Below are 72,089 nucleotides of genomic sequence, written 5' to 3' on the forward strand. Positions count from 1 at the left end.
TGGTACAAAGCAGCCTTTTAGGCTAAAGGTTCTTAGTACACATAAAAAAAAAAACAGTTTCCTCCTATGGCATCACCATGAAAGACCTCCTGTCTTAAGGGTGTGATTAATCAGGGAGGCCATTATATAGAAACACAACCTGTGTGTTTGTTTATTAGGGCTGTTATCCACGAGTGTGGCCATTAAGAAAAGCAATGAACAAAATAAAATGAGTCCCTTAATAGTTTTCCTCTTGTTTTATAATCAGCATGTTTTAGCAGTTATGCTGCTATATATTTTACCAATGTTGGACACATGCGCAGGTTTATTTTAGTCATCGCTGAACCTGAATTCACAGATTTTACATAGATTTTGCATCTGTTTCAAATAAGATGCCACGACTGCATTTTGTTGTTATGGTTAAAGTTATGATCTGAGAATGTGTAACAACTTGGTGAGTGCACGGTCCTTCATCCACGTTTTTCTTTAATTTATTCTGGGACCTTTCATCTCCGCTTGAAGGGCTTTAGACTTGACTTTTGACTCACCCTTAAAGACTCATGCTTCACTGATATGCTTCAGTCGATGACTTGGACCCGTTTCAAGTGACCTGAGACTTCACTTGGACCTCCTCTGAAATACATCGCTTGTTTGCGCTGTTACCTAACAGTCCAGTGTGAAATCAATAGAGAACTTTTCAGTTCGGCCTGAAAAAACCTCGCACAAAGAAAAAGTGCTGGCAAGTGTAAGACTGTTGTTGGCTTGCAACAGAATTGCTGTGCCTTGTTGTGACCTTTTCTATCACACGTTTAGTTGCTCAAAACGGAGACACGCAGGCCAAAAAGAAAAGCGACGGCTCTAAAATTACAAGCACAACCCGCAGCTGTAAACTGGTGGAGTTCGCTGTTTACCTTAATGTTACTGTTTTGTGCTACGGCTGTCTGATAGAGGGACGGCGTCAGCAGGTCAGGCACAACACTACATGACACCCAGCCTTCAGGTGCTGCTGCCTGGTGGGAGGCACAAATCTCTCCGTCCACCCTGCAGTATTTCTAATGTGCCACAGAGTCTGTGTGTGTGTGAGAGAGAGTGAAAAACAGAACAATGACAGCTGTTTTTATTGTGTATATTGCACGGATCACAGTGTCATGGCTACTTCTTTTTTGATCTCTGATACAAAACACGTTCTGCCTTGACTGCGTAAATCTTTTTTCTCCATCGAGACAGCAAATGATGCCATGTCTAGGTTTCCTATCATAAACTCTGTTACATAATTAGATCAACGGTCTTAGTAGAGTACCGATTTCTTTCCAGTCCACTTCTCCAGCACTTGTGTCCAATAGACGCTAATGGCTTTAAGTTTAGCTGATTACTGAGAGATTCTTTTGTCTCTTAAGTCCCATTACAAGAGAAATATCTCCACTCCAAAGACGTTTCATGCTTCTTTTCAAATAACTGCACTAATTTTCTTTAATTTCATTGTCATGAGTTATGAGACAGTGGATTGAGTAAAACAGCTACTGGAGCAGAGTAAAAGCAGAATGACAGTCACATTTCCATTTTTACTGTAGTCATTCATATGAATAACTGCTTTATATGAATAGTAGCAAAGCAATGCCAGTATGAATTGTGGAGTTTTGTGAAGTTTGTGTGGTTTTCATGATAAGCCACAAGAAAACATCCTGCTGGCACGTATTATATTGTTTCTGTTATTTCTTTTTCCACCAGCCTGAGGAAATATTATGCAAGACTTCACCTACCATTGAGTTGAATCAACGCTTCTCTGACATATACTCAAACAGAATCCATTGCATTTCTCTGGTGCTCATGTTGTGTCCGGCCGCTGTGCTTGCTAGACAAAGCAGTCCCAGTCTTAGAATAAAACAGAAACCAATCCCACTCAATTTTCCACTCTGTCCAGAGTCTGAGTGTTGTGATGGGACCAAAACTCAGGAGGCAAAAATTTAAGGTGGCTAAGCTGTTGGAAAACAACTTTTTGATGCTTTTACTTATTCTGTTCACCCATTAAACCCCAAGGCAGCAGGACAGGATCAGATATGACAGTGCATAGATAGATAGATAGATAGATAGATAGATAATTCGGGTAGTGAACATAGTAGTCACTAAGATTGGGAATTCAGCTGTATGAAGTAATTTAACCATGAAATTCGAATTTCTCAAGTAGGTTACAAGTCAATATAGTGAGGGGAAATAATAAGGTAGAAAATAAACAAACATCAGCAGCCAGCTGTGTTTGTGTCAGCTGTTTCTGCCAATAGGGAGGGGGTATTCAGCATCATCCCAGCCCGAGGCTTGAAGCAGCTTTTGACTTTGTGTTGCAGGTTCTGATGTTCCTGCAGAGTTTCCCTGATGGTGATGGGGAGAACTGACTATCGCTGCAGTCAGAGGAGTTTTGAACTTCCCTCTGTAGAGCCTTTGGGTCAGTTGGGATGCTTTTGATGTTGCGTCTGTAAAAGGTGTTGAAGGCAGCAGCGTATTGACTCTTCTTAGGATGAAGAGTGGGTGCGCCTTCTTCTTCCTCTTTCAGTGTCTTCCTCTGTCAGCGTCAGCTCACATGTGAGACCCTGAACAACAGAAGCTCCTCTGAAGTGAAGACTGCTGTGCTCACTCTGGTATTCTGTAGTGAATGATAGACGACTTAGCTGTACTCACTCTGAAGGAGAGACTGTTGTGCAGACACTATGATGTCAGAGTCATTGCTGGTAATCTGGGCAGAACAGTCCACCTCATCGGCAACTGTCTCCCAAAATCTTTGGTTACATGTGATGTGTCACGAGCTTTTGTGCTCATAGCAATTACTTTTCTCTTAATACACCCTCTCTGGGTACTTGAAAATTCCATTAGTCACCATGGTGGAGGGCGTCAGGCTGTGAACCCTCTGACAGGCGAGACCATTCTCTATGACCGAATGTACCTCTAGAACCTGGATAGAGGACAGCTGGTAAAGGATAGATGCTGCTGTAATCTGTGTACCCGAATAACCAAGTAGTAGCTGTAAACATAATTTCTTCCATCTTATCAGTGTAGCCCAAATGTATGACGTTGAAGAGGAGGAATGTTAGGGAAGCAGAGTCTGCTGCTGAGATTTGGAATCTGTTCATGATGAAGAAAAGTGTCTTGAAATAGTTAAATCCACTCCACAAAAAGCAAAGAAATACGGGCCTCAAGTAAATCATAATGGAAACTTTATTGACAGTTTAGATTACAAAGTTGTTCTGCATTAAATTTCTTACAGTACAAACCAAGAACGTAAATAGAAGGCCACGCAGAAGGAGCGAGAAAATTAACACAGCTTCTCAAGTAGAAGGGTGAGGTGCCGGAGATAGAAGACAGCCGAGGGTGGATGTAAGAGGGAAAACATCAGCAGAGAATAGTAACTGAGGGTGGAGAGAACCGAAATTATCAAAACAACACATCCCTTCATAGAAGGAGAGAATAAAGACCTCCAGCAGCTTTAGGTAATGCTGAAAAAAAAAACCGACTGTCACGACGTGGGAGTAAAATAGAGTGTTTTAAAACAGGATGCAAAATAACGTGGATTTTTTTCCACATTTGATTCTCCCTGAACCAAAACATGTCAACTGCTGACATGATCTCCCAGCTGATGAGCTGTTTTCTACAGAAGCCCTGAGAGACAAGTGAGAAAAAAAAAAATTCTGGTGATCATTTTTTTTTTTTTTTTTGGTTTGATCTAATTTGTTTTGTCTCCTGTGTTTATGACTTAAGCACCAATGTAAAATAAAAAAAAAAAAAGCCAGGATAATCTTTCTAAGTTTATTCATGTTTTTACACCTGAGAAACAAGTTGGGGAAAAAAAGTTTTGTCAGCTAGAGAGAGGAAAAAAAAAAAAAGGCTTTCTGTCAGAAAGGCTTAAGTAAGTTAGGTGAGAATACAAAGAGCGACAAAGTACAAATACGGAGGAGCTTGTGATGGATGAATGGGTCAAACACAGGACTCTGAGACTGCTTTCTGGCAGAAAGCCCTGAAAGCAAGCTTCTCACATGTGCCTCTTGTGGCTGAAATGAGTATTACAGAAACACCGGTCAAATCCTTTTTTTTTTTTTTTTTCTTTTTTAAAGAATCTGAGGATTATCCTGGCAAAAACTTGTTTCCACCTCTTGAGTCATAAACACAGGAGAGAAAACAACTCTGCTTGAGATATTTTTTTCCTCACCTGCCTCTCAGAGCTTCTCAGGTCAGCTGTGAAACCAGATGTTTCAGCTCAACGGCTGCTTTTACGTCACTTCCACAACGCTGCAGAAGACATAATGCAGCCAAACTAAATCTGCGGACACTCACCGAGGTGTAATAATTAATCAAGGGCTGACATGGGGAGATGAAACAGATCCTGACCAAATAACTCTCCAGGAAATCGGAGAATGCCGCTTGCTGATTGGGTGAAGTTGTTCTGGCTATGAGAAAGCCGCGCGTTCTCTAGGAATTGGGAGGTTGGAAGGTCTTAGAGGTGGCAAGCATGGCTCGCACTTTGGCCATCAGATCCTGAAAAGACAGAGGAAAAAAAAAGAGAAAGATGAATTTAATGTCATAAATGTCTCCACACATATTTCTTATTGTTATTGGATAACTGAGAATGTATTGAATATGGACACTTGGTTCTGTGCTTTGGTGTGACCATTAGTAAGACTGTAGTTTTTATGTGCCGGTGGGAATAACAACACCACTGAATGGTCTGCAACCACACACACAAAGCGAGTCTGAAGGATATTTACATCAGATTGTGTTGAAGCCAGCAATGTATTTAAAGCCTGTACCATCTGATTATCAAGTCATTGCCAATAAATTTCTCCATTGTCTCTTTTGGTTCAACTTCAACCCATTTATTGATCCCACTCCAATGAAGAACCGCTTTGAAAAAATCCAATTGATCTAGGATCAACAACTGAGCTGGGAACCAACCAAGTGTATTGAAAGTATGTAGAGGCTAGCATGAGCAAATTAATTAAACTTAATTCAGTATACTTTACTGGCATGAATGTCTGAAGAACGATATCGACAAAGCATCAAAGATAATACAATTCAAAAAAGAGATAAGAAAAGGATAAAAAAAAAACAGACAATTGATTTAAGTACAATAAAACAGAAGAATAAGAAGAACAGGAAAATGTCTTCTGATTGGTGTGGCTGTTCTGTAAAACTTTCTTCTAAATGCATAAAATGCTAGACATGCTTTTATGCTCTTATTTTGAAGTAACTGATAAATATTATTATTATTACCTCCGCCCATTTGGATGTAATGTTTTCAGGCTGGTTTGTTGGTTGGTTTGTCAGCAGGATTACAGAAAAGCTACTGACCCATTTTCATGAAACTTGGCATGAGCCCAGGAAGAACCCCTTTAAATTTTGGAGCAGGTCCATGTATTATTTTTCACTTTTGTTAACATTGCAAGACAGGAAATTTAAAATCCACTGGATGCTACTAAAGTTCAATAATAGCAAAACATGGCCAATTGGAGAAATAGCATGATTCCATATCACAATCCACATTCATTGACATCCATCCTCATGAATCCTCTGGGGTAGCCGACACATGGAGCTGCTCAAGCTTCCTTTAGAAAACAGTTGTTATGGAAGACACTGGACAGTGTCTTCTTGGTAAAACCGGTTTACACGTTGGCACTTTTTCCTCAAACTAAGGTCTGGCTTTATAAACTCAAATGCACTCACTGTCTTGTCTCACCGTAGGATAGTGGGAAACATAATTTCGATTCCTTTGTATCTCTGGTACATGTGAAGAAACTGACAATAAAGCCGACTTTGACTTTGATCACGCAACTAATTATACACTTACTCGCATCCAAATGTGAATTGTCTGCATTAAACTCCACCAGAGATATCAAGGAAAAATGTTCTGCTTCACGAGAACAAGCAATAATATCGACCGCGAAGTTTGCGCTCACAGATTTACATTTCATAGAAGAGTGGACCATTGACCTTGGCAGAGGTCTGCACTCCCGAGCACCCTTCTAGTTATTATGGATTTCCATAAATTCCTCCCCGTGCAGTGAGAGAGTGACTAGTAATGCTGGGAATCAACTGTCCAGCTGTCAGACGCTTTAAGCTCGTTGTTTTGGTTGTTTTGTTTCCCCCCGTGTGTGGTTGCGCTCCTCTGGCTCTCGCCAAACTCCTCAAATCAGAGCGTGGCAGAAGGACCACCTCATGTTTCAGGCTGACGTGCTATTGTGTATTTAGGCTTGTTTTGGAGTGTGCTGCCTGCTCTCAAGCCATAAGGATTTCCTTAATGCATCTTTAAACATAAGACACATTTTAAGTACGGAATAATACCCTGTAAGTGGTGAGAATTACCTCTTCCCCAAGACCTTATATCTACAGGCAGCTGACCCTCAATTTCAGCAGCTGACCTGCTCAGTGGCCAACGGTAAATGTATTATGTAAATAGGTCAATGATTGGAAAAAAAAAAAACAATTTGTAGAAGGCTGCAGTTGCAAAAAATGAGCACATAAATATAAAATGGGTTGTAGAGAGTAAAGAGCTGCCAAAATGCAAAATTCCATTTGTTCCCTCAGGTAAAAATGGAAATATTGCTGACCAGGGGGCAAATGCTTGTATTGCTGAATAGGAAGTGTTAATTTGCATCCCATGAGTGATTCATCCACGCATGGACAAATACCCACCCTTGAGCCCTCCTGACAGATGAGACAAATTAACAGCTGTAATCACAGAGGGAAGGAACTGTCATATCAAATCACTCAAAAGGCTGTTTCTCTCCAAACCCTGGTGTATCCGAAAACACACAACACACACACACACACACACACGAAGGCGTGTTCACAGAATGTGATAAACAAACAATGCTCCAAATTATTATCAACTGAGTGGGAAGTTGCTCGGGCGACTGTTGAATTCTTGTCAGCTGCGAGCATCTTGGCAAATGAGAGCACGACAAAAGCTGTATCGCATTAATAGATCATCACAAATTACATTACAGCCGTCACTCACAGGACGGCCAACTTTGGTTACATAATACTGACGAGGGCCCTCTTACGATAAAGAATTCCAATAAACAATGCATAGGATGTGCGCCTAAATATTCCTCATATGATCTGTTGTATGAAACATAAACACAAGATTACATTTGGAAAGTTTAATCATCCAAAGTCAGCGCTGACTGCTCGACCCGACTGAGAAACAACGCACTGCACAAGTCAGTAGTTGCATATTTAAATCTGATTAGATACATTTTACCTGTGAAGGTCTTGTAATTGTTCTCTTATTACGCCATTAATTTAAGGGAACACCCAAATTACAGACGCTGTCGGGGAAGTAAACAAACCTGACTGAGCGAGTGCTGGATGTGGTGAGACGACAGTCTGCTTGAACCTCCGCGACTTTTAGTCTTTTGCAACCTTGGTGCTTTAAAGTCTGCCGTGATGCCACTTTAAGATGATTTTTTTTGCGGAGTTATAATCCTTAAGATTTTCATCAAATCAAACCCTTTTTTGATACTATTCACATTGGGCATTTTTAGCAAAAGCCATCCGTGCATTCACATTCTGTAATTATCAGTAGTTTCAGGGTTAGTGGCGGAGTCCGCCATTCCTGCGGGGGATTCAAACTGCCTGCCTACAGGAGGGATTCACAGGGAATGATGCGGCATGTGATTTACATGCACTTACAGTAAACAACCTGGTTCCTCAGAGAAACCAGGTGTACGTGCTTAATTGAGGAACGCATTTGCATGAAATGTAGATCCACATAGACACGATGCAAGTCTGCATCAGGTTTCTCCCTTATCCCTGACTGTATTTTGAGAGATGGGATGAGGCTTATTCTAACACTATCCGTGATGGAAGACACTGCCCTAGACCCCAAACTGCAAACACAGCCAAACCAAAACACTATAAGCTTTGCAACATCTTGAGCTTCCACTCCGTCTCACACACACTTGGGAAAAGTTTTCAACTTTTCTCTTTATCTGTTATCATGTCTTCAAGACAAGTTAGATTGGACATAGCCTGTTCATTATCTTACCTTCAAAAACACACAACACAAAAAATAACTAAAAAGAAACTAAAAGACGTTAAAAAAGACCCTATGCAGGCCCAAAAGCTACTCTGGCGGTGCATAAAGCATCTATCAAGCAGAGCAAACCACAACAAATGTATGGAAGTGAAGGGGAGAGGACAGACGACGGAAGAACGACGACGACGAACAGGAGGAAAATGAGAGACGGGATGAGGCGAATAGCAACCAGGCACCCTCAGGGAAGAAGAGACCATTAGGCAGATGAGGATGTGCTGAATTATTCAAGATGTGTTTGTAAAACATCACAGATGGGGTATAAGGAGTTAGTGGTTGCGAATCTGTGCATGCTGCAACAGCAGCGGGTTTTTCGTGAGCGATCTTATGTTGGTATGTTGAGATGGAGGCACGAGAACAAAATGCGTTTGTGCGACAATATGAGAAAGATAAAAGGATGTTGATGAGAGAGAAGAGATACGAAATGTGTGGTTTTGTATCTGTGGTGCAATCGGTGAGTAAACACCGGACACACGCGCACACACACACACACACACACAGTGGCTCTTGGCTAACAGAGAGAATACATTCCAAAGTTGGTGTAAGTTGTACCAGTGTTCACAGAATAGCTCGTGCTGCCTCTCCATTCACACTCTATTGACCTCCATTAGCATGAGTCCCAATGCTTCTTCTGCACTGCAGCCTCTCGGTGCAACACTGGTTTTCTTGTAGGTACAACTGCTCAGGCAGCACGTTTTATGCTCGCAGCGCTAAATATTTTATCCACAAGATATCACTGAGGCCACAGTTCACGCTTACTGTCAATACATACACTCTGGGCCCTAGTCTCCATGTTTAACACATTAAGTTGCACACTGGTTGCATCCAAATGTTGCATCACCTCAAGCAACGTGGTGACAGGTAGAAATGAAATTACTGACATTTCAGGATTAGCAATCGAAGATGGTGATCTAGGCTGAAAATGCGGAGGAGCACATGTAATTTAAGTCGTGAGGCAGCTCCGGAAATGCCTTTCATCTTGGAATTGATTTAAAGCTTTTAACAAATCAAGGTAATTGGTATTGAAGTCTTGTCTTGCGGGATGTTTCTCCACGTTTCCACAGCAGTCGGAATTAAGTAAATGGACAGTGTATCCCAGTGTTGCATGAAAGTGCTGCGGGGGAGAGGCAAGCTAGCCTAAAAAACAGTAACCTGAAGAGAGAACAGTGTGTGACGTCTTGGTCTGAATCATGACTGATTGAAGTGAGCATTGGCTTGCAGCTCACATCAGCATTGACAGCACTTTGGAGCCTTTCTGCTCATTTAACAACGCTCAAGAGTGCCATGACACAAACGTCCAACGAGATGACACAAAGAAAAAACACCTCACAACTTTGTTTTTTTTTGGGGGGGGGGGGGTGAATCTAGAGATGTACACACTCCTCTGTCCCGCTTGTAGCTCTTTGACAATCTCGCCACATATTTTTCTTCCAGGACTGCTCCGTGTGCGTGCATTTGACTGAAGTGCCTTTCTAAAAGCAGCATGGTAGCAGCCATAAATTGAACATTATAATTTTAAACAGGGAGAAGAGCAGAGAGAATGTACACCAGGGTCAGGATTTATCGGCGAGGTGTGTGTGTGTGTGTGTGTGTGTGTGTGTGTGTGTGTGTGTGTGTGCGTGTGTGTGAGGTTACATGGTGAGTAATGTCTGCAACACTTATTCTGACACAGTACTCCTTTTATCGTGAGCACTAACATTCAAATGAGGGACACAATATTCCGCAGTTAAGCAAAGCAAAGCACAGCGCATCACTGAGCTACATTTAAAGGGCCGGTGTGTAGCTTTTAGGGGGATCTATCGGCAGAAACAGAATATAATATTCTAGATGATGTTTTCATTGGTGTATAATCACCTGATTATAAGAACTGTTATTTTTTTACCTTACAGTGATTGGTTTTGGCTCGTCCCCTTAGTTCCAATTTAAAAAAACCCCAAAGCTCGAGCACACAAAGTTAGAGTTGTATTTTGATTTTGTTTGGTGTGGAAGAACTCCGCTGGCCTGCAAAGACCTCTGACCTCAACCAAATCCAATATCTTAAGGAAGAATTTTATAATGCTGTTCACGGGCCAGGAATTATCACCAAACATCAGCAGCAGACCTCACGAATGCTCTTGTGGCTGAATGGGATCAAATCCCTGCGAACAGGCTCCATTTTCTCACGATCACGAACAGTTTGCTCATCAATCACATGAATGTACTGTTTGGGTGTTCACATGCTTTTGGCCGTGTCGTGTATCTCTCATTCACAAAATGACTGGATGGCTTTCATATTCCAAGTCTGCGCCACCTCAACAAAGTTGTGACTGTGTCAGACATTTTTTTTTACGTATATGTGACACTGAATCACTGTTACGTTCAAGTGCAATCCAAAAAAACACAAAGCACTGTCCCTGAGAAAGGGGTGCACGCAGAGCACAGTGTGCAACTGATGTAATTTTATGGATTGTGTGTCTCTTTTGTCTTTAACACTCGACGGGAGACCGTGGCTTCTGTGAGCTCTTGACGACACTGGCAGTCATCCAGTCAAAAAAGTATCACCACATGCTGCTGGCAAACCTGCAGTGCTACCTTACCTTACCTTGGGGTAACGGAAACACGTTGGAAGCACAACACTGACGTTATAATCGCCTTTTAGGTTGCTTACTCACACATCAGGCAGTAAGAGAGCAACATTATCATTCAAATGAAGTCATTTATCTGGCTGGTGAACAGTAGTGCAACATTTGCTCTTCTGTTAGCTCAGTTTTTGGTCCCTACCAACAACTAGCTGAGCACAAAAATGAACCAAAACCTGAATCTGCTGCTCAACAACCAATAATTAGCCTCTTTTTTTCCTAACTTCTTGGCTACACTCGCAGAAGAACGTTCAATAATAACAGATTCATCTCAACAATGTGTCGTGCAAACCTACAGTACATTCAGCAGAATATGTCAAGAGAATAAAAAATTTTGAAAAAAATAAGTCACATTTCCCAGAAGGTGCAGGTCAAACACTGGGCCACGTTATTGTCTGTGAAAATAAACAGCACTTTCTGTCCTTCCTCTTTGTGTGATGGAAACAGAACACTCAGTACTTGCATTTGGTGGGCTGCAAAGTAAAGCAGAGGACATATTTGGAATAAAAGCAAAGAACAATACCTGAGTTATTTTGGACTGAACAGAGGATACTATGGATGAGGACACTGCCTTGTCTTTCTCTAGAGAGCCACCCCTGTAGAGAGAAGAGACGGGGAGAGAGAGAGGGGGAGACAAAAAAAGAGAGGCGAAAACCAATCATGTTAACAGAACAAGCTATACAATATTGATATCTTCTGAAATGTTCAAAGTTGAACAGGCATCAAGAGCCATGGAGGAGCAGAGAGGTAAGAGAGGAATGGCATGTGACCTGCAGTAACCACCACCTCAACAATGTCAAACGCAGCCAAGTACATAATCATGCAGACAAACAGCAAAAGTGCCAGAGTTGCAGACCTCAACTTCAACTCCACGGCTCTGTCCAAAGCTTTCAATTTCTCTGCGGTCTCGCACTTTATGATTTATTAAGGGCAAGAAGTTGACGTAACACAACAGGTGACAAGAATCTGCAGAGCAGACTGCTGGCGATGTTAGTTATGGAGTTTTCAGGCTTCAGTCCACTGAAATGTGAAACAGAAATGAAATGCTATATTTCCATCGCGTTTTTCACCGTTTGAGGTTTCATCTTGCACTCTTTTCATTACATCATCTTGTTGCGCCTTTCTTCTCCTGCAAAGGCATAATGGTTTTCTGTCTGGAGAATTAGCCCCACCCCATCTTGTGTCAGTCAAGTCTTGGGTATTACACCCCTTTACATGCATAATTTGGGACTGTTATGGTATGCTGCTCTTGTCATAAACGGACATAAACCAGCTCCATTCATAGACTCGGTTCATGTGAGAGCCACCAACGCAGGCTATGCAGAATGTTTGATAACGAAAAAAGCTCCTCCTGGTATGGTTCTGCTCTCTAACAACTGCACTGTCTGAGAAGACACACCCATCGCTCCATCCAATGAACAAAGAGCAAAAGAATGAAAGAAAAAAAGCATTCTCGCCTTCACAAAGGGCGTCATCGGGCTGATATACTGCTGAGGTTGGAAGTTGTTTTGCACTTTCAAAAGGTGTGAAATTGTGTTTTATGAAATACCTTCGTTACGCACACAAGAGCAAAAGATGTTTCCACAGAATGTCATCACTCAAAAATGCTTTTGGGTTCCACAAATCGAAGACTTACAGCCACAAGTTTTGTTCACGAGTTGTAAAACATTTCCTTGAATCAGGTGGATTAATGTACATGCACTGGTATTGATTTGCCAGCTCCACTGAATGGCTCCTCCAAATTTAACAGCTTGTATCTGGAGACAACAGTAGATAATTACAGGCAGGATTCAGCACATCATTATCCATAATATATAGGTTTCCCTTTTAAACATCTGCAGTGTTAAGTGATATTGCAGCTGACTAATGCATAACCCAATCTAGTGCAACAAATACTGACTGGCATGCACCAAAAACACATTTTCATCAAGTCAGCATCCAACCAGCGCACAGAGATTCAAACCTCCACTGCTCGTGAGATGGCCAGATACTTCCTACCCTCCTCCAACTTGAATCAGATTACTGTTTCCTGTAGCCAGTTAGAAAAAAAAGAATGATTTTCCTCCCAATGATTTTTCTTCTGACCTTGACTGAGATGATTGTCTGTAAGAGCTTTTTAAAATATTCAAGCAAGTATATTTTGCAGGCACAGCCATGGGATGCCCCTTTGCCCTCTCATACGCTGGCACTGTAATGAGTCTAAGGTAGGAAACATTGATTGATTGACTTTTTTACAATACTGGAAAGCAACAAGTGATTATTTGAAACTCCATATGGATTACATCACTAAACACATTGGCTTTTTAGATCTTATGATTCCCAAATGTGCTAACTGCAGACTGAAAACCATCTTCCAAAGAGAAGACAGTAATCACTTAAGAAACTTTATCAAAAACATCAATATAGTACAGTTATAGTGAGGACTGATCTCTGATGCTTTCAAAACTTAAACTAACTTCCATCAGAGGAGCACAAAACTTAAAAGGAATCCACATAGCGACCTAAGACTTAACACCAATGACTCGTGACTTCACTTGAACCGAGCTTTAAGTTGGCTGACGCACGGCACGACATATCAATGGCATTCAGGCACCTACAAATCGATTTTACTGAAGGCATTTCCAATCTAACGTCTGACATTCCTGCTCTGGAGAAGTTAATTAACCCAATATGTGTGAAGATCTGAGAGCTGCATACATTAACAATGACATTTGCTTGCAGTGATATGACCCACTGCAACATGAAGGGCAGCGTCTCGGTGTTCCTTTCCATCATCCACCTGCAGGCCTGCTGAAGTGTTTTGCTGCACCGATGATGAGCTCTACTTCAGGCCCTGACTCATCACCTCCTCTGCTCGCTGACCATCCCACAGTAAACTAATTAGTGTTTTACATATGTTTCATGTTTGGCTTTTATCACATGGGCTGATGCTGCAAAATGCCTTGCTGAACTTTAGCTCCCGTGGTACAGTTGGCACACATCTGCTTTGTGTTTTGTAGTTCACGCAGTCTACATTTTGCCCTCTGACATTCAAAAGTTAATGTATGCAGCTTTATAGGTTTTTTTTGTTGGAACTATTTTAAACAACAAACCAACAACCCCAAGACGTCAGAAGAGATTGTGTTTGCTGCAACGAGTGCCTTTGTGCCTTAAGAACTTGAAGGTGAAAGACACTGGCTCTTAGCCATCATATCACTGGCTCTTTAGATCTAACGCTTGAAATCCGATCTGTCCATACTGTTTTTAGTATTCCTTGGACACCATGGACAAGGCCCTGGCTTTGTTTTTGCCATGAGAGTCTCATATTCACGAAGGTAGTATTAGTTTATGATGATGGCACGCTACATATGGATTTAATTTACAAGAATACATAAATCTGTGTTCATTCTGAGGCCGTCTGCTGAACTCTGGATGGGAGAGCAGTGCATTAAGTGCATTCGGTTTTTACCTAATTACCTGGTTGCCAAGCCCCATCCTCCTAAGCTGTTAGTTAAAGTTGATGGGCCTCTCGAAAATTTTTCTTTTTCACCATTTTTTTTTTAAACAAAGACTGCAGACAGAGGCATGCTACACTCTGATACTGCAGCATACTGGACTGGCTCCCACACAATGAGGAAGCACTGCACAGTCAATGTGGTATTTTGAACGGGACTTCTTATAAAACCTGTGACCACACAAAACGCTGGGTATCACTCTTATTTCCTTCCAAGAATCTTTGATTTCTTGAGTGAAACAAGAGGGAAAGCAATCTTAACGGCTAGCTGGTTGACTGACAGACTTGTAGAGGGTTACCTGGAGTGGGCCAGGCTGGAGGCGGGGCTAGCAGATGGGGACCGGACTCTGCTGGGTGAGGAATATGGGGAGAGAGAGGAACCAACAGTATGCATCTGTCCTGAGGATGACAAGGAGCTCCTCCTTTTTTCAGTAGGGGACCTGGGAGACAAAAGCGAGGAGAGTTGAACAGTTGAAGCTAAACATTTCAGATTCAGGCAGTACAGGATACACAATATATCAAGGGTGGGGAGTACTTTCTGAAGGCGATGTTTGTGTATTCAGCAAAGTCCCACTTGAAATTCAGGCAAGTAGAAGCTGTCCATTTTCCATCAGTGGTTATTTGGAGATGAAGTGTCTTCAGCTACTCTTACAGATACATCTAAAATGTTGCTAAATGTATTGTACAGTCACATCCAATTGAAAAATATCAGATATTTAAGACTGAGCAGCTCATTCTGGCAGTGCAACTGGCTCCTCGCTGCCTTGACAGGTGTAATAATCAGTGTTTTGGGTATTAAAATGAATACATCTGCATCTGGAGATCCATGACTCTTCCTCTCACCACAGACTGATGACACCTGCTGTTAAGGTTACCTGGATCTGGAATGCCCCCTGGGCAGGCCGGAGCTGCTGCTGGGATGATAGCGCTCCCGCTCTCTCTCTTCACGTCTCCTTTCTGGTGAGGGGCCCCTTCTGTCCCTTCTCCCTGGGGAGTGGGAGCAGGATCTGGCCAGGCAGGGGGACAAAGAAAGTATGAGACAGGGAGAAGCCATTAAATTAAAGAGGACAAAGCCTGGCGAATGAGCTGATGAATTTGAAATGAAGAACAAGACCAGAGAAGGGTGAAGAGTGACAAGACACTGACAGAGGTAATGAGAAAGGAATAAAGCACGCAATCAGGATGGGGTTTCTGGGAATTTAAAATCAAGAATAGCCAATGAGGATGTGAACAAGGATTCTACTGATTCAATTGGACCATCTGAAGACCTGAACATGGCGCAATTTACATTAAGGAAATTAAAAGAGGCTCTCTGGAGGGCTGCATCTTAGGGACCCGCAACAGGGGCCAATAAAGATCTGAACTGGACAGCTGCACTGAGGCTCGTTTTTCTCAATGAAAAGGGAAAAGATGACATGACAGAGTCTTAGAGCGAGAAAAAAAATCCGTACGTGAGTACACAGCTGTGGCCACGGCGTCTTACCTACGGGCTCTCCTGTAGGCACTGGGAAGGGAGTGTCTGCTCTTCGACTTTGACTTCGACCTTGACCTCGATCTTGACCTCCTCTTGTGTTTTTTCTTCTTTTTGTCTTTGTCCCTCCCTTTGTTTCTGTCTCTATCTCTGTCTCTGTCTCTGTCCCTGTCCCTGTCCCTGTCTCTGTCACCATCTCTATCTCTATCTCTGGCTCTAGCTCTATCTTTGTCTCGGTCTCTGTCTCTGGCTGCTCCTCTGGAGGTGGTGTAGGAGGTAGAGGAGGACGAGCAGGATGGGACCTCCCTGCTGCGATGGGCTCCTTGGTTCTCCATGGCGGGTCTTTGTTCCTGAGGATACGTAGGTGGAGCAGAGGACACGTGAGGAGGTGCAGGGTCAGACAGGATAGAGAGGGCTTCTTGCATCTAGAGACAAAGGTAGACAGAAATGGACAGAGAGCAAAAATGTCAGTGGAATCACTGGTTTGAACCACTTGGTTTGAAACATTTAACAGAATAAAACGGAAACAATTCTTGTGAGCTGTGCTCGACTTGTTCTATAATATCCAGCAGTATAGATGGAGATGTTATTTTTTTTTTTTAAGAAGGTATCATAAATAACCACACATCATAACCATCTACCTCAAAAATCTCAGCTGATTAAATAGTGTGGATTACACAACACAGTGCAACCCTCTGGCTACACAATGAGTTACAACTGTCAGCTGCAAAGTTCCTCTAATTACTCCAACATGGGTCTGTCTGCTCATATTAAATTGGCCTGGAGCTGCATTCACACTGAAAAGACAGCTTCAGTCCATCAGTGGATTAAACATGACACTAAATCTTCTAAGGTTAGATTTCATCTTCCAGGGTTAGGTCTCAGACTGCTCCTGGGGTCACCCATGTTAGATATGTATGCATTCATTGTGCTAACAGGGGCATTTGTAGAAATCAAATAGCACACTTTATATGATAACATTAGCATAAACGATATGACCGCCCAAATGATAAGCAGTGAACATGAAGACAGAAAAGAAACGAATGTCTGAATTTCCCCAATTCAGTCACTCCACTTCTTACTCATCTGCTAAAAAGACATTGGTGGAGCGTAAAAAACGAGAGAGGCAGGGACAGAAATAAACAGAGAGGGAGAGGGTGATGACGAAAGAAAGAGGCAAGTGAGGCAAAGGCAGCACACGCGGGACAGACGCAAGAGAAAGCTCATGACTGATCAATACGTATCTAAAAACAGGCAGGAGAGTGGAGAGAGGAAGAATATTTATTACACCTTTCTGTTTGCACATTATCTGCTGTCTGAACTAATGCAGAGATAATGAAATGATGGGAAGGAAGGTTTGGTTTAAAAGTAGGGCTGACGTATGGGAAGCTCATCCCAACGCTGAGACAAGAAAATGTCTGCCCTGTCACACCTGCTCTGGCAAGATACAGACGTTTGGACAGGAAGAGGAATAAAAAGTTGGAGGAGGGAGAAGAGGAACAACCTCATACACCATCAGAATTGTGAAAAATAAATGAGGCAGTTTCACAAGGCAGAATCCTAAAGCCTGAGGACCTTTTCCCCAAAAGTCAGGCAATCTTCAGAGGCTGGACTTCGTAACCTTTGTATCACTTTCAACAAGGAACAAGTCTGAATTGAAAGTTGTCACATCGATATATACTATATACTACAGCAGCAGAGAGATTGAAGACACACATATTGGCCTGATTAACATCAGTGATAAATGTTTCACTTTATAATCTCCCATGTTCAAAGACACTAAAATCATCAAACACTGTGGATGAGACAGTTTTACATCGTTAATGAGGTTCTCCTCCTGTCAGATTAGCCGTGCAAACAAACAGCTCATACGGTCACGATAATAATAATCAAACTCTGTGTTTTCATTTAACATACAGCATGTGATCAAACAGGAACAAACAGGAGTCCTATTTTCACTTCTTGTCATTCTATGTAGACATTATAAATTAAGCAAGGCAGCCCCCCCCCGCTGAACTCCAGTTTAATCAGGATCACTCTAACTCATCTTGAGTTGTGAGCAATTATGTGACAGGCCACGCCCACTTGCACCAATCAATATGGCACTTCAGATTTTGATCAATACTGGCCCTCAAAGCATGCACACTTAAACTGATGAAATGCTGTCCACTGGGTCTTGAGGTACATGTTTTTGGTATGTGTGGCGCCCCCTATGAAACTCAGGTCAATGGACTTACAGTGTGAGGGGTGTGGCCTTTTCATAATTTTGGGCCTTAATTACAGCGCCACCATCTGGCCAACTGGGTTCAGTGTCAGTGTATGCTTGTGGCTCATTCCAGCTCATGGCAATTTGAGCCACTGAGGCAAATGAATAAAGAAATAACAATAAACTGGTACAAACAAGTCCTTTGAGGCTTGAACCCTTACAAATTAATTAATGAATTTTTATTAATTTATTTAATTTATGTTGGCCCAAAAGATTATTATTGTTTTTTGAATTTCCACACTTAGGAAATAAGTAAGAATAAGGCTCAAGTGACATCACTTGTGGCAATTTATCAGACTTTGTTCAGCTCCATATGGAGCCAGAAGAGACTAAATATGACTTGTTTTCTTTTTAACATATGCAGTTGTACCCCCCAAGACCAGCAAACAGACTCAAACTTCAGTGGAATCACCCATTCGGACGGAGCTAAACTGACACCCGAATAACTGTTCTGTTGGAAACCCTGCAGAGGGTTGCATCACCCTCACCATTTCATGAGGAGTCAAAATGTACCAAGAAACAGGAAAGTCACAGAATCACAGCAGTAAAAGAGTGACTTACAAAAGCAAAGAGGCACAGGCCTATAAAGCTTATTCAGCAGGTTGTGCTTACCCATGACAGCTTACTCCAGCTACTACAGTGCTGTCGCATAAACAACACGATGAGCACTATGGGAAACAAGGAGGGCTGACATCAATAGATCAAGTGCAGCAAGTCAGCCAAGTCGAAAACCTCCACATACTGTACTATTGCACCATTCTGATTCCCAGCCTTCCAAAAATATAGCATCAAGTTTCCAAAAATGCTGCTGCCAGAATATTCACTACAACTGGAAGTTTGAATCACCAACCTGATCTCCCTTCACCTGGTCACTGCACTCCCAGCTGTCCTGATGGAAAGTCTCGTTTTAACATGGACTCTCCAGTGTTTGCCAATTACCAAAGTTGATCACACTGATATAGCTGTATTTAATCTTTGAAGACAGACAGGACTTTGTAGACTTGGCGCCAACCAACACCAACTTCACAGTCTATCCGCCCATTCATTCAACTGCAACATCCATTTATTCATTAGTGGGTCAATGACCTGAATGTTGGAAGTTCCTTCAGGACACGCACGCTCTGATGGCGACTGCAGAAGTCACCGAACATCTGGAGAACAGTGACGGTGCTGGCGCAATAGTGACAGGAGGCCGCCCCACTGCCACCTGGCCCAACAGGAAATAGGCCAGTTTACCACGCATCAGTTGGGCTCACATGAAGAGCTGACATGCAACATCCATCAAATGGACGGGCAATCTACACATCAAATGACCACCACTGAGTCTTATTTACACTATAAAGTATTCTTACCCTTTGTGTCTATGTTTAATATGACAGACAAAAGGCTTCTAAAATTTGCATTATGGCAACACTCCTGTGAAACTTAATAAAAGAGAATTTTAAAGCAGAGATCGCCCAAATTATCTCTGGCGCACGAAAACAGAGAACAGGGAAGTTCGTGGGCAGAAGAAAGGTTTGTATGATTCAGTGTTTATCTTTCTTTATTAGGAACCACAGGGGTTGATTTACCACAAATTCAGCCCAACAACGACAGCAGCTCAGTAACAATGTGTGATATCTGATGTGTACATGAGACTTTTAAATGCCATTTCCCAATATTCATGGCTATGTGCCTGATGCACATGAAGATATTCCCTCAGCATCCACACATTAATTTTTTAATCTATTACTGGGTGGTGATCAACTGAAAACTACGATCAATACAACTACGCACTGACAATTATGCCATCTGGTATCAGCATGTTTAAAATCCTACCCTGACATGAAGATTGAGGCTGTTTTAGGAGGAGTTAACCAAGCCAGCTGTAGTAAATGTGATTTTCCGTTTACTGAATTTCTACTATGAAGAAAGATTCAATCGCAGTTTAATAATAACACAAGAGGCTGAAAAGGAAAAGCAGAGGCAGCAGGAATTTGTCACTGACCTCAGGGTGGACAGGTCTAGCCAGAGGTGTGGGATTTAACGACTTGATGTCGTAGGCTCCATTTTTCAATTGTACCAACAAAATTGGTACTTATTTATCCAGCACCACTGGTTATATTAGTGGTTTTTCTACCTGTCAAACCTCAGCTAAACCTTTTACAATCAAGGATTTTAGAAGAAAATGTAGCTGTACAACAGTATCAAGCTTTTGCCTGGTGTGTATGAATGTCACTTCAAAACTTGTTTCTAGACTAGTATGCCACAACATTGTAATATTGCACAAGCACGTCAAACATGCGATCAATGGAAAGCATGTCGACATACGTTTAACACACAACCATCTGTCACTCATTATATCAGGGACGGAGAAATTTTAGCTAATTAAAGAGGCATTTAAAACAAAAGGACTGCGGTGTGTACATGTTAGTCATACACACCTACTGTACGGTGATAAGTCACACACTCCCTAAGCCGTGATTCATCAGTGCAACTTGGGGCATCAATGCCTGAATACTGTATCTCTCTAACAGATGTCTGTATTTCAGATGAATGCAGGTCTTTGGTCTTAGAGATTAAAAGAGAGCTGCAGTAATGGGAACGTCATTAAATGCATGTTTTCTCATTACAGCACGACTTCATTTGCACTGTTATAGCTCTTGAGATAACACAGTACACTACACTGTGCCTGTTCCAGCATGCAACTTGAAATGACACATCAGAAAAACGCGGGACTTGCTTCTTATTTTTGCGCAATCTGTTTGGGATTTAGTCAAGATTTGAGCTCAGGCGATTTGGTTAAACTTCTAGTTAAAAGACATTTAAATACATGACCAACACTGACCTGTCTTTATCAATCATTCACATACCTCAAGCTGTGCAGCAGAGTCTAGCTCAGCTCTCTTTGCCTCAGGCTCCCCAGTGAAGGGGCTGCGGAGGGTTTGTAGGAAGAGCGCTGCCTTCCGCTTTCTCTCTGCCTGTAGCTGTTTCTCTTTGGACTCCTTCGATGCCTGGGCCAGCTTCTCCCTGGCTGCAGCTGCTAGACGATCCTCCAGCTTCTGCTTGGCTAAAGGCAGGAAGATGAGAGGGTAAAAAACAGGGGTGGTTGGATAAAGACAAAAAAAATCGCAGTCACAGCCGCAGCTGGATATACCTCGAAATTGCTGTAGGGGAGAGGAGATGACTGAAACTGGGGGGGCGAGAGCGGTTATGCTCTGCTTTTAACCCGGAGGACCTTTTTCTGACCACAAATGGATGGTCTTGGAAAGGCAAAGATTAGGACATTAGGAGTACTTTTCCATCTGAACTCTGACATCTAACTAAGGTGACGTCTGCCATTTTTCCTGTGATTGCCTCTAAATGATAAGGCCTGAGAAAGTTCTCTGGTGAGAGGTAATCTCATGAAATTCAAGGTTTATACAGAAAACGCAAAGTAGGAGGGAACATGTGGGTGGAGAAGAGGAGACAGACATCTGAGTGAAATTGGGGGTGGAAAAATATGCACGGTTTTGGGAGATGAGGAAAGCAGATGAAGTGCCAGAGACAGGTAGGGGATAGATGGGGAAGGAGAGCACAAGAATGAGGGGCACGGAGAGCAACAAGATGAGTGAGACAGAGAAAACAAGACAAGACAGCGAAGTATAAAACAAATGCTTGGGGGAAAACAAGTTTAAGTTATGCAACCGCTGGGGCTACTGTTATTTCGTCAGGATTAAAAATAGGCTGGCTGGCGAGGCAAATCATATTTGAGGATAGTGTGAACAACAGCCAAGTGGAGCAGAATCCATCTGTACGCAAGACAGTGACACAATACACAGTCCCAGCCAGACAGAGTCCCACCACTGTATTTAGAGACTAATTCGACTTATCGTGGACAATCTTGCTTTTCATTTTAGTCCAGTGTTTATATTTTAAGCACTCTGAAATACACATATAATTTACTGTGAAAACTGCTTTTGATAAGTCATTCATCAAGCAAACTGCCAAACATTCTCCAGTTCCAGCTGCTCACATGTTAAAATATTGGCTGATTTTCTCTGCAGAAATGACTAAAGACTAAACAATTCTGCAACTGTTCGAAAAGTAATTAACTGATAATGGAAATAATCATTAGTCACACCTGCAATAATTTCTTGGCCATTTGGGGACAGTGGAAACAAGTTTTAAACACCACATTCACACATTCAGCAGACACAGAGCAACAGTGACACCCGGCGAATGTAAATCTGATATTCACTCTCCTTTTAGCTCTGTTTTTGGTCTCAACCAATTCCAGAGGTAAGCATCTGCCTAACCTGAACCATCTAGCTGCTCCACTATATTCACTAGTTAGTTGCTAAATATATTTTTCTGCGTATGACTGCTTGCTGAGGCCAAAACCACGATGAGAGCGATGAGAGTGAACTTGAGCTGACACTCACGATGAACCTCCATAAAGCCGGAAGGAGCTGCAGATTCATCACTACGAGGGACACCTTTCACATTTTCACTCTGTTCATTTCAAAATATGAAATATGAAGTCACATGGCTAACAAAAGAAAAGTCTGAGCCCCCCAAAAGTGTGTATTGACAGTACATTTACCACCTGAATAGAATCTCCACATTGACTTAGAATGGAATTTTAAGCCTTCTACCATGACTATTAAACACGCTCTCCCACTGAGAAATGTTTGCGGCGACATAAGCGACTCATGTACTTATCGCTGGAAACCGCATTTAGTGCGTGTGACTGTTTTCCGGTCCATCAATACAGATTAGCGCTCTGCTGTCTGCCACTGATTCTCCTGCTATCTGATCAAGTTAGGCCTGCTGACTGACAGCCACTTTGCCACACAGCAAAGCCAATTCAGTCAGCTATTTATTAGGCTTTTCCAGCCTCTTTTTCTGGCCGTCTGTCAGCTCAGAGCAAGGAGATTACACTCAGAGACTCTTCCACTGAACCTTAGCGGGACCTGTCAAGCCCCTTGATGCTGAAAAGTAGCACAATTGTCTTAACTGTCCGTCTGTCCATCTTTTCTGACTCTATTTTGCAGCTGGCCGAAGAGAGATTACGACACTTTTCCTTTCTCTTTGATGATGTCATTCTGATCAGCGTGTCTAAAGACCTCTACACTGTCATTCTGGCAATTGGCACAACAACTGATAAGAGGATTAGCAGCCTATGCTATTGCATCAGAATACAGTATGGTTAGTATTACAGGAAATATCATGACATCAAGCACGAGCGTGGACATTTAGTAAGTAAAGTATTGCAGGTTACTTTACCTCTTGTACTCCTCAGCACAACATTTCAATCACTTAGTCACTGGAGGAGCCTCTTTCGAGTCCGCCGTACAAATCACAAACGACTTAGTGTGACTTAAAGGCTGTTAAGAGCGACAAATAATTGCATACTTTTGCCAAAGCTGTTCACTTTAATTTCGTCTTGTTAAGAGAAGTTTTACAGCACTTAAGATGGCCATTGGGTGTAGATTCTTTCCAGAGCCCTGAAAAACCTTGAAAGTAAGAAAAATAGGTTTCTGAGTAGCGTAAAGTTCAATTATTTAATACAATACATGATGAGGCTTTTGCATGTGTATCAGTCAGAACAATCTACTGAACTCACAGAGATTTGGTGATGCACATTTCAACACTAGCCTGGAAACTTTCAACAATTCAGAAACAGAGGATCAAAAGGACATTTCTGGCAAAAAAAAAAAGTAATTTATCTGAGGACAAAATGTTGTAATATTATTGTTTGTCATTTGCTTTTTTTTGGCTTGTGAATAAAGAATTCTAGCTTTCCTTGAGGAGGCTTTGAAAGTCAGACTCTCAGCACCTGCTCGAGTAATCATTTAGTCATTAGTATTGATCAACTCATGCAGACTTATGATGGTTATTTTGTCAGATGACAGTCCAAATCTTACTTTTTACACCTTTGATAAACACGGCTTGTTCTGGCGCCTGGTTAACAAGACACGTCAAATGGATTATTGATAATTGCAACTGCTTTCGCGTCTGCGGGTCGTCAGTTTTGGTTTGACAGAGATGTGAAAATGTGTTTCTGAAATATCGTTTTGGATTTCAGCTGCTTTGATAGAGGCATGACAGAGGAGGATGAAGCAGTCCAATTTTTTTGAAGCTAAGAGGGTGCAATTGCAGATTTTGGAGGGTGTTAAGTAGAGCAAGATCCACTGAATCAACTTCAAGTACAACAGCTCCCAGTGAAAATGGCCTATCGCTTTTTAAATTAATAGCCTGCGATACATAAGAATATATGAATATTTCAGAGAAGTGACTCTAACCTTGAAAATATAAGTGGAAACATGCATGAGGCAAAAGTGGCATTTCTCCTCCATCCTTTATGCAGGAGTTTTCTGTAAAAATGGTATAAGTAGTGTCCTTATTAGATCAGATGAATCAGATTTGTTATTATATCTAAATAGTATAGGTCTAAAGTGAAAACCTCTTGCAGGGAAAAGAATGATTTTTGTGTGTATATGCATTCTGAGGTAGACAAATATGCCTGCACTGCTGGTGTTTTCCTTGGTGCAAAGTCGCTGATGCATTACTTTAGTTTAGGAAAGACTGAGGAGAGCCAGTGTGCAATATTCTACAACCATGACTGAAGAAAAGAGAGAAACAAAAACAGAGAGGCTACATCTCCATTAGGGCTATGCAGAGATATATGACTGTGGTCTGCTGTACTACACCACTTGTCTCTTACTGCAGGGTACACCTTGTTGAGAGAATTTATAATTGAGACTCAATAGATTTATTCATCTCCTCTATTCCTCTCGTTTTTTTCCCCGGATTCCAACCTTCCCAAAAGTAGCAGCATGCCGGTGGGTGTGACAGAAGATTCTTGTAAGCTACTGCTCTTAAATGCCAACGCTGAGACGAATCGTTAAATTCTGGCACTCAGGCATTGAACAGGTGGGGTGGCTGTGGCTCAGGAGGTAGAGTGGGTCAGCCAGGATCCCCACCCTCCTCCTGTCCACATGTCGAAGTGGCCTTGGGCAAGACACTGAACAAGTACTGCATTTAAGTGCTAATTTGAGGTACTTGCACAGCTTTTACAAGTACAGCTGAAAGGATTAGTGGCAACATTTCTATACTTTACATACACTTTTTTAATATTTTCCTGAGAATCTTTAATACTGTTACCTTGTTTTGCCTCTAACTCCTCCAAACTGAGGGAGGGCCTCTTCTCTTCTGGTGCACTGACAGGAGGAGGCTCCTCATCAGCCACATCAGGCCTGCCCATCACAGCTTCCAGCCCATGCTCCTCCAGCAACTTCAACGAAACATGTACGATAATATATTGTTAACATCAAGCAAATCAATCCTAGATCTATGTGCATCGAAGAGACCAAGCTGAAGACCTTGTCCTCATCTGAGTCGTCGTCCAACCGAACTCTGTTTTTCTCCAGCGGCAGCATGTCATTTTCCTTTGCCTTGATGGCAAAACAGATGGGGGCAAAAGAGGCTGTAATGGCACAGAGAGACAGGAGAGGAAATTTGATTTAGTACATGTTTATAACAGATAAAGTGCAGCTGGGCCCTCTTCTGACAAATTTAGTAAAATTCAAAAATGCACTGGCAAAAGCAATTTGACTTCTTCTTGATAATGAGTGCAGAAAAAAGTTCAGGTAAAGGGTGAAAGGAAAAGCTGGAAGAAGGCTTGAGAGAGGGGACTGCCAATGAGAGAAGATGGAGAATTAGGAAGGAGAAGAAGTAAAAGAAGGGAGCCAAAGAAAATGCAATTGAAAGACAGTTTAGAAAACAAAAACCAGACAGATGTACATACAGACAGGAGAGCGGGACGGCCACAAAGCAGCTGCAATGATGTGTCACTTTGATTTCTATTCTGCAAATACATTGTGCCTGCTCTTGTGGAGATTAAAGAGTCGACAGTGTGACTCGTTTCTGAAAGAAACAAACTTAATATTGGACTTTGATCCTTATTGTGGAAGGCTGGATAGTTTACTCGTGCAATACCGCCATGAGTTATTAGTTTTCCCTGGCCTGTCGCCTCCCAATAGTCTGCGTGAATGCATGCCTCAATTTGCATACATGTGCATGTTTATGACTCCAGCAAGCACTGTGCTAAGCAGGCTCTTTCATCTCTGCACAGACATTTGCAGCCTGGGACCACCAAATGAAATTGCTAACATAAATACCAACAGACTCACAGGCAGCTGTTCATACGCACCAACATATGACATGTACACACACTGGCACACACACTAGAGTAAATATGTGCATGTATACTTACATAGACACAAAGAATTCACATCTGATTTACAGATCAAAGGCGCTAAAGAAGAGGAAGAAGAGGCAGTAAAACAATGTTGTGTGTATTTTTTTTTTCTTGAGTTCGTGTCCTACCTTTTGTCAGCTTGGAATCTTTGGCTGACGCGTCTGATTGGAGATCGTCGACAGTCTCAGTCTGGATGAAGGCAGAAAAAGAGAGAGAGAGAATATAGACAGTGAACTTATCTGAGTCAATTTCCTACTTCCAATGAGCACTATTTCAAAGTAAACTGGTATCAAGTTGTAAAGGCCACACAATTTCTATATACCATCTTATATATATATATACGTATAAACACCATGTTGTGGGTAACCCTGCAGGATTTTGACAGGGGCCATTGCTGAAAACAAGATTGCATGGAAACCTGCTCTCCTTCATTCTGACATATAAAAACACCTCCATGCTGTGAGTGCTTCTTCACTCTATAATAACACCATTGGTTTCCAATCAAACTACAACAATTGCATTTCTAACTGGAGTTACTCCTCTGCAGAGTTCCATCCATGGCGAAGGCTTATACCTTTGAAGACGCCTCCCTACTGTGCTACAGTAAATGTTGCTGTGGAGGACAGAGGCTTCTGGCTGTGGCCTAATGGATATCCTTCAGTACTTTTAGAGATTTTACATTGAACTGCAGTCACCGCACAGTAATAGAAATTAAGAAAAAAAAGCTGACAATGGGAAATATTAACTTGTCCACAGTAGCAGTCTTTCAAGACAAGTCCACATTTTTACCTCTCTTCATGTGCATTTCAGGTTGGCTGTGGAACACATGACTGACAGGTCTCTTTGTGTGTGGCTCTCTGGATTTTCAAAATACATTTTATGGGGAATGGCGTTTGAACATCAGTCAATTACCTGGGTCGTACACTTGAAAGCACTGCAGGGGGCTGCCGGTATAGCCCTCAAGGTGGCAGGAAAAGTGAATGTCAGCAAAGGTTTGTGCACCCCAAGAGACTTGAGCTCTCCAATAACTTTTACCAAGGACTCAGAGCTTAATTAGCTTGATACGGCTATGGCTTGATCACAATCATCGTTAGGAAAAGCCAGGTGATGCAAATTTCAAAGCTTTAGAAATAGTGTAGCTCCTCGAACCTTGCCCCAACAATGAGCAGTCAAGGGCTCCTCCATGCAGCTGCCCAGCACTCTGAAAATTAAAATAATTGATGCCCACAGAGCAGGAGAAGACGAAAAGAAGATAAGAAAGCATTTTTAGGTAGCCGTTCCTTCAGTTTGTAACGTAATTAAGAAACGGCAGTTAAGGAACAGTGGAGGTCAAGTTGGTCTGGAACACCAAGAAGAGAGAACTGCTTGTTGGGTTGAAAGCAAATCAAACTCTCTGTTTGACCGCAATAAGTACTGTGACTTTCTAGTGTTATCCACACAGGTCATGATTTTCGCATGAAACACTATGGAAATAAATAATTTTTTCAAGCAAATTACTTCGGTGATGTATAATCAGCAGCTACTTTGTATTTTCCCCCTGTTTTTCTAACTGAACTCATTGCAAAAAAGGACTTTCTTTGGTGTGTGATGAGCATTGTCTCTTTGCAGCAGGGAACATAAATTCTGGGTGCACGGGACATAAAATCTATGTGAACATTCATTTAAACCAGCCTGTGTCTTATTTAAAAAAGGTGACTATTTTTCCTTGAAAAGCTTTAAAAAGCTCAAACAAGAGCCTTGTCGATGCAGTAGCGTAATGATGCTATGGTATCTTAATATCAACAACACCCATTTTTAACAGGTGCTGCAAGAGTCAATTCATTCATTTCGTTATTGGCATTTACTTTTTAACACTCCTCTCCTTTCTTTGCTATTTATCTTCCTGGCAGTAATAATTAGTAGCTTAAATAGCTTTAAACACCTTTATATCACTCTCTTCTATCATTCCTTATGGCTCCTCACAGCACAAAAATACCTGCACCTTATAGCTGGCTTATGTGCACAGGCCAGATAACTAGAACCCCTTTGCCGTCATACCTGTGGACCAAGTGCTCTTAGCCGCTTTCCCAAATATAAACTACAGATGGAATGAAAGGGAAAAGTGGTGATGAAGCCAGTGCCACAAGGGGGGTGTGGGGTTGGGGCTAACCTCATGAGGTACACTTTACCATGTTTGAAGAATGCATCAAAGGCAGCGTCCTACTATTCAGCTGTAATTGAACGGTGCTTTCAACAGTGAAAGCACTTTACTGAGGCCCCAGAGAGTTTAACTCCTAAAAAACTAAAAAAAAAAAAAAAAAATCAAAGCTCACAGGACAAAAAGCCAAACGAAACTCACCATTCTGAGAAGACCTCGGTTGGAGGATGATTGTGCTCACATACACATCTTTAGTGTAGCCTTTTGAATTCTAAGACACCTTGATTTGTGTGCTGCTGCAACACTCAGACACAAGCAGGTCTCAATTCTCTACTCTGAACAGGAACCTGCATTTGACCCCACCACAACTGAATTTTTGGGGATTTCTGCTTTGTTCCATCTCACTGATCTGTTTACGTTATTCCCACAGCATGTTAACTACCAGGTAAATCCATAAATTCAACATTTAACACTGTCACTGTTCGATTCTTTTTTCCATAAAAATGTAATCAATTTAGTGCATAAGAAAAGATTACAGCAAATTAGGTCCATTCAAAACTAGAGCATTGCAGTCTGTGTTAAATGGACTCAACGGATTTGACCTCACATAAAAATTATTTAGTTTTGATAAAATACAATCCTTTTCTGTGGCTTTCATTTGCATCTTAGCCAGAAAGGCATTGTCAAAGCCACGTGGATGCTGCTGAATGCTACCAAAACAACTGGTGTTTTATGTTTTTTTTAAATGTCAAGGTGTTCAAAGAACAAGGACTTCTCTATTCGATGCCAGAATAGATTGAAAGCATGATTCTAAGCGTTAAAAGAATGTGTTTTATATTTATAACTGCACATTTGGGTGAAGTATAACGTTAAACCATTAAACCTGAGCGAGAGCCGTCCAAACAGGAGGCAGACATCTTTTCATGATTTGGACTTTTTACAAAATGTTCCCATTTGAGATAACAGTTTTATTCATCCGCTCCCAAAGTGCCACATTTGGAAGATTTTATAGATGTTACTGACACATACACAAAGCAACAGCAGCCCCACATCCTGCTGCTGTCTGCTTTGACTGATTTTAGCCCTCTCTCGCTCTTTTTTCATTTACTGTGAAACTATAAATAATGGCACCGACGGAGAGCAGCGATATCTGCATCCCATTACCCACAGCACCAATCACAAACACAAGACAGGTCTCTTGATAGAAAAGCCAAGCAGCTGCTTGTTGGAGCAGCCTGTGCTGTGTCATAACGGGCCACACTCCTCTGCACTCTGACAAGCTAATTGATTTGATTCGTCAGAAGACAAACGGCTCCTTACAAAACTTTCCCACTCGCTGCTCGCATTCTCCTTTCTCTCTGATACAGCGGACTCAACAACCCTTGAATATATGTACATATGCATGGCTGTACATGTGCACGTGTTTGAAGCATCCATCTATCTACCTACCGGGCTATCTCACTGTTCAAATCACATCTGGTGTGAGAGGAACGATGGCTTGACGGGGCTCCTGTGAACTTATAAACACTCTGTGACTATAACAGATGACTGAACACCAAAGCTCAGCTATGAGACTTGAAAAACACTCAAGCTGAGACACACAATCTGGCAGGTTCTTGTTAAAAAAAGGTGGAATTTGCCCTCAGTAAATGAACTGTTAAAATGGTGTATTTACTCTTCGCAGCAAGTAGAAAAGATGTGGGTCGTTCAGCATTACTCATGCTGGAGGAGTCTTCCAATATGTAATTTCCTCTACCAAGTAGGTTCTGTTTTTGGTTCAGTTTGTCTGTTTGTTAGCAGGATTACGGAAAAAATACAGGCCCAATTTTAACGTGATTGAAGGGTGTAGCATGGGTCAAGGAAGAACCCATTAAGTTTTGGAGCGGATCCGAATCACAGGATTTTTTTTCCTCAACTGTTTCAAGTATTTCAAAGAGATACATAGTTCAAGAAGTTGGCCATCTTGTGCACTATGCATCACTATAAGCATAGCATGTGTGAGTCTCTATCATAAAATTTGCAAGACTGTAAATGAACAAAACTATTTTTCTTCATGGTATATACAAAATAAATGTCTAAGCAGAATGCAGCCGCTTGGATACAACAACAAACAATCTGTCCTTGCTTTTAATTTCTTAGCAACAGCCACTGGTTCACCAATACACCATGCAGCATAAAAGGCACGTGTCACTGGGCAGCGAGGCCAGCCAGAGGAGGCGGTGAGAGCGCTCCGTGCCTGCTGGCTCATAGGCTAATTGGGTGGGATGCCTCATTAAGATCCTGAAACACCGTGATTGGATTTCAGTTCTGATGCGGGTGTGCAGACAGTGATAGAGAGCAGGTACAGAAGCCTTACAGCACTGGCAAGGCTGGACAAGAGAAACAACAACGAGTGAAGAGTCTGAAAACGGGGAGGCGTTCATGTATTTTAAGAATTAGGATTTGACAGTGATGCAGCAGCGTGCCTTTTTTCAAGATATTGAAAGTTCCCTGAAACAAGGGAGACAACTGGAATTGCCTCTGGTTGAATTTTAAGCCTTAAAAATCTTCAAAGTGGAGGCTGGGTGACAGGTTGGGCCGGGGGCGGGGGGGGTTTGAGTGTACTGCTCGAGTGCCCATTCAAGAGGGCTGGATCCACCTTTTGACAGTACTCTGCCAGTTTATCTCTTCCTTGTTCTCTGCGTCACTCTCATCCCTCATTTCAATATTTTGGATCAGGATACCTCTAATTTTAGCATGGCAGCTCCTGGCTTATCAGCGACAGAAAGCAGCTAATTTCAAGCTTGACTGTAAGTGCAGTGAACGCTTAGACAACCTTTTCCAGTGTCTTAACTCTGGCTGCAAATGCTGCTAAACAGAATTTCATACAGGTGTGTGAGAACAGTGTGGATGACAAATGAGGAGACCAGTGATTCTCTTGGTCTGAAGGTCACTTGTCGGGGTGAAGCATTAACGCTGCAGAGACTGAGCATGATTATATAGGAATTAAGATTTTTGTCGAAGGGTTTGGCTGACTTCTATTGTGTACATTTTTAATCTTGTTAAGTTCGTTCCCGGCCCAGCACGAACTGGAGTCACAAATGACTGTTGATTTTCTGCAGGTGGCATTGTGCACACAGAGCGTGCCGTTATTCAATTTCATCAAGTCTAAATGTAATCTTTGTTCTGTGGGTGTAATGGCAGAACTGTTATTGTCATTATTATGTTTTGTCTTATTATTGTCATTATTATTTGTCTTGACTGATACAAGCCTGATTGCACTGACCTTTCTTTTTGAAAATCTACTTTACGTGCTCTGTGAAACTCCTCCACTGTGCACGACAGCAAGGTTGTTACTCTTGTACCACTTGGCAAAGTTTTGGGGCTTTATATAAGCTGTGATAACACTGTAGCACTACGGTCACCATAACCTTTTGAATTCAATAACTGGGAGCCATAAGTACCCAGAGGAAATTTCATGGCAGTTGTACTGCGTGGAAATGCAGACTGCATGCCCACACACGCGCACACACACACAGGCCCACACACACATGAATACATATAAAGCTTATAATACCTCTTGCAAGCATCTTCCTTCCTTCTGCATGAAGTAATTCTTCTTAAACTCGTAATAGGTGTTGTACTGATGCCAAGACTGCAGAAAGTCAAACCTACAGTAGACAGAGGGAAGAACACATAGTGGATAAGATGAGAGGAGAAACACTCATAAAAGATGAGCCAGAGGATGATGAAGAGGTTCTGCAGTATCTGAGGGGAAAGTTACTGATAAGAGTTCCTAAAACCAAGACCTGACCGGGGCAACAGATTTATTTCTGGTAAGAACACTTACCGTGGATCATTCTTGGCACGGACACTGGCCTCGAACTTAAGACCGTTCCTTGCGACGTACTCGGCCAGCTTGTCTATGACTGGCTGGATGTCAGGTGGTGGGGGGATGATGGCTGGTGGCGCTTGTGTGGAAACTTGAGCTTCTGGTTTCAAACTGGGCAAAATTAAAGATATTTAGGCATACTGTCATAGTACTGGACATACCAAAAACACAAAAAATGTCCATTACTCCCTACCTGGTTTCTGGTACAACAGCAGGAGCAGCAGAGCTGGTGACCTGAGAGGTGGCTGTAGCTGGTGGTGCCATAGCGGTAGTTTCAGAAGGGGACGGTGTAGTTCCTAGATTAGGCAAAGCCCCAGAAGATGTAGGGGTAGCCATGACAGCTGAAGGCATATTGTTGTAGTAGGTGCTGGTATCTATCCCCGGGGGAGGTGGGGCCAAGCAGAACGTTCCATCAGGAAGCATATAGTACCCGTAGTACATCGCTGCTGCATTTGCTGTAAAGAAATGAGGTGGAAATAATTACATTTACTGCTACTCCATGTGGACACATACTGCAAAATATCACGCCATCCATTTCCACAGTCAAGTAATAAACAACAGCTCTGAGAGGATCATAATGTTCAGTTTCTGTTGAGACTGTCGTTTTTGATACATCTCTATGGTGGCCTTAAAGGCCACAGTGTCAAATATAGAGAAACAACTGTTTTAATTTTATGTGAAATTATGGTGCAGTCGTAACAGTCAAAGGATGATTTACTAATTCATTTCAGTCTTGTGATGGCAATCGTTCCATTTCAACCTTGGTGAAGCACGTCAGCAGGTCAGGACAAAGTCATCTGCCACTGGAAATGAAAACTGTCAAAACCAGGCTTATTTAGGAAGCCCATAAATAACAAAAATACCACATTTGTGCTCAGTCGCTGTGTTGACATTACATTTTCAAGGCAGAAGAAATGGACAAAGATATAGCTCTTCACGACTGCAGCAACTTTCCCAAAAGTTGATCCCACATCCACAGTTTGTTTCATTTTATCCTAAATATAAAGACCATAAAGCTATGCTTTCATGTTGCATTCCTTCATTCAGCAATTAATTTAAATGAGAAGACAGAACATAAATCAACATGTGACGCCTGTGGAAAAAGGGCCATCTCCCTTATCAGTGGGATTGTACTGCAAAGACCATTTATTGAAAAGAGACGAGAAGAAGGTGGGGAGGTGATGGGGGGGTGATACAGGGACAGCGACAACAATAAATGGTCAGTGTCAAAGTGGAGACAGTGTGATATTAACACATTAGTCACTGACCTGGTTGCCTTTAATAACACATCCAATTTTATCTAGTCAGGAAAATGGAAAACCATAGCAGGAGCTTTCATTTACAAACATGACATGTGTTACAGCTGAGATAAAGACATAAGACGTGCAAGTGGAAGGACAAAGGGGAAATTTAGTTGAATGGTTGGTCAGATAAATGGTCCGATGGAGCTGCTCTTACTGTCGGGTCTTTAGCATGCTCATTGCATACGCTACAGGGAGGCAATCCGAAGAGGTAATGAAGCGATGTATTTTCCATGCGCTGTATTAACATCATAAGTGGCAAAACAAAAATGCATGCACAGCTATATACATGCATGGGCACATCAACACTCCTCGTTCTGAGCATGAATGCATATCAACGGCATTAAGCAGCTAGGTCACCCACAACCAATTTCCGAACATCAACAGGCCTAGTTCTGCAGCAAAGATCATCGCTCTGTCTCAGGGGTGAATAAATTGCAGTAATGGACAAGCGAACACTCAGAGGTCAGCAGAGGCCAATGACCATGGGTTTTTTTAAGCAACAGTTTCAGGGGAGGATGAACTCACACATGGAAAAAAGACTTAAGTGTCTGTGTGGGGCTGGATGTGACTCATCGTGTATGGACGTGGCCCTATATACAGTATGTACAGAAGGCATTCTCTGAAGTCTAATGGAAGAGCTCTTGCTTTATTTCTTTCATTCTAAAAATGACAGCTCGGATGACATTTTATTTGAGCGCTATATACTGAATGTAAGGGAATGATCAAGGCGTTGCATCAACCTGTTTGTCACATTCATGTGATTTGTGTGAAATTAGCTCAAAATAATGCAATTTAACGAGTTTTTTGTCTAAATTTTGCACACTCCAAGGACACAGAGTCTGCCCTCACTCAGCACCCAAGCGTACAACAGGGAGGACCTGAGAGCTGCATCATGTCAGGTCACTGACTGGTGTGCCCCATGACACCTTGAAGCTCAATATTACTTTGTGGAAATGTGTTGAAAATGCCCCCACATCAATTATAGACTATAGTCAGCATGACAGACTGGGGAGAGGACTGAACAGCTAACAGTGGCAGAACTCTATAAGCACAAAATGGTCCAAATGGAGGTCAAACAGCAGTTTTTCTGCAGTCAACAGTAATTTCAGAAAAAAATGCAGCTTTAATAACTGCACAGTTGGAAAGGGAGACTTTATATATATATATTTTTACAAATGAAAGCATTTCTCTGCTCAGTGGTGGACAAACAAAGAGCAACCCTACGTGGCTGAGAGAAAATCAGAAGGAAATGGAAAAATAAAGAAGAGCAGACCGAAGGTGTGATGGGCACCGTAAGAGTCTATATAATTTCAGATGTGTTGTCTTTTGTTCTCAGAAGAAAAAAGAAATCTCTGCTCACGGTCAGTAGCGTACTGCGCTGGTGGGTTGGATGCAGCTGGGTCTGACACATCCTCTGTTGTGGCTGCCATTGCTGCAGTGCCATTTCTTTCCTCTTTGGCTTTTCGCACAAGTGCTGCCAGAGGATGGTCTGGGTCCATTACTTTTAGGGGCTGTGGAAGAAAAGGCCAGTTTGGTAAATCTATCATACCATTATGTCTTTTTTTTTTTTTTTTTTTTAAAGGAACACTTAAGCCATTGAGATCATATACAATTACAGGAGATACAACCATTTTTACAGTAACAGTATAATACATGCAGCAAATACTCCAAGCTCTCTGAAGTCAGAAACCATGAAATGCAATATTTAAGCACTGCCCTGCCAGCAACCTTATACATTAATGTCCATATACAGAATTTAAGAGTTAACCCCATAAAATATGAAATATGAATCATTAGTAGAAATGTTGAGTAGCAGATTTGAAAAGGAAATCTCTCTTTATGGGAGGCAACTGTCAGGCAGGTTGTTACTAATAGGAGCTCATTATGTTTCTTTAAAGAGACATGCCTCCATTCTTGCTGCCCTGTCAAAGACTAATGGCTGGGGGCACCCCTATAGCTCAGTTGGTAGGGTGTGCACCCCATGTATTGAGGCTGTCAGTCCTCTGCAGTGGCCGCAGGTTTGACTCCCACCTGCGGCTCATTGCATGTTGTCCCCTCTCTCTCTGCCTCCCTTCCTATCGCACCTTCAGCTGTCTCTATCATAAAGGCCAAAAAGCCCCCCCAAAAAACACAAACAGAATACAGCTATTAGAGTGTGATAGCAGACAAGGGCAGTGCTAACAGGGTTTAAATGCAGCATATTTTCACTACATCATAATCAAGGATGTAATAAAGCCTTTTTCAGTTTGACTCCTTTAGATAAGCAGCACATGGTCACTCACTGTCCAATGAAAGTCATTCTACCTCTTCTTCAGCTACAAAAGTCTTTTTCAAAGGACAGCGTCGCAAAGTAAAGGAGCAAACTGCATCAAACAGGTAAAGCTGCACACTGGGTGGCCTACACTCTATTTACATTACCTTCACCAGCTCCTCCAGGCGTGAGCATTTTTTGGGGGCAAACAGGCTGGGGTGGAGGTAACTGCCGTCCCCATCCTCATCTGAATCAGACTGGGAGTCTAGAAGAAGAAAGCCAAACAAAAGAAAAAGTACTGAATATATGTATGAGCAAATGTTTAACATTATAATCATTTCAGAATTTCAATGTTTCTTCCAAACTTCTTCCATCCTGTCTGATTGCTCATTGGTTGCAGCTGTGATATGTCTGCATTGATCACAGTACAGTGCAAATTTAATGTCCGTGCGAGGACATTAACCCCACAGATTGACTGCTTTCTGCAACTCACCCTGTGACTGCTCTTGCTTGGTGGAGGAGACAAGGTTGTATCGACCTTCCTTCATGGCCCGCAGGATGTGTTTGTAATAGGGGTTCAAGTAATGGTCAAAACGAAGAAAGTCAAACTGGGAGTTACCAGCCTGCTTAGCTTTCAGGACTATCTCAAACTGAGCCCCCTGCTGACACACAAAGTTGGCTGTCCTCTCGATGATGTTATGGGTCTTGACGGTCGCCGGCTACAAAAAAGTGAAAAAATGGAATTATTTCTTGTAGAAACACTCTTGAAGTTCAAGCCAAAATAGTGAAAAAATAAGCATCAGTGCCACAGACAAGAGTGAGATCCCTCATACCAAGGACACAAGTCATTTTGTCTCTGAAGCATTCTCATGCCTGGCACTCTTATGTTCATTGTGATGACATTAATTCTTAAAATACACATGGGGTGGAAATCAGTGGAACAAGAAATGGTCCATTATTCATTCATTATTGTTCCCCTTGTGTGCTTTCAATGATTAATCACTGTCATTACCTGGAGAGTACAGAGAAGTGCCGCAATCTTCAAAAGAACCCACATATCTCATCAAGACGAGAGTCATAATAAATATTACCTTTCAAGTCACCAGCCAAAAAGATGCAAGTGGCCAACCCTAAAAAACCATTATTGTGTTCTAAGCTGTCAAGGACTTCCTGACATACAAGGGCTTTTTGCACTCCCATTTAAGCTCTTATCCATTAGGTAAAAAGGGGACGTGTAACCCTTGATAGATGTTTATGACACACAAGGAAAGCATCCTCAGTCATACCAACAGCGTTGCCAGGCCAATGACCCTGAAGCAAAACATAACTAAGAGTCATAAAGCATGCCAACATCCTGAAAGTATAACACACAGTTAACAGCCATTTGTTCTCTCATGTAAGCACAGAAAACAAGAGACCATTGTCACAGTCAAGATATTAAAGGCAAATGTCATTACAGTAATCCTAGTTTAATAAAAAATATATATATATCAATAATAAGCGTCAATGATCTGCGCTGTATTCTGGTAAGTTAACAGTCTGACATGCATCACAGAGTTCAGGTAAGATTCTGGTCAAAGACCTTTGAGGCAAAGTTATTCCCTCAAGTCATTCAAGTCACTCTCTCCCCATGCTGCCTCTCATTTTCTGTCAAAGAAAATGAAAAATCCAATAAGAATGGCCATAAAAAGTAATAATGACAAAGACACGACACTGAAATGTATTCAGAGAGAAGAATATTCCTTCAAAATCTAGGGAGTACACACTAATATCATATGCATGTAATGTACCACAGCTATGCTGTGCTCCGTATGAATGCACAAGGGTGTTTTTGCTGTTGTATACCCAGCATGATATATACTGAATATAAACAGCCCATGGCAACAGTAAAGCCTGTCTTTCTATTCCTGCTCAAGAGAGGGGGAGCTGAAGGGGGTCGTTGAGAGTTGTGGTTGTGGACTGGCCTGGTCCTGAGGGAAGAACAGCACTTATTGAATTTTTCAGTCTATCACTTCTTGCATGTTATTATTGGATGTTCTGTCAATGTGATGTGATCCTGGATGTGTCAGGATTTGGGTGGCTTACCAGCTGTGCTAAACAATTTCTGGTGGAAACCCTTTACGATCAACCACTCTATGGTTTGACGTATTTCTACTGAAGCTGAAATGATCATTCGACTTATCAATTAGTTGGTCCACAGAGAAAATGCAGCAATATGGATGATGCATTTGGCCGTGCTGTGATTTTAATAATGTTTCAATTAGTTCAGTTCTAGTTGATGGTTTAACGTCCATATTACTAAATTATTTTACATAAAAATGTAGATAGATAGATGGATAGATAGATAGATCATCGTTTTATTCATGTTATTGTGCCAACCCACAGTACATATGCTGTGTTTATATAACCAGCTGGATATTTAATACTCACCAGTTCCACGTCAGGAGGGATAGCGAGCCCTGGGGGAGCGACGAACGGTTCCTCACTCTCCTCAGGCTCTGCCTCTTCTATGCATGTGCAGAGATATTGGGATAAAAAGAATGAGACTAACTCTTGTTTGTCATTTGTAACAAAAAGCAAATACACCCCGCTGGATAGATACCTCGCTGAGTAGGAATTTGAGACTAATTTTGAGTTCTGAGAACATTTAGTGAGCAGGTAAATCACATGCCCTCCATCATTCCATCCATTATACAAATAGAGTTAGATGAAAAAGTTTGGCCACTCCCCATCCAAATTTATGTCACTGTGAATAGTTAAATGAGTAGAAGATGGACTAACATCAAAAAGTCATAAAATTAAAGATGAACATTCTCAATTTCAATTTCAGAGTGAATAAAAGGAAAGGGGGACTATACAAAGGTTTGGGAATTGAGATCTCATAACTTTTACAGAGGTCTCAGACCTTAATTAGCTTAATGGTGTTATGGCTTCATCATCTTTAGGGAAGGCCAGGGGATGCAAACTTTATAAACAGTGTGACTCCTCAAACCTTGTCCCAACAATCAGCAGCCGGAGGCTCCTCTGAGCAGCTGCCTAGCACTCTGACAATTAAAATAATTGATGCCCACAAAGCTGGAGAAGGCTAGAAGAAGATAGCAAAGCATTTTGATGGGGAGGTTTCCTCAATTTGTAATGAAGATGCAAGAAATGGCACTTAACAGAAATAGTGGAGGTCAGGCTGAGGTCTGGGAGACCAAGAAAACTTTCACACAGTGCTGCTCAGGATTGCTAGAAAGGCAAGTCAAACCCCCGTGTGACTGCAAAAAATTTAACAGACTCTGGAAAGGTGGTGCACTGATCTACTGTGCAGCACCACCTGCACAAATACAACCTTCATGGAAGAGTCATCCGCGGAGAATTTTCCTGCACATTTACCACATAATTCAGTGTCAGAAGTTTGTAAAAGAACATCTAAAAAAGCCTGACGCATTTTGGAAACAAGTCCTGTGGACTGATGAAGTTAAAATAGAACTTTATGGCCACAGTGGGCAAAGGTATGTTTGGAGAAAAATGCAGCAGAATTTCAAGAAAAGAGCACTCCAACTGTTAACCGGAAGGTGCATCGATCATGCTTTGGCCTTGCGTTGCAGCCAGTGGCACGGGGAACGTTTAATTGGTAGAGGGAAAAATGGATTCAATTGAATACCAGCAAATTCTGGGAGATAACATCACACTGTCTGTAAAAAAAAGAAAAAAGCTGCAACAGGATAATGATCCTAAACACACCTCAGAATCCACAATGGATGACCTCAAGAGGACCACGCTGAAGGTTCTGCAGTGACCCTGAAAGCCCTCAAACTAAACATCATCGAAAATCTATGGATACACCTCAAAAGAGCAGCGCATGCAAGACGGCCCACGAATCTCACACAACTAGAAGCCTTTTGAAAGGAAAAATGGAAGAAAATCCCCCGAACTAGAACTGAAAGACTCTTAGCTGCCTACAAAAAGCCTTCACAAGCTGTGATAGCTGCCAAAGGGGGTGTTACTAAGTACTGACTACGCACTGTGCTCAAACTTTTGTTTCTGGCCATTTTTGCTATTTTAAAACTGTAAAAGATGGAAATAAAAAAGTAATCTTGCCTGCCTTGGAAATCAGGTCATCGTTTACTCTTTTAGTTATTCACAGTTACAGACATCTTGACCAAGAGTACGAAGACTTTTGCATGTCACTGCATATCATACAAAAAAGGCACTCCTCATCCTCTATCCTTTACCTTCATCTGCAATTAATAGAAATGTACAGGTCAGGAAACTACACTAACATTTTTAATGTTTTGCTGTTGGGAGTTTGCAGAGCCAAGCCACTTAATTTATCCGTCTATTGGAAAAAAAACAGTCTTCCTGCCATTACTGCAGATTTCTCTTGGCACTTGGTTTGTCATGCAAGGTGTGCCATGGGTACAGTTCTGAAAACAGCTTTTGATAAAGCCTGAAAGCCACAGTGTCCATGTGTTCACACCATCTTAAGTCTGGTCTCAACTCCAATTTAGTGATGACTTGATATCCTTCCAAACAATGGCCCTAGTTTGAAAGAAGACATGCTCTTATTCATTACTTCTGTTATATGACAGGATCATTATCATGGTTGACTAGCTTATATTTGGATAATGCTGCTGATTCCAAAGTGGCATATTATGTAAAACTCAATGGTTATCACACATGGAAATAGATGTAATTGCTCTTTTTTTAATAGCCGGCCCATTTATCCGAAGATCAAGAAAGAAACTTTCTCTATTCAAAGCTATAGCCACACATTGACTCAGCAAATCCATACGGGGAGACAAGAAGGTAGTCTGCTGACAAAGCTGAATAAGACAGCCAGTAGATTGAGATGTGTGGAATTCAGGTATTTCAGTAATGGTGAAATGGGTAAATTTAAATAAATTCAGCTACTAGGTATACTGTACATTGAAATCAATTGCCTTATTTTGACAGGGTGGAAAATTAATGGGTGGAATGTGAAAATGACTGGGTAACAATGAGTGTGGGTTTGACAGGAGGGTTAACAACAACACCTCGATTTGTCATGTTTACACAGGCAATAGATAATTAATTATCCTGCAATTAACCTTTTGGCTTATTTGGCTTTCCCTCAGGAGCTAATAATAATGACAGTGACTATATTAATATTGTGATTCTGTGTCTCTGTATCTATCAGCCCAAATTCACTCTCTTTGAGGGTATAAATTTGCATTGTGATGAGGGACTTTTTCAGGATTTTGCATTTGTGATAATGTCAAAGACATTAACAGTGGGAAGGGAAAAACCAGACAACAAAGAAAAACCGAAAACTGCAGCAGGGATTCAGTTGAAATCAGCTCAAAATGTTAATGGACAGTGTAACATGACCCTGACTGACTTATTCCCAAAAGACAAATTCTTCTGGAGGTTTGGCAGACGTATTCATATTCTGGACTCGGCCCTACAATCTCCCCAGAGAGGCATCTAGTCTGCTTAACTGTTGGGCCAATGGCTGGGACAAAGTGCTTCCATCTCTACATCAAATATTTAAAGTTATTTAAAGTGTGTGTATGTGTGTGTACATGCATGTGTGTGTGTGAGATGTTAGATACAGATGGACGACAACCAAAGTTGTTGCTGGTGTTCACAGGTGATGAACAGTTTAAATGTCAAACCTTGTTCTACACAGAGGGGGAGGTTGATGTTTTAAAACAGCCACTGACAAGACAAATGTTCAAATTCACTGGTCACTCAAGACTAAATCATTATTTTATGGTTGAAATCTACCAACCACTTTCATAACGGTGCTAATTTCTTACCCTGCTTCCACCCTTGGCTATAATTTGAAAATCTTGTTTTATGCTCCAACCACGCGGCCTCACATACAGAGCTGTTACAAATAACTGTGTAATACTGAATTAAATTAAATTTAAAATATGTTTGAAACGTTTATTGTGTGCTCTGTGGGCAGAAATTCAACTTCAGCAACCCTGTGGAGGCTGTGTATCTGCAGATGGTTGCATGGATTAGAATAGTTAAAATAAAGAAGAAATGGATTAGACAGAGCTGCTGTGCTCCTCACAGCAGACTGCAGCAGTCGAAAAAATTCAGTCAACCAGCTAAAAACTTACACAGTTCCCACCACAATCATGTAAAAGACACAAGAGGTTCATCAAAGATGCATCCTGATTTTAAAACAATACATCAATGATATAATTAAACGCACACTATTTGGCTATTTGACTAAATATGTGACTCCCTGAACAAGTCTGTCAGTGACGTGAGTTCTCACCTGTTTCCTTGTTAGCATCCTCCTCCTCTGTGGGCTGAGAGGGGTCATAGTAGTCAGCACTGTATTTGAAGGCCACTGCATTGTAGGAGCCTTCATCAGCCAGAGCCTCACTCAGACGCTTGTACTCCTCCTCTGTGGAAAACAATAAGACACACGATGGAGAAAAAACTGACTACATTACAATATTATGGATCATTTTAAACCAGACCGCACAAACTAAGCACTATAATCTATTTCGATGCAGCGCTGGAAAACAGTATGATGGTCTATACTGGGCGATTGTAGACATGTGTCCACCATTAAATTTGGTTTCTACCCTTAATCCATAATTACACACTGTCATTCAGTGTATGTGCTGCTTCCCTGCTACTCAGCGAGTCAGTAGGCGTGTTGATGACACGGAGTGCAGCTGCTTCGTCCTTTTTTCTGCATGCCTGTATATTGCTTTCATATGAGAAAACAGCTTTGGTGTGTTAGGGTTAGATGTTATACATTCGGGGCGGGCGACGTTATGCAGCTCCCTCGCAAGGTCACGTTATTACTTAGATATTTTGACCACACCGCCCACCCCTAGCTGCTTGAGTTTGGACAATATTACAAACTGATGCCTTTGAGAACTCGACAATTGACAAAGCACAGTCTCTGTAGAAAATGTGTTTATACATCCTAAAGTAAGCCACTTTGCTACTGAGACCAAAATCCAGGTATTTTATTGCCATTTACAATAATACTCTGTAATAATAATAACTCATGATGGTTATTATACACAAGGAGTAATGTTATTTATTCCACAAATACTCCAGAGTGCATAAGACTGAGATTCTATTATAAATTATGGCATGTCCTTATACAAGCACACCGATCAATAAAAAAGACAAAAAGAGACCTAACTCACTGGCTGCGAGACAAATATACATGGTCACTTAGCCCTAGACATCAACCCCTTTCTATTGAAATTCATGGCGAACTATATCTTTATTAAAGAAGCAAGGGCAAAAATCCCACTAAAACTATCAATATTTCTAATGCCTTCCTGCTGTCCCTACAGTGGACAGATGGGTAATAGCCTGAGTGAATGGGGTCAGGCCTCCGAATTCAAGGGCAAACCAGCCTGGGGGATGAACCTTCGGCAGTGAGTGTGTAAGTGTGTGTGTGACACAAATCATTAGCTGACTCATTCTGTCCCGTCAGTTTGGGCATAAGACACCATATTTCACTTAAAACTGTGGCTTATTAATTCAATTACAGTCATTAAGTCTGTCTTTCAGAAGGGTGCTTTGTCATCAAAACAGCCTGTTTCATTATAATGGAAAAGGACTGAGATGCAAATATCCTACAGGAGAAAGAGACTGCCGTAGAAATGGCAGCTCCTGAGCTCAGAGTCAAAGCCAGTACTTTTTAATGAGACAGAAAGCTGAACGTGCTTACTCTGTTGAAGAATCCTCCTGGAAAAATCAAGATTTCGTTCAGAAGCCTAGATTAAAATATATAGCGATTTCTGTTTGTACAGACAGGCTTGTCATATTAGCCTAAGCGTTGGTCTGTGGGAGACGTGTTAAGAGGGCACAGGGCTGAGATTAAAAAGTTTCTGGACACTAACTCAACCACTGACTGTCTGAGAGGAGAGGGAACATTTTAACTTTAAAGCAGCAGAACAACACAGATGTAGACTTGATGAACTCGAGTACTTAGCGTAATGAGACATCAGTAATTAAGGTCATAACAATCAAAGTGTCAATGTTTCAATTTGACAACGACCATGCTGCTATGATATGTTGATGCCGTTTGTGTTTGGTTATGGCTTACACAGCAACCTTGACTATCGCAAACATATTAACTCGAAGTGACAGCTGCTTGCAAAGATCAGTATCTGACAGTAAAAACAAGGGTTTGGACTGCTGCCATTTCTAAGTGTCGTAACATTACGCCAGTGGAAATGAAGCAACAAAGACCAACGCTGACTATCATATGCCACTGAAACAACATAGAGATATGTTGCCTGTCCTACCAGGGACATTCTTGATGCTTATGTTCAAACAGAAAACAGCAATTGTTATTTTTTCGAAAAAAAAAAAAAAAAAAAAAGATGACCTGATGTCACATTTTCTTATGTACCTTCCCTTGAATTTCTAGTACTACAAACTACACAGCCACAGCATGTGTGTGGGTAATGATCTTATCTCACATCTTGTTTAAAATGCATGCAGTGTGTTTACACTTGGTGAACACTTCGCTGTAGCTCATTACTCCATCATGTCATTGGATGATGCGATGAAAGATGGTAATGACTGATGATTGATGGGCCCAGAAAGACTGTCTGCTGGCTAAATGTTTGCCTTCTTCAAGTGAGAAAGAATGGGACTCGTTTAAGAAATGAAAGCAGATATTTACATCACTATCATCCAGCATGATGGGGTAGATTCACTTTAAGGTGTGCCATGTGTGTGTCTTCCCTAAATACTCTGAAAGCACCGTGCCCACCTTGCCGTGCCTCCTCTTCCAGCAGGTCAGTGTGCAGAGCCAGGTACCTCTCCTCATCGCACAGTGCCTCGATCCTGTCCTCTTCCTCTGACAGCTGGTAGGATGTATTCCATGACCCGCTGTCATACTCTGAAAGGTCATGTAAGTGACCGCGCCCATCGTATCTGTTGGATGATAAAACGGATTAGAGAGAAGGAAGTCGACAGACCTCTGTACACAACATGGACCTACTTACCAAGGGAGAGGGGACCTAAAACCCCAAATTTACAGCAACAAAAATGCTCTACCTCTTTAAGTCTGTCAAGAGGGAGTATACTTGTAAAATACTAGAAGTTGTGAAGCTTTCTCAAAATACTGACAAGAAAATAATGCCCTCATTAAGTCCTTGGGCTTACTTGTTGATAGCACTCTTAAGATAGCTAGCGAGCTTTCCGCTGCTACTTCCTTCCTGGACAAGTCTTACAAACCAACAACCCAACATCAAAAGAAAAAAAAACAAAGAAAAGGAAAACAAACAAAGCAACTCGCCTCTTACCTTACAGGGTTCAATCCCCCCCTGTAACACTCATCATTACTTCTACATCTGCAAAGAAAGTTACATTCACACAAACCCGAGCACATAAATACCTATCCGTAAGAACCCAAATGGACGACATTTTCCAGGGTTCGTCCCTCTACGCCACGCTCTCAGTTGCAGTTTCTTCATGAAGACAAAGAAATGGGGTGCTGTGGTTGGCATTCGGGGTTTGGCAGGACCCCTTAGCCTACCTTGCTGGGGAAAAAATTGGGTTATGTGATAAAGACACACATACAAAGGCTGTACAAATGAAACACAAGTTGGGTCACCGCAGATCGAGGCGATTCAAAAGCAAAAAATAACTATTTTCAGGTTAGAGTAATTCATTACATGTGCTGCATGGAGGTGGCAATAAACAGCACCTTAATCTTCCTCTTAGTCCCAATCCACATAGTGATATTTTGAATCACCTTAACTGCAGTAACTTTTGTCTTGGTTAGAATTTGCTCTGGCCTTGTGGATATCAGCACAGCATAATAAAAGCCCAAGTGATCTCTGCAAAAACTCAGTTTGAAAAGGACAGACAACATGAAACATCCTCTGTCACACGCCATGTTGGCTGCCGTTTTATTTAAGCATAAATGTATACCTGGAGTGAAAGTTTCCAGAGGAAATTCTCCTAACATGCCAAGATGCAATACCCACCTAAAAGCTAACTACGTAGTCTTAAAGGTTATGAAATTTCGACATCTTCGTGTATGTCTCTGACATACACTCCACTGCCAGTTAAGAGGTACACAGCACAAACTATGCAGTCAAATACAGCAGATCTGCAATGAGTCGTATCTTCCTCAAGGTTATAATGTTTATTTGCTGTTTAAACTGCCTTATATTTAAACTTTGCCCACCCAATTTGTATCATTATTGTATTAGACTGCAGTAGCTTATGCTGCTATGCCTAGTAAATTGGCAAGTGAATGAATATAGCATCATAGCTAATGTTAGCAAAGACTAGCAGGGAGTTGCATCTTCGCATGTTATTCTAGAAACTCCATTTATCATTTGTTGTCAGTTCATGACATCCAAAAACAAGCTAGCAGTCAGGAAATAATACATTCGTCGTCAGCTGCAGGTATTCCCAAGCTTCTGCAAGACAAACTCCAAGCAGTCCCTTGAATTTTGAAACAGGCTAACGGACAGGATAGATGGTTAGCATAATGTTTCGGTCTAAGTTTGTTCAACCGACCTATCAATCATGATGCTCTTGTCCCCCATCCATGGGATAAGATGTTTTCCATGTTCGTGGTAAAGAGCCCTTTCGTCGTCTGGAAACAGTTTGCAGGCATAGCCGAACACCAAGAGGTCGGCGTATTTATCACTGTCACTCACATCCTTCTTCACCGGTTTGTTGTTGTGGTCTTTCTTAGCTGCTCCGCGACGATACATCTCCTTCTTACTCGTGAAAACCAACTGATTTGCAGGAGACAAGAGTAATGAAGGTACGGTGCTGGGTTTCTGAAGACCAAATATCTTGCGAGTTATCCAAATGTTACAATAATCCGTAATGTTATAGCCCAAAACTAAATTCTACATGCCCTCGGTCGCCATATTGGAAAGCAAGTAAATGCAGCTGTGCATCCGGTCCGCACTTACGACAATATGCGTGCGCATTAAAAAATGCCGTTGTGTAAAATATTTATTTCTGCTAACATGATTTAATTTATTTCAGCTGTTGGTTTTAATCTAAAAGAGTAAAGTGTGTATTCAAATTGTGTTTTCGGCAGTGTAGTGGGTTCCTCTTCTGTCGAATGTGCGGATGTTAAACTGAACTAACTATTACACTGCAGCGCGGAACTGCACTGGTAATCCACTTATCAATTAATTTAAGGCTCTATTTCAGTGTTACAAATGTCTATCAGAAGCCCGAGGAGCATTCTGAGCATTAAACAAGAGCATAAAAAACATACCCATGGTAGTTATGATAGTATCAGTAAAATGAGTGTTACATACAATGTTTGATAAATTAAGCTTCAGGTTTAAATCAGAGAAACAGTCATAGTCATTAGTTATGTCCAGCAGTCCAAACCATGTATACTCTTCATTCCTGCTGATCAAACTTCAATTGCATCATTATTTTAGATTTTTGAATAAGGTACAGGCAACAGGACAGACAAAAGTTTTTGGACAGTATATGTTGGTGTGTATTTGTCATGGGCCCACAAACACATTTCAACATCAGAGCCAAGTTAGAGTTGTGATCCATTTTTTCCATATTCAAAAGAAAGAAAGAAAGAAAGAAAGAAAAAGAAAGAAGGAGACTGTGTCGTGCCATCAATGCTGATAAAGTGCAGTTTCACATAATGGTATAAGGATGCGCAACTGTTTCATTATGTGCAGTGTTTTTAGGAGGGGCCTCAGTTTATGTGTAATATAAGCGTATTACATGCATAAATAGGTCTTGAAAATGGTGATATCCCTGCTTTTGAGGCCAAGCCCATGTATCAAGTGTATATTCAGCTTGACAGCCACCAAAATGGTTAGGTACAAGGTAAGGGGCAGGATGTCTGGAATCATAAAGGGTGCTCCTCCATCCTGAGTTTGGTAGATTATTTCAGCATTTGGCAGGAGAAGAGCCATGGGTGGGTAGAGAGGCAATGGAGCAGTTAAGAGGGCTCATCAGCCTGCGTGGACTGCTACTTTTCATGAGTATTGAAAAGCAGAAATGGGCCCAAGTGCAAACTATAAGTTTTAGAAGAGTAGATTTTATAAATCTTAAAATGAAAGTCGATTTGGATGTGGAGAAGTCTAGATTTATTTAGACTGTAATTTAGCTGTGGTCCCTGATTTGGAAGAAACCATCAAGTTTCATTTCCAGTTGCATTTTTAAACAGGTAAACTACGATCAGCAGTGAACAGCATTTTTAAGCCTTCCCGCTTGTGTTCATGTCCTTTTCAAGCATGCAATAATGTCTTACAGAAACCTGGCAGGCGAGATGGTGGAATCGAAGCAGTCAGTGTCCATTGTTTTCTGTGATGAATGCAATGCAGCCAAAAAATATGGGAATATGGGAATGAATAACACAGTGGAGAAGACTTCTGGGAGCCTGCTTCTCAATATGATTTTGATGGACTTTCTTGTAACTGGGGACATGCATGATTCATTTTTCACTTTTTTTTCCAACTAAAGACATTTTTCAACAGCTGCCCCCGTGGTTATCAAGCCCACTGTAAGTACAGCAGCTGACCTACACAGCCAAAGGAGAGATGTGAGGGAAGAGAGGCTTGTATAAGTGCTCAACTGAATTATAATCCCACTTAACTGACGTGAGGGTAGATTCATTTTACATACATTTTCAGAACGCTCAATTAATGAGTGGCAGTGAAGGAAATTAAAATGTAAATTTATTCGTATGATTTTTAAAACCAGCCACTGAAACAAAGCACTTTTAGAGTGTGCTGGGATGGCATTTTAATGATGGTCGGAGATCAGATTTTCATTACTAACACCCACTAACTGGCCTATTTTGAAATGGGGGGAAAAAAAGAAGCAATTTTTAATTGACTATCGATTTGTCTCACACTTCATTCTGGCATGTTGTTTAAGTGACTGTGAAGTGCACTTACACTAAAGGTAAACACGGATCAGCTGTCTCAATGGAGTGGCAATTCAGCTAAGCTTGTAGCCAGAGTACGCAGCAGCACACTAAACATGTCACACGTTAAAGTGAAGCAGTGTGTACACTTCCATAAAGACCATAATTTGTTGTTGTAACACTTCAAAAAGCATATCAGTATCATATCAAGACACTCTCATTCTACTGGATAGTACACTTTGCTCGTCTAGGTCACCACCAGCCCGCATCACAATTTCACAGCTAGTGTGTGTATAAATAATGAAAATTGGAGGAGGGAGAGCAGCAATTTTTTTCCTCTTGCTGAGAGAACCACGTCATTTCAGGGGTCAGCTGTTACAGAAGTAAACTGGAGAGTTACCCCCTTTAGAACGACAGTGGTAGCTCAAGAAGTCCTCAGACTTGATCTGTTTTAAGCTAGTTTTAGTCTAACAAAACCTTAAAACATAGAAAGTGATTTCGCACTGGGAGCACTGGGTTTTGAACATTCCTTCCATTTTTTTTAACAAAATTCTGCTGATTGATACCAATGAGATGTATTTTACATTTATGTGACATCAAACCATGTGGTGGATGAACAATAGTAATACAGTAGTGCATTTTATGATGAGTATACTGTATAGCGTGTGCATGCAAAACAATCAGATTAATATGCTATCATTAGGGTTTTTATGCTTGCACAGAAACAATACTTCCATTTAATGTCAAATTATGCATTACGGAAAATCTGAGTGGCCCATTAAGCCTAATGAAGTACACAGCTGAGCTGGTACACTACAGTCACATAAAGGAGATGGAGCAGATTGGCTTTGTAGCCCTTTGCACAAAGCTTTTATCTCTGCCCCCTCTATTATTTACAACCGCAGACTATTTTGTTAAAATGTGTCCATAGGTTCAGAGTAACACACACATGAAAGCAGAGGGTGAAACAAGTAGGACAGACAGCTTTAAAGCATTCAGACAATGGTTTGTAGGACTGCAGTGGAAACAGCAGTGTGTTGTGTACAACACATACTGGATCTTGGTGAAGTTTTTGTTGGTTAATAAATATTATATCAGTCTAACTAGAACATATACAGTGTAAGAATATAGATCAAGTTAGTTTTGTGATTCCAGTGGCACTTTGATATGCAAGATTTACTTGTGGACATTAATGCAGCATCATGGACTAAAACAGAATAAAAGATTTTAACAAAAGCAGGAGTGGCAAAGGCTTTCCATATTCAAATCTGCATATTTTTCATGTTAAAATAACGTTTTTAGAACATGAACTCTTCAAGTTTAGCATTTATCAATATGCTGTAATTGCAGCAAAAGTACATTTATGAAAGTAGGCTTCTATATTTTTGAGTTTAAGTCTCACTTTGGTAAACTCATTACACGTGTTCACATTTGACAGGTTTGAAACAGGTTTGCCCTAATGGCCACTGGTGACACGTACATCTTTCATATGTTCACAAGGGCTGGTGTAGCTCATGCTGGGCTCCCCTCATGCGCACTGTAATAACCCATTTTTAATCAGCAGGTGTAATTATATACCTTGACGAGTTTTATTCATGGCTGGCCAGAGAACCAACCATAGGAGTGAGAGAGCAACAAAGCCCCCCCACACACACTTTAGGTCGATAATTTATGCTTCTTGTCTTCCTCTTTCTTTTATTAGTATGTGTGGACTACATGTGAGGTGAAGAAGGCCAGATGTGAGTAGCTCAGTGGGCTTGAGTGCAGTTTAGTCATTTGCACATTTCTGTAACATTTTGATTGCATTTTATTACAGTGGCGCACACATCCACTCCTTGTATGTTGTCCTCTGTACCACCTTTCTAATCCCACTAAATTAAAACAAGCAGACTGTTTTCACGGTTATACCCCTGCAGTGAATTTGGACATAAAATCTTCAGTGATTTATTACATTGTTTGCCTGCCAGGGCTTTAAAGGTTAGGACACCGCATTTAAGGTTTAATTTTTTAAGCTGTTGGTTTATTTAGCAGGGACGGTGCACATTAATAAACATTGTAACCACAGCTGGCCAAAACACTTATTCTCTGGACATAGTCACTCTGAACAGGAATATTAAAACCAAAAAAAAAAAATCGAAATAGTTTACAAACTTGCAGGACTATAATAAAAAAATATTTTATACTGTAGTTAGTAGAAATATTTGTTAAAGAGTATAAATATCATACAGGACATTATGTTGGTACATGGTCAGGTACTGATTAAACATGCAACACATAAATAATGTTAATAGAAATACAGTATGTACTGCATGTACTGCTGCATTATTAGGCACAAATTGCAGTACACAGACATAGAAAGCTGCCTGTACATACTGTAATTACCCATGCAATAATAGTTTGCCACAGTGAAAGACGTGGGCGCAGACACATATAAGGACAGACCACTCAGTCCACAGCACAGGCAGACTTTTTAATTCTACAACTGGCTGTATTTGTATTGTGTTTCTTCTAATTACCTCAAAAGACCAGGTTCTTATATTTCTTCACACACAGCTATATCACTTATTCATATCCATCTCACTTTTTATAGTTTAGTGCGCCATGACAGTTTGGGAGGAGCAGGGAAAATGAGTGAATTTATTTGGTGCCTTTATCCAAAAGCGCTTTACAATGTGCCTCTCATTCACACACACATACACACAATGATGGCAGCAAGACAGTTGACATCTCCGACTGTTTCCTTCTGAAGGTTAGTGCATCATTCATGCGACATCTGAAGTGGGCCTCGGCATACATTCATGTAGTAAAGCACTTAGGATTACAATGTCAAACCTTAAGTATTGGTAAATGAAGTCATTCATTCCATGTTTTCTAGTTTCTAGTACTATTCTAATGGAGCTATTATGGGAAGATTTCAAGATGCAGCCAAGTGCCTTTTCTTTATAGCCAGTCTACAGAGGCCCAGTAACAAGGCTTTGCAGTGAGTCCACATTGAGAACGGGGAATAAAAGCCTTTAACTATTGTCTTTACAAGTGTTTATATTCCTCAAATGATCCTGTCAAAACATAATTTTTATTATTCCGTCACCTGTATGCAGCATTTCTTGCTAAAAAGAAAGACATGGGTCAGATACAAATCCATGGCTTACATTACATTTATTTTATATGAAACACCTGCTCTCTAATGTTAGCTTTCGTCTCTAACAGGTCTGTGTGCATGATTTGAGTAGTGGATTTAATTATTAATGCTGCTGAAGAATATACCTAAACAATGGTATTAATGTCTCCTGAGTAACATTTTACTACGTAATAGAGAAGATGCCTCAGTAATCAGCTCTCAGAATTTGAGCATTAGACTGCAGCAACAACACTAAGAAACTTTGAATGCCATTCAGTCTATTCTTTGATCTTGCTGAATAGTACTCTGAGAGGATTAAACTGTCATATTAGATGGATTCGCCTCCATGGAGAATAACATAAATCTTCCAATTCCCCCCAGTGAGATCCATAACCTTTTGCATCAAGCGACTGCATGCCAGCATGAATGAAAAATGCAAATCTCTCCACATTTAGATACTTTGTTTTTTTCTTGTTATGCATGGCACAACATGTCAAAATTCACTCGAGTGACAGGAAAGAAGAATCTCAAGCCTTGCATAAAGAAGGCTTTGTATGAAAGCTGAAACCGTTGTTGCAGCTGCGTGTATCCTTCAGCGTACTGAACAAATTCCTTTGACAAAGCATGGATTGTTTTACTGATACGGTGACCCATGAATGCCCAGTCAGCGCTTGTCATGTCAGACAACGCCGTTAAAAGTGACCTCTTGACTGTCCTCATCACCTGCCTCATGTAGTATTACACATCCAGAGGAGAACAGACATGTCTCATGTGCTCTTCATGTCAAGAGTCATGCAATCAATCCAGGTGATCCCTTCCATGAGTGACAGGTTGGACAAGACATGAGCCAGCAAGGACAAATGTGTATGCTGTAGCTGTCGCTTTTATTTAGGTGCAAGACAAGCTGAGTTGGATTGCACTGCAGAGGCAAGTGGATTTATTGGGATTAGTCAGAGGCTTAATGGGACCCCTGGGCTCTTATCACTATTTCACACAGAGCCAGCCCTTCCAGGTGGGGTTAAACAAAGTATGAAATTAATTTATGAATATTTATGGCCCTCTCAAATGAGGCCCTGCTAATCCATCAGGATTTTTTTGGGGAGAGAATGCTGTAGATGAGATATTTTGAGCACAGCACCTTTAAAGCTGTTTATCTGCTTTGTTCACAATATCTGAGTGATTAATGCTGCGATTAAGTCTTACCTAAGACAGATTTTTAGCTTTTATGAGCCACCAAGGCACTGTCATCAAGGTGTTTGTGATTTGTCTTCAAGTGATTCAGGGCGTACGTGAACACGCACAGAAAATGGAGCCAGCGCTCGTGTGCACAAACTCACGAGAACATGGAAAACGTGGAAAGATGAGAAGATCGTCAAGAGGATGAATTCATATCTTGAAACTTAGCTCTGTGTGAGCTGTTTTTGTGTGTATTTATGTTTATGCAGTGAATGCAATGCTCCACATATACACTATGCACATATTCAGCATCTCAGCAAAATCACACGCAGTCCGGCTGCAGTCATCGAACTGGCATCAGTTTCCAGTGATGAGTAATGATTGTGTGAATATGAATTAGGTCATCGCAAAGCTGGGTCAAAGATTTGCAGCTTTAATTTGTTCCGTAAGCGATCTTTGTTGTGATGAGGTTAATGTGGCGTGAAGGGAAAATGTGACATTGAATGACTAAGTAATTGTCAAATTACACACAGGGCATGTGTTTGTTTGATTGATGCGGCCGTGGGTTAACCTTGTGTGTTATAGATGGATGTGATTCGGTTGGTGCAGGTCTTATATTTCTGTAACTTTCTGTGTCTTTGTCTCTTTCCTCCAAGTTTCTGATCTTAAACTTTCTAGCAGATTAAAGCACAGCTGTTTATTCCTATTTGTTGTTGTTGTTGTTGTTGAAAAATGGTAATAAATTGATAATTTTGTAGAAGCCTCTGCCTCCTAATTGGGTTCTCAGACCTGTTCCCCCACAGCAAAGATTCAGGTAATTGTTCAGACCCAGAGGCTCAGAATCCACAAGGGTGCCATTGTTTTAATTTTACCAACCAATATTTGCACTTTAATTAACTTATGGAAAGCAGTAGCCTATGGTTTGAGCAAGGACTCTTGAGTAATACTAATGATTTTTGTCCCAAATTGTCATATTTACTCTTAGAATGAAAATCAAACACTAGAATCTGTTGCTTCCTTCAGGATGTCTGCACACTGTGTACCTGGTCTTGGTTCAGAATTATCAGGCCTCATCCAGTCTCCACAGTCAGATGCGTCAGCTTAATCTACATAAATAGATTTCCTTCCGCCTAAATCACACGACACAGCAGATCTTAAAGATGAACTTTAACGCTGTACTCTGGGACTGATCAGAACATATAATTTTTAACTATTTAAAGGTAACATTTCAATAATCAATAGAAGCTTTCTGTCAGTAGATTGACCTTTTCCTGTGGCCTTTTCCCATGAATAATTGAAATGCTGTGTGACAGCAACTCTCAGCAGGATTAAATTAGGGGAGAGTAAAGCCCATTTTATCCTGACCACTGTCTCAGAATATATAGATAGTAGCATGAAGCCCAGACTTGGCATTTCCCTCACTGAGCTGCAGGTCCAAGATACTGAATCGCAGGAAGTATCTGTGACCGCACAGGAGACCAAACACCTCGGCTGCCACTGATCACAGAGCAGGCACCAGAGTAAAACTTTGCCATGCTAGTGCTGCGGTTCCAGAGAAGGCAACGTCAGCCTGTCAGTCAGTGGATCCTTCAGTCCACCTCTTTGGCACAGACTTTTTACAATGTAAGTACATTGATTGAATTAAACCGGAGTCAAATTCCTGGTATGTGCACACATACTTGGCTGACAAAGCTAATTTTGATTCTGATTGCGATTCTGATGGATTGTCACGAAATCTTTTACAAGTTTTCTGATGGTGCATTCAGCTGGAAAACGATATCAATTTCACCAAATTCCTAAACATAATGTAAAAGCATACTGTGTAGTAAAGTGTTTGGGATGTGGCTGTGGGAATTTTGGAGTTAGGCTTGCAGTCACTCTGTAGACTAATCCTTATGCTCTATTTATGTCTTCAGATGTTAAAGTTAGAGTAATAACTTTGCGACAAATTGGCTGGTCCACAGAACTGCATTCATACGCCAATTTTTTTTTTGTTCTGAAACCCAGGAGACAAGTGATACACAAACAGGAAGACATGAACGGGCTTGAGAATTGTTTGGCCTTCATTATGCTTCAAAGTGCCATCTCTTCATACTTTATACATAGGGAGTAGTTGGTTTTCATCCAACAGTAACATATGTTTATAAGGCAGAAGCAGAAATATAGAAAGGCAGAAAGAGAGCAAGTAAGGGAAATAAAGTTTCTGCCTCTGCAGCTTCTCCCAAAAACCCTTAAATGTAAATATAACGACAAAGGAATAAACAGAGGGAGAGACAGACAGCGAGAAGTCAAAAGGTGATCACTGGTCTAGGAAAGCCAGCAGACAGATACTGGGGAAATTTGCTGCTTTTTAGATGTGGCTGTGTAATTCTGGAGGGAAATCATTGAAAACTGTGAGCCTTTCCCTGAGCAAATGATAAATAGGACAATGCAGTGGCGCTGACTGGGCTGTGGTCAGTTCCACTGCGAAGGGCCCATTCTTCATCTTGGCCTGGTTGGAGTCTGATGGAATGGCAGCCTGACAGTCTCTGACAGAGAGAGCACTGGAGGGCAGAATGGTGACATATTTCAAAGACCGGACATCACTGAGGATAAGTCAATTATTGTGTTTATGTCTTAATCAACATACGTAGGTAGTGGCAAAGTTAGACATCACAGCCTGCTGGCTTTTGCTGTGGTGTTCACACAGTGGCCACATTACTGCTGAGTGGGAAAGCAAAGTGGCTAATCACTTTAAAAGACAGTTCCTCTATTAGCAGCTGGTTGGTGGCTGAAATGTGTTGAGGTCAGCACCTTGTTGGTTGGTGCACAATTAGCCTCATACTCTAAGTCAAGCGTCCCACAAGAGCACACTTTTGCCTTCTAAAGTTATAGCAACACTGCTTATTTCACATGAGCAGTCTCTGTGTTTGTGTTGCCTGTGCTCTTCTCACCGGTTTAAAATGAGTGAGACCTTTCTATTTTGGGATATCAAATATAAATAAGGAGAAACAAATCAAAAGATCATACGATGCCTTGTGTGAATGCTCACGCTGAAGATGTTAAAGCAGCGATCGGTACTGATCCCCACAGATTTTACACCCTCTAGCAGCGTATTACAGCCTGACAATAAACTTTAAATAAACTTTATTTGCATCACAGCTTTCATACATGAATTGCAGCTCAAAGTGCTTTACAACAAAGAAATCACACGCACCAAGTGAGTGCTTCACATGGAAAAAGCACAGAATGAGCATAAAAACAAGGATGAAAAAAATGAATGTAAAATAAGACAGAGACTAAAACCCACTTGAGAATGATCGTAAAAGTGAGATAGAATTAGGATAATGGTAATGTGTTTGTCTCGGGGGGTTTCTTGGTGGGAGTGTTGTTATTTTGTTCTGTTTTGTCTAACTAATCGGTCCCACTGATGGAATTTTCAGTTGAATACAAAAGTATTTTTCTAATGTTTCTCACACGGATCAAAGACATATGCTGATTTGTAATTTCTGTATGTGAACTTGCAACAGTTGGAACAGCTGTGTCAATTCCATCCACATCGTTGGCATTTTTCTGTCACGATTCATCCTGAATGTAGCTGGGTAGCTATCTGCCTGCGTAGGTAAACAACATCTCCATTCCTGCCAACCAAACTCTGGGTTCTTCATCCGATGGGAATGTCTGTCAATGGGCACAACACCATACCTATTCCAGTTTCTGAACAAATATGAGATATAGGCAGCAACCCAGAGGTCCTGGCAACAGGCTTTGTCAGGGAATGATTGCATGTCTGAAAGAGCCAGAGTTCAGCGTTTCTTCAAAAGTAATTATTTTACCGTAAACACAGCGAATATTGAGTCACACCCCCCCTTTGCTAACAAAAAAAACATGAGATACGATGTCCACTAACAACTAAGGCTTGTTGATGGACTGAAGCTGTGCACAGCCACAGAAGGTAACAGCAATTAGACCTCATATAATGAGCATGACACCTCCTCTGAGGACTGGAGGAAACAGCCTCTTCCACGAACAACACTAGGTAGCTACCTGTTGAAAGTGTCATGGAAAATGATTTACTGTCTTGCACCCGCACTCCATGATGCTGTTTGTACAAACAGCCAGGGTATGGTGTCTCTGCACAGCTGCTGCTGCTGCTGTGGAGAATATTTAGCTGAAGTATGAATTCACTGCTTTGGTTCAGCTCCTGATCACAGGCCTGAGAGCTTGTTTTGTACCTGAGTGTAAAAGATTCTAAAAGGCAGCTGCTGAATGGCGGCAATGCATTTGTGCAAATTCATCATATATGAGGTGTAATGAGATCCAGCACCAATTAATCAGAAGCCAATTGCTCTGTGTTCACTGAGTCCTTGTCCTCCTCTACTTCTTTTTGTTTACATCCGATACAGCAAATTAGAGATTGGTGTCTCTGGATAATTTATTACAGAGGACGCCTCTTTCAAACCCCAGTCTGTGCAGCACAAACACATGATCATGTCTTCAGCTGGTTTCTGTAATCTGTTGTTCCCCAAGACGGATCTGCCAAAGGGCCATGTGTCTTTACTCATTCGCTTGTTTATCCATCAATCACATGTATTAAACAGATATCACAGATTGGATTTTGATTAATACAGAGGGTTTGACAAGACATTTCAACATTATAATGATTGACCAAAGGGCATTAAAGGAGAATACAGAAAAAAAAACAAAACTCAAATGAAATTGCAGGAGGTAAAGGTACCTGTGGAGTGTTTTTGTAAACAAACAAAAATGATGTTAACAAGTTTCAAACCTGCATTGTTTTTTCAGCAAAAGCAGTAGCAGCAGCAGCAGCAGTCATCTCCTTCTCCACCTTTGTTGGCACATTGCTGCAGGGTTATAATATGAACTGAGAATGGCCAAGCAAAAGAATTTAACCAATAGCAGATTGTTGAGGACTTTGCGGTGCACAAGGCTCAGAGAATGACATTCAGACAGATGAGTAAACAGAGACATCAGCAACCACTGTGTTGCCTAACCGAAGCATTGTGTGTGTGTGTGTGTGTGTGTGTGTGTGTGTGTGTATGTGTGTGTGTGTGTGCTCCATGGTGTGTTAAAACTGTGTAGCTCTTTTTTGTTGGTCATTTGTGTTTAGTTGTCTGAGTTTTGTCCTCTTTTCTGTTTAATTCCAGCGAGGCTACACAGAAGAAGGCCATCCTGTATTTATAACTGATAATCAGTGGTATACGCTGGCTGCAAATATATATATATATCTGTCTACACAGATGGAATTTATTGTCAGTTTGGACATGAAGGCTCAGTGGCGTGATATGGTGTTGCCCCACTGGTGATGTTAGATTGACATTGGGTGAAATTGTGCCCTAAAGGTGTTCTTGAATTTAACAGGAGCATCATAGATCAGCACATATATACAAGCATGTGCAGCCTTGTGCAGGCACATGAGACCAGCAATCACCCCCAATCATAAAAACTGCTCCAAAGGACTACTAGAGCTCAAAAACTCCAAAGGGTACTTTTGAAGGTATCCTGTGGAGTTTTTGACCACCAGCGGCATAACATTGTTTTAGTAATGATGGGTTATGTGATGCATATTTCAGTTGACTGCAGAGGGTGTAATGCTTGTCAACAGCTACTGGCAGTAATTACTCGTAAAAGGTTTTAATTTGCCAATAAAAGGAGAAGAATACGACTGCAAGCGGATGTAAACAAGGCAGGTTTCACAAAACAAAAAAAAGAGGCTTTGCAAATGTTTTATTAGGTAGGAAATGTATTCAGCATGCTTGTTAAGCCTCAAGGAAACATGCAATGTATTTTGGTTAGAGCAGCTGAATGAACACAAAACTCCACCTTTCAGAAGGAAACAAGCAACAGAACTTGAAAATATGGCAAATCACCACTTAGCTGCTCTTAAACTTAGTTCAACTTTTTAAATTACACGTTGTGGAACTGCTTTTCCCCGTTGTTTGTGTCGCTCTGATTGGCACAGATGTTACATATATGAAAAGGATTAAACCCTCATCTCCACTCGGTCTCCTCCTCTTTTTCCTGTTCACTGGTGAGGATGCTGCAAGGCATCATATAGACAGGCCAGTAACGAGGATATGATTCCACCACAGTCCACTTGGGATGGAAAGGGTTGGAGGGAGGAGGGGAGAAGTTTGAGGAGAGGAGAAAAAAACAAAATAAAACGGCATTTGTGGGATCCTCCCAGAGTCCCAAGGCTCTGTCTGGACCCACAGGCAACAGAAGCAGCATCTGCTCAGGGCTACAGGAGATGGAGGGAGCAGCTAAATTTTCCTGTATCATTTATTTCCTATGGTAGGTATTATGAGATCTACACATGCTACATGCTGTATATTTTAAAAAAGTAATTCACCAATTAGCACTGAAATGGCATTTTGGACACTCCAGTGACTGAGTAAAGTATCGTATTTCTCTTTTGTCCACATGAAGGTACCATTAATTTATATGTCTGTTTTAGTTTCACTGCTAAACTGTTGGTAGGTGACATATGCGCATATAATGAATGAGCAAAACATTGTAAATACTGTAATCACTAAGGCCTATAGGGACTTAATCTGTCAGCAAATCCTGAATGTAGCGTATGCAGCAATAACCAAATTAATCACCTGGAACAAAAAAAGATCTGCATTTTCAGTTTTTCATTTGTCAAAATGACACAGAGAAAACCAGACTGGTGATGACTGAGCACTCAGCATTTGACACCTAATAAGTCTGAGATCTGATAGATGGTCCCGAGAGAGAGAGAGAGAGAGAGCAGGAAAGGAAAATGTTTGCCCGCCATGTTTTGTGACGTGCTAGGTTTTTACTGCTCCTCCACTGGGTAATCAGAGAGCAGAATGGTGGATTTAGGATAAGATTCAAATTAGGCTTATTCTGCCTCAAGCTCCAGACTGCACTGACGACCTCTTATGCCATTACTAACCGCGGCATGTATGGTGAGGCTGCGTGGTAACATCCCCCTTTATTCTCCTCCCATTTCTCCTGTTGCTTTTCACTAACATGGTGACGTACAGTACACTGCATGGCAACAGCCATGAAAACACGGGTCTCCTGTGCTGCTTGTGCCACCTGTTGTCCTCTTCTTTTTTGTTGTTGGTGGCAGCCCCCCCACAGAAGCTGATTTATGAGTCAGTTTGTTCCTTCTGTTGTCAATAATGCATTTTTGCAAGGCACACCTCTCATTACTGGAGATGGAGAGCAGAATTTTAATTTGTTTTGATAGTGTAATTAAGTCTCATGAATTGCTCGATCTCGCCATGCGTTATGGAAATGTAATGTAGCTACCTAGTTGCTATTTGTTTCAAGGAAAAACAAATAATACAACAAAGTTTAATTATATACTGTTTTACTGAGGAATGAGCAGGAGTGCTCTCACAGCTTTGTTGCTATCATGAAGTATTTATGAAATACATATTGCCTACACACAAAATACTCCTAATTATCTTTGTAAAGGTTTAAAAAAGTGCTGAGGTGCACTGTGCTGTATCTGATTAGAATTATGTTCAGCGTATTTTGGTTACTTGTTGGAACTTATGTATTATTAACTTGAAAAAGAGCCTGTAACCATGCTGAAAATAAAAACACATTGATTTTGTTTTAGCCTCAAGACACAAAATTTGGAATGAATGTTCAGTCAGCCAATCATATGTGGGGCTGACAGATCAGAGGGGTATTTACGCTGTGATTGCTTACACACTTTGCAACATTGTGATTCATTGCAGGCATGATTATTACATGAAACATACAGTACATCAATGTGACTCACTTAAGATCACAGCATGAGCAGCTTTCTTAATATGCAAATGTGCACGTGAGCTTGTGGAGCACATGTGTAAGTGCACATGTGTCAGCTGGGTTCTGTCAGCATAATGGCCTCCCTGAAGTTTGTCACATTTCAGCCCAGCCGTTCCTAATTTATCAAGGCACGTTCTACCACAAAGTGGTCGGAAACTTTGATTAGTTTCTGTCTGCTGTTTTTTTTTTTTTAATCATTTGGAGCATTTTGAATTGTTTTTAACAGAGTTTGAACACACGCACATTCAGAACAACCTGTTCAATATCATATTAAAGAAGGTCCCTCCGGGGTTTTTCTTTGCTAATTAGCCTCATGATTAACATTCTGTTTTTAAAGATTATAACAACTTTGTTTTTTGTTCAGACTAATGAAAACAATATATAAAGTTGGCCAACAGCTGTGAGTGAATTTTAGATAGAGGGCAGTCATAGTTTGCCATATATGCACACACACATGCACGTGCACGCATATACGTACCTATATATACATAAGAAGTTTTATTTTGACAGATGTGTGTGGAGAGGTTGGTTAGTCCAGCGTTTAGTTGTTTTGCGCAGAAAGAAACTAAAGTGCGGTAGGTACAATTCTTGTGAATGAAAATTTAGGGTCACCTTTGGCACAATTTGTGATGCTTTTCCCTCTTTTTTGATATTTCAATAACAGTCCTGCCATAGCTTTTACATTTTGATCCTCAGATGATGCATCAAGCCATCACTTGTGCGTATGTGCACAATTCAAAGACACCTTGCTACAGTGAAGGTAAATTCTGACCAGAAGTATGGCTAGCAGGCTTTGCTGCCTATGGAGAATTTGTCCCTGATCTGTCAACTGCAGCAGCTGGGCTTCCATTTTGTCAATCGATGTGGACTCCACAGGCCTCATTGTCAGACTGCCTTGCTGGGCTGCATACTGTAACTCACTCATCCCTACGAATGGGCGGAAAGCTGGTTCAAGGCAGTACAAGAAAAATGGTGGTTGTCAGCTGATGAAAAGGTCTGACTTCGAGCCACAGTACAGAACAGTGGGAGCCTCCTTGCGGTTTCCAGACACAAACAGACACGCATGACTCCCCTGGCACCCTGCTGATGGAGGGGCACGAAGCCAAGCGTGATGAATCAACAGGGTATCAAATACCAGCCCTGTCCAAACCATCAGCACCAGCTGCTTGTCAAATAGCTCCCACTGCTCCTCGAGAACATCTCTTTAATGAGCTTCTGTAAGAGACACAGTACCAGCAACAAGTAATACATCATCTCTTTATTTCTGCATTACGTTACAAGCTTTGGATGAATGCAATACTTGATTGTGAAAACAAAATATGTGCTCTCTGTTAACTGATTCTTGCAATTATGGGATCTTGATATCTCACTGTCTCATGAATGCAAAATGGAAAGATGATATTTTCACTCAAGTGTGCAAAAATCGAAACTGTAAGAATGAACGGCGGCTGAAAGCAGTTATTGATTGCGTGTGGGGAAAAAAAAGAAGACAGGGCCAGAGAAATGTGTGTCTGAGTCGTCTGTTTTGCAGAGAGTTGCTGTTAAGCTGCGATGATGTGTTGTATTGTAGTTTCTAGGTCTTTTTCCTTCCGTGTACAGTAAGTCTTTACATATCTGACAGTACAAGAACAATGCAAATTTTCTGCTCGCATAACTAAACAGTTATAAACAGATGCCTGAGATGCTTCAAAAAGTGGGTCAGGCTCTCTTAGAAAAAGAATTGTCATATTGTCAGTTATATCACAGCGAGTTAATGGCGACTGGCTGGCTGCTGTCAGTCTACAGTAAATATCAGGATCCCTTTGAGCATAGTTCCACACAAACAACACCTCTCTGTATAATAATGCAAGATAGTTCTCGGGCACCAGCAATAGCTTTCAGAGTTGAGCCAACAAATACTTTATAAAATGTCAACAAAAATAATATAGCCTTCCCAAAGATGATTTATTGGAGAGTTATTGCACTACACAACACTGGGTTGTATACTGTAGGCACATCTAACAAACTCTGTAAATAAAGTATTTACTTATCTCACATTTTTACAGAATTAAAGACAGAAGGTGAGTGATATTATATATGGTAGGTATATGAATGAAATCAGTAAATGTAAAAATATAGCCAGGGAATTTTCTAATTTTCAAATGAGGACTAGGTAGTGAGGAGTTACCTCTGAGTGTATCTGCTGTTTTGAAAAGGAAGCATTATGAAAAGGAAACCAGGTGTCATTTCAATGTCCAGATGAAAGCCATATGATATGAGTTAAAAAGAGGGAGGTGATGAGTTTGTCATATCCTAATCTGCCTTTCAATCTCTCAAGGTACTAACCTTTGAAAATGTACCTCTCTCCTTATATCATAGCCGAACTTGCAGCTCATCTGGACTGGGTGCTTAATTTCCACAGAATTTCTCAGAAGAGTCACCGCCTCGCTCTGTTTCACAGGAAAAGCCCCTTTATTAGGATACAAATGCACCCACCCATGCCCTTCTCAAATGGATGCTCACAGACACATTTCTAAATATTCATGGAACTGGCAGCCCCTAATAAACCAACACTGCTAACTCTGCTGTGCGCTACCTCTAAACGTCTAAACCCCTTAACCCCCTGTGCACAACTTCTAAATCCCAAAACCCCTGCCAATCTATACTTGATGGTAAAATGTAAACAGCCACCTCCTCTTCACTGTAATTGGAAAAGGAGAGGCATAAATGGGAGGCGCAGCTGGAGAGCAGCACTCCCTGGGCTCACCTCCCCAGGAAGCCAGAAGACAAAATAAGCACAAAATAAAAGTACATGGAATTAAAGCAGAACTCCCAGTGGAACGAGGGCTGGTGACAGCCCCAAGTGAGACGGCTCAGAGTCAGAGGTTTGCCCCAGAGAGCAGCAATTAGTCATTTTTCGAATAAAAAACACAGTGAAGACTTGTAGGTGGTAAACTGTAATGTAACTTTGACTGAGATTTAATGTTGAGAAGCAGGAGGAGAAGAAGGACATTGACAAACTGGAATTTTGCCTTCACATATTTCCTGATGAATAATTCACTCATGAAGCAATGAAAAGTGTGGCTTCTGTGGAAGTTTTAATGTCTAAAGACTGTTTTCTAAAAAGAAAAATATAAGAATTAAAACGTCCATCTCCATCCCAGCTGAGCAAACTATGACTATCTACTGCTGAAGGCCATGAGATTTTAAATAAATGGAAAAAGTCAAACAGTCTGTACACCACAGCCTGGAACACACAAGATGCAGAGCTTGAAGTGCTGCACTGCGGTGAAGTCTCACAGGAAGGATAAACTTCAAGTGCTACTTGAGCAAATCTATATTTGTGTCTGAAAACAGCTTTTTACAATGGGTAACTATTAAGGTCCCCATAGGGTTAGAGGCTGTATGCACCAGCCACATTTTTCAGCCGCAGCTTTTAATCAATGTAGTGGTCTATGAAGGCCATGCAACGGCTTACGTTTCACTTGAGCTTTACGCACATAGCTGAGACGGTAAACCGGCATTTGGGTTGACGTAAGTAAATAGCATCAAATGCACCATGAGGTTAATTACATTACATAATGTACTTACATTAGCTGATTAGCAACAGCTGCTCATTCATGCTTCACAGTCACTGGCTCATTCACCAGCTGTTTGGCGACCAGCAGACTGGTAATGTCCAATCATGTCCATGCAGGTGTACAGCACAGCCGTTACAGCATGACACTCACTATTACTCAGCCGGTGCAGTGTGCTGCTGGAGCCTCCACCACCACAGCAGCATCCTCTAAGCTTTTTGGTATTGCTTATGATTATTGTTTAAGACGGGATTCGTTCTCCCAGCAGAATCCTTGTTGCTGCTATGTGACTCAATGTGTTAGATCAATACACATGCATTTACATTTCAAACATTCTTATACATCATACTGTAAACTTTTGCAGACTTCTTCACAAAACTGTACAGCCTTTTCATTCAAATATAATTTGTATATACATCTTGTTGCACGTTATTTATAATCTTTGTTAATATTCATGTTTTTTTCACCTGCTTGGTTTATTGTTATGCATCAAAACACTGGCTCTAATTCCTCCTATAAAACCTATTTGGCAATAAGCCGATTCTGATTCTATAATCATGAATTCCCTGCTTCAGGTGATTAAAAATCAGTGAAGACTGTGGTATATTCATCATGTGATTATGTCACGGTTGATCAAAAATAGCCACCTGTGTGGGCTTATGAAATGGAAATGCTGATGAAACCTAAAGTGAGGTGGGAATATTTCCCCACAGGGAGGATACTGAAGAAAGCCTTGATACGACGGCTGGAGAGTCTGGCATGAAGCGCTGACAATGTGGCACCGAGCTGGTGAAACACTGCTCCTTAAGTACCCTGGCTGGTGAGCTTGATGAAATCCAGGTGCGCAGGTGAGCAGGTGAGTGGGGTGTGGCTGAGAAGACTCCGGTGGCAAGTAAGTGCAGGGGTGGAATGTGACACTCATGCTGAATCTGAATGTTCAGTATTGCTTAAACTGCAAGTCCTTTGTTGTGTTATTATAAGCGGCTTCATATGGTGCAGGATGTTTGTATGCAGTTTGGTGCATAAGGTACAGGATGCTAATGGTCAGTTTATGGAGTCATTACTTTTAAAAGTAGGTTTAGTAGACACCTCCTGCAGTATATTTAGAAGATACAGTATTTGATGTTTACAAGGTGGATGTCTAATGACTTCATTCTGTCAGTTTGTCTAGATGAAAGGGCTCCTTTGATTGCTAATTGCATACAATGTAAGCTTGTTGGCCTGAATTTTCTTCTCTAACTGGAGCACTGAACGCATTGATAAAAGCACTTGACTCCAAAAGGGAATTCAAACCGTCATCTGTCAATGAGCTGCAAGTCAGTGGTGGGGTGGATCCAGTAATATCGATGTCCTTTCCTCCCACAGGGGATGTAAGTGTATCAGCTTTCAACCTGCAACTGCTTCAACTTTCGGACATGGTTTACTTGCTTTCTGGAGGATTTCAAAAATGGCCACTCTGGGAAGTGTAAGTCAATACTTGGACAAAGGGAGGCCAGATAGTTTCAATGTTTCACTTCAAAACGAGACAGTATGTGTCTCATTAAAAATACAGACCACAAACTTTAACTACAATGGGAAGAAAATAAATCTGGGGTTACAGCAGTGTATTTTCCTGCTAAATGCAAACTATAGTTTACACAGCAAAGACTCAGTCATGTTTTCATTAATCGATGGCTTGCGCATCCATTATTGGTTTCCTCCTCATCTGTAAAAAACAAAACACAAATTATCTTGATTTTATAAAAAGATGTGGAAGATAGTGGTGCGTTGTCTGAAGCAGGCACTGAGTATGAGGCACAGATAAATGAGAACGACAAAGAAAATCTTTTGAGTGAATTCACTGACACAGTCAAGTGTTTGTGTAGTAAACCTACAACCCTCTGTGCTGTGTGCACCTTTACCTTTCCAGAAGTTAACACAGTATATAAAATTACAACCTCCCTTTTTTAACTGAACAAAAGATGATCAAATGAGGTATGTATCTTCTTTGTATGCTGTTTTAATTCTTTGTGCTTTGAGTTTGGATCCAAGTGAAAAATGTTTTATTTATAAGTGCCTGTTGTTTCCGTTGGTGCTTTGTTTTGTGGCAGGTAAATGTACCTAGTTTGTCTTTGAGATGCTGTATGTGTGATAACGAAAACATTCTCATTTTTGACACTGGCAAGTACAGTGAATAGGCAATGCTCTGCCTTACCAGCTTCATTCATGGAAAGGCACAAATGTGGCATAAAGTGAAGACTTATGGCAGCTCCATCACACACAACTGGCAGTGCTGACAGAATGGGAAGTTGGTGAGGGATCGTGTCATTGTCACTGCACTAGCAACTCCTGCCGGTTGGTTGGCCTTTGTGGAGCATGGTGGCATCTGTGGGGGACAGCATGACTTTTACTACTCAGGTATAAAATGATTAATGGCAATGCTCCAGCTTACATTGCAGACCTCTTAACCCCAACACTGTGAAATGTTCTCCTTAGGGTGGCCAGGCAAAAGGTGGAAAGGGCATGTGAAAGTGAAAGCAGCTGCCGACGCTATAGCAAAAACAAGAACTATGAGAAATTAGCTATTAAAAAGGGAGAAAAAGGGGAAAAAATGCAGATACTTGACTAGACTTGTTATATCCCAGTGGTCCATTCACTTTTTGGAAGCAGCATCCAGAAGTAATGTAAGTGCTGATAAACTGTCTTCATGAGATGGAGTGTGACCAGGTGAAAGTAAGGGAGGACCTTGGCAGCATTCTGGCCAATGGTGATGTGTTGGGGCGTACAGCCAAACCCAGGCTCAGGGCCCAGGCATGTTAAACTTCATTAGCACTTTGCAAACAGCATAAACAATTTACAATAATGCAATAAAATTGAGGATGACCACATTGTGGGTACTTAATTAATCATTAATGCACCAGTCGGCTGGCATGGTAGCAGTGCAAATCAAACACCTCTTCGATGTAATTCCACAGCCAACAGATGCATGTGAGGTCTGGCTAAAGTGCTCAGGGTGGATCATCTAGTGGTGACTTCTACCTTCATTGCAGTGTGCACAGTTTGTCTTGTGTTTTTGAAAATCCCAGCTAAAAACCCCTGCTGTGACCGTTGAGTGCTCATTCTCCAATCTTAAAAAAAGAAGTAAAGAAAGAAGAACTATTCGAGGTGCACAGTGGGACAAGAGAGGCTGAGTTGATTGGTCATTTATTAAAGATGAATGAGCAAAAAAGTTTGCACTGCATTTCATAACAGTGGAATACAACATGTTGCAATGCAAAACATGCAAGCTCTTTGCCTCATTGTGTGTTTGTGGGCAGCTACTTGGTGTTTCAACATCTATGCTTTTGATTTATGTCTTTATGCATTTTTCAAAATGATTGTTGGCAGCTTTTGCTCAATCTGGGATCTTGTCAGATTCATTGCAGCATGACAGTACTGAGGAAAATGGTTGCATTTTATTGTTGATAGACTATGGTATCCATAGGCCACAAAGGGCCCATATATTAAAAGGGAAATATGTGATTTGGCTAAAGGGCCCAGTGGAGCGGTTTGCACCTGGGCTTGCCATGATCCTCCTCCACAATGGATTCTCAACACAATATGGCAAAATCACCACACCACAACTGTGAGGAACAACAGTTAGTGACCAACTAATATGATGGCATGCAGAAAAGCAGAACCCTTGTACCCTGAGCGCTCACCGTAGGATTTGACTGTCTCCAGACTCAGTACAACACAACACAGGACAGCCAGCATAGCCTCATTCTGCCCATCACAGGATCCTGTTGGCTTACAGGAAGACCGGGAAGGCAAAGCTGATCTATCAAACAAAAAACAAAGCTGAAGCAAGACAATGGCCAAAAACATAGGTTGGATAAAAACAGCCAAGGAGATCACCTGCAAACACGACAAAAATAATTAGCTGAGGCTAATTTATAAATTACCTTTGGCAGGCATGCGACTATTGGGCTTACCATCAAGCAAACTAAAACGTGTCAAAATCCCTTCCACAACTGAAGCGTAAAATCATGATTCACCACTTCAGAGGACTCATCTTGGAATGTGTAATACATGGCGGTATTCTGTGCCAGTAAAAGTCTGGCATGGCTTTGCTGGTTATTTCTGAATAGAGGGACATGAAGCAACAGTGAATTCCCAAGGTATGTTTTTTTTGTAAAAAACAAGCAATATCACTTGGTACTATTAAGAAACAGGTTCACTCTAATCATGTTACCCCTAGCTCTTCTCCAGGAATGTCTGTAGTAAAAAGAAACTAAAATATGTATCACAGGGAATTAAATTTAAAATCATGTGTACCAGGACACTTATAACAAAGACAATAAGAAAAACACACTAGAACACTGCTAATGAGTAATTATTAAATGGATGCTCAAATGAATAGTATATTGTAAGTTTACAGAGCATTTAATAGCATCAAGGTTTTTGAATAAAAGTGAGTTTTAAGCCAAGATTTAGCCAAGATATCACGGACAATGAGGATCACTCCAGAAGACTATCCTATTAAGTGTGGCAACATCAGATTTTCTCCTATATTCTGAAGTAGCTGCTGGTCTTTTTGCTGACAGAGATCTGAACAAGTCTTGTCAAGAGATGGTGAAGGCATGAAAAACTCTTTCACAATCCTGATTGACTGGTACTTCTTATCTGGCAGAAATATAAGCAAATTTTAGTTTTACATTACTTGCCAGACTACCCAGGGAATGAATACATTTTGTGAACCTTTTGGAGGCTATAACATGAAGTCTGAATATCAAGACTTGAATTTTACAATCATTAATATTCATGAAGTTTTGTGATATTAGACATAGACAATTCTGATGTATGTATCCAACGCTTCCAAATTTGTAAGATTTAAAGGTAAAGCTAAGTGTCATCAGCATAAGTGTGTAAGGAGATAGTATTATTCCTAACTTTAAGTCCCAGGAGGAGCAAACAAAAAAGATAACATTATAAGGAGACCCAGACAAGGGGGCTTGGGGATGATCACATTTCAGGAATGTTGAACAAAAGACACCATTTTATCTAAAAGCTATGAATCTTCACAAATAAATAAAAATCACATGCAGTGATCCCACACTTAAAGACAATTGGGGTACACCTTGTTTATAATACCTTCCCATTCCTGTAATATTAGCCTAAAATGTCTTCCCAAGGCATATCAAAAGTAAACTGAAAGCTGTTCTTGAATCATTTGGAATAGATGCATGGTTTTGGTTTCTTTTGAAATGTAACACTGACATTTTACCAGTAAGAATCACTGTAGGTCCTCCTGGCATTGAGTAAAAGAAGTCTGAAAATCTGAAGTAGAAGGTTTTTATTTCCACCTGAATATTTTTGCAAGTAGATGCCTGCAGATGACTATATATGGGCCTTATTAGCTTGAAAACACAATGGGACCACAGTATTAAGCCTTAATTTGGTCGACATTTAAAAAATATAGACAATAATATCACAGAAAATTTATACTTTGCATATGTTTTTCTAATGTATGTCTAGGTGTTCTCTAAAAAAATATCATTTGTTATATCTCGATGAACATCTATATTTCAATTCAGGCAATCTATAGTTAGGACATCACAGTATTTACATTTTGGATATCAATACTTATATTTAGGCTATATATCTTTATATTGAGGGCATTTCCTATATCTGTCATTTCAAACCCTGTGCAATATTCCTCTTTGCATCGAATTCCTTGATTTAGCTGTAAATTACCCATTGAAGGAGCATATCTTAATTTTCAGGAGGGAACAAGGCCCCTCCATTCAAGGCTAATTCCTGTTGGCTATTATCAGCTGTGGAGTTGAAATGGAGGGTCCTGATTAGTCAAGTGAAAAGTATGAGTGCGGCGGCCATATTGAGACCAACATGGCACCTGTGTACAGTAAGCATGGAAGATTAGCATGTGTGCCAGGTAATTTGAAATCATAAAAAATGATTATTATAATGTTTTATACTACATATTTTACTGGATTAGATCAAATAGGCCAAGTAGTTCGGAAGTCACATTTATGATTTCTTATGAGCCCCTTGACATCAAGGCCTTGATGTAGTTACAGTGTTGCAGGCATTTGTTGAAGCCATGAATGCAATACTTCTTGACAACATGGGCCCTTTTCACAAAATTGACATGCCAGTATAATTTTAAAGGCCAAACACTTCAACCGAGACATGAAGGTGCTCCATATTAGTTGAGGCTCAGACAGCAAGACTTCCGAGAGTGGCCTCATGCTCTTTTTGTAATGATTTGTAATGATTTTTTCATGAAGTCTGTCATCTTAGAAAAATCCTTTAAAAGAGCTGCCTTTTAGATCCCCTTTGTCTGTAATGACTGATTGTATTCCTGTCTTTTTAATTTTTTGGATCTGTGGTGAAAATCTCTCTTGTCTTTATTTCTTTGTATGAGTGAAATGTTAGGCTAGGAAGCGTTCTGAGCTACAGTAACGGCTATGGTTCAGCTAAATATTGATCCTAATCTAGTGCGGTTTAAAATTCAAATTACTGATTTGAACTTTTAATATTTGTCAACATAGATTTTGTCACATTTAGCATTTATACAACATCGTCTCAGTTGAAAATCATGCCATTAATATATGGGTCTGATGACAATGGTGCCATCAGTTTTACACTGCTGTACTCAAAAGTCTCTGACAACATCAAATAAGGGAGAAAAACTGAAATATAAATAAATAAGTAATTAAAACGTCACACCGACTAGGGTGAAGCTCATAACTCTGAAATGATTTATCTTTCATTCTAACTGGTCTATCACCTCCATCTTTTCTCAAGGTCTCTATCCTCTGAAGCTTTTTACTAATAAACATTGAAAATGCAACAAAGCCTGGAACATAAAAAAGATGAAAAGGAGGGAGAGGGGGATTGTGCTAAATCTCTAAGGAAGCCATGAAGTCAGACAGAGAAACAGGAAGAGAGATGAAACAATGAGTACAACTGGAAGTCTGGAAAAGGTGTTTTGACCTTAAAGTTACTTTACCATGTTGTCCTAATGTGATGTTGAAAACACACCAATGGTCAAACACAAAGTTATATTGTATTTCAGGGTAAATAAGTTGCATAACTCCCCTGAAACCTTGTGTAACTGCAATTTCAGGCAACTCATCTCGTAAGAAGTCCATTGCTGAGGGATTTTAGTTGCTATGACCTTGAGAATGATATTGTGTCACTCTGGTAGAAGGCACAAACAAAAAAGAATGCTAAAAAAGTAACATATGTGTTGCAACGTATGTGAGTTTTGATTTTAAGATACAAACATATAAAGTGCATGTGTTTTATTCTCTACTGTAAGAGTCTTCAGCACGTTTGTTTATCTGTACCAAGAGACAATGTCCCATACGTCCTCATATGTAAGGCTGTGATGTCACATCCATACAGTCACTGTCCTCAGCCCTGCCTCCAGCATGACCGTGGTAACAAAAACACCAGCAGAGCTGGTGTGGAAACACCGTGGGCGGTGCCTGCTCAGGCCTGTTGACCAGTTGACCAGTCAGAACAGACTGAGCTTTTTTGGGAGGGGGCCTTAAAGAGACAGGAGCTAATTTGAAGTAGCGGGTGACTACAGGTGCTGCAGCAATATATGGTATGAGAAAAATAATGGGGGTTTTTTTTTAGCATAAAAGCATGTAAACATACTCTTGTAGACACCCAAAACAAAAGTATGAACCTGAAAATAAGCATGGGAAATTAAGTATGTAAGTTAAAATAAGTTCGCATTCACATGTGACATGAACAACTACGTCACTACTTCTATGTCATCTGACTTCCTCCTTTGCTCCGGTCATAATTACAGTGGCCTCTAGAGGTCATTGCCTAACAATAAATGTAAATATGGGTCGTAATAACCCACTTGCACAGACCACTATATGGTGATTTTACTGGTGAG

General features: G+C 41.0%; 1 protein-coding gene across 2 annotated transcripts; it reads right to left on the reverse strand.

Moving 5' to 3' along the window:
- Positions 1–3,168: 3,168 nt before the first annotated feature.
- On the reverse strand, positions 3,169–46,573 carry sfswap (splicing factor SWAP). 2 transcript variants are annotated; one of them, XM_076757848.1, is made up of 19 exons: positions 46,198–46,573; positions 44,435–44,598; positions 41,954–42,085; positions 38,125–38,201; positions 36,188–36,413; positions 35,862–35,959; positions 34,804–34,954; positions 32,333–32,594; positions 32,098–32,250; positions 31,825–31,918; positions 26,260–26,320; positions 25,254–25,357; positions 25,036–25,165; positions 20,760–20,956; positions 15,654–16,066; positions 15,046–15,177; positions 14,470–14,610; positions 11,201–11,273; positions 3,169–4,500 (listed from the first exon to the last, which is right to left on the reverse strand). In XM_076757848.1, exons 1-19 carry the CDS (start codon positions 46,395–46,397, stop codon positions 4,435–4,437), a joined length of 2,874 nt encoding a protein of 957 aa, XP_076613963.1. In that variant the 5' UTR covers positions 46,398–46,573; the 3' UTR covers positions 3,169–4,434. The 2 variants fall into 2 exon arrangements, with proteins under 2 accessions (XP_076613963.1, XP_076613964.1); XM_076757849.1 differs by lacking the exon at positions 46,198–46,573 and adding an exon at positions 45,062–45,232.
- Positions 46,574–72,089: the final 25,516 nt, after the last annotated feature.

The sequence above is a fragment of the Chaetodon auriga genome, chromosome 19 (assembly GCF_051107435.1).
Source record: "Chaetodon auriga isolate fChaAug3 chromosome 19, fChaAug3.hap1, whole genome shotgun sequence".
NCBI lineage: Eukaryota > Metazoa > Chordata > Actinopteri > Chaetodontiformes > Chaetodontidae > Chaetodon > Chaetodon auriga.

Coding starts and splice junctions, on each gene's coding strand:
- sfswap (XM_076757848.1), bottom strand. CDS start 46,397: ATGTATCGTCGCGGAGCAGCTAAGAAAGACCACAACAACAAACCGGTG. Junction 44,599..46,197: donor AAGAGCATCATGATTGATAG/GTCGGTTGAACA, acceptor ATCATCCAACAG/ATACGATGGGCGCGGTCACT. Junction 16,067..20,759: donor ACTCTGCTGCACAGCTTGAG/GTATGTGAATGA, acceptor CTTTGTCTCTAG/ATGCAAGAAGCCCTCTCTAT.